Here is a 72089-nt window from a genome sequence, read left to right as displayed (position 1 = left end):
AACAATGAATGGCTCTAATAAACAGTGCAAATGATGTATGATTGTGAAGAGCTTTAGTTAGACCTGGACTGCAGTGAAGTTGATTACAATCAGTGAATTTCAAATGAATATCTGTCAGAATGTATGCTATACATCGTTATTTATAACACACTTCCTGACAGACCTTTCTGTGAATACATGTGAAACTCTAGCATTAAAGGGGCAATATGCAGTTGCTACATAATTTTTTTTTTACTTACAAATTAATGATGTACCCATTGATTCTTGAAGAACATAACTTATAAATCCCTCATGAGCTTAGTTCAACTGTTGTACCCTGTCAAAACCCAAAATATAAGCTTGTTTTACACCAATGTTTGTAAACAAAGTAAATGTAAACAAACACTACATAGCCTCAAAATATGGTTAAAACTATACTTTTTATATCATGGATGGTCAGCTCTTTCTTTGAATTTGAGAGCGGTTGCATTTCTTCAGCCCCATCCCTCAGCTTTTTACCAAAACAAGAAGCTTTGTTATTGTTTCAACTGCTGATTGCTGGTTTAATGATCATAAGAATGTACAGGCTATTTTACATCATGTATTTTACTTGCTGTACATGCACAGCGTGTTTATTACTTACTTGATTCGATTTATATTGCACTTATCCAGCTGCTTATCCAACTGCATAAAGCTCTTTCCATTGTAAGTGCATCTGTATGTCTACTTAGCCTATGTGTGACCATGTGTGCAGACAGCAGAAAGAGTCAACCCATGTGCCAAATCAGCTCAGTCATGACTCACGCCCCTGCGGCTGCTAAAGGAGGGCCTTCGGACCGATGTAATGGATCCAGTGCCAAGCGGTGTGTGTTTGTGTGTTGTGGCTATCCCTCTCCCTGCTTGGTCTTGTCATACACTGCACACAGAGAGATAATGGAAGGCATGCAGTGAGTACCTTATTCAGCCGGACATAGTTCACTGTCTTGTTAGAACAGTATCGATCAAGCCTGAAATGCTAACACTGGCCTGGCCGTCGGCTATGGAAGTATGCAGCTTACAGAATGATCTGTAATATATCATTACATTCAGGGCTTTGATCAATCAGACATGCAGTGTTCACATGGTAGGAACAAAACCTTTTATCCTGTAGTCAAATCAATGCTTCAGGGTACTGTAAAGGGCAGGTTGACTCATAGCATCTATGGGTTGACTTCTTTCACTGGTGCAGGTTCTAGTTTTCATATTAAGATACTCTATGTGTATGGACACCGGGCAGTCTGTAACAGTCTGTACACCAGCTCACCTGTACGTGACGTGGTTTCCTGGACATGAGTGGCATGGCCCCTTACTGCCATGGACAATGGATCATATCAGAACCGATAAACCACTAAACCCTGTCAGTCAACACATGGTCCATATTGCCCATAACTTTTCCTGCTCCTGACCTGAATCCTTTTCCATCATGCATTCAGCACTAAAGAAAGATGAACTGCATGCTCTTTACATATTTGAGAGAATACTATTCAGTATGTATGGTGTAAGTACTCATTTCCCAGTATATTGTCTTTGTACCTCTGGTACATTGCCAAAGGTTGGGAAAACCTTTAAAGACAATGTATGAGCTATTCAGAGCATCCATCAAAATAATATACACTGAGTACAAAACATCATCATAATATTGAGTTGCACTCCCTTTTTCCCTGAGAACAGCCTCAATTTGTCAGAGCATGGACTCTACAAGGTGTCGAAAGTGTTCCACAGGGATGCTGCCCCATGTTGACTCCAATGCTTCCCACAGTTGTGTCAAGTTGTCTGGATGTCCTTTGGGTGGTGGTACATTATTGATACACACAGTAAACTGTTGAACGTGAAAAACTCAGCAGCATTTCACAAACCGGTGCGCCTGGCTGCTACTACCATACCCCTTTCTAAGGCACTTAAATATTTTGTCTTGCCCAGTCACCCACTGAATGGCACACATACACAATTCATGTCTCAAGGCTTAAAAATCCTTCTTTAACCTGTCTCCTCCCCTTCATCTACACTGATTGAAGTGGATTTAACAAGTGACAACAATAAGGGATCATAGCTTTCATCTGGATTCACCTGGTCAGTCATGGAAAGAGCAGGTGTTCCTAATGTTTTGTGCAGTGACATGCGGTCAGGGTAGGCAGGGAAGGCAGTGCCTACCCTGTGAAAATGAATGAAAAAAGAACTGCAATGAAAAATACTACATGATCAAATCGATTTCTGAACTAGTACTTCCCAAATGTGCAGGGATCTGGTAGAAAATGCGCAAGGAGGCCAAGGGAAAGGCAGTCTGGCTGAGTACCTTTCTCCTGCTCTTCAAAAACAAACTCAAGGCATTGACATGACTAGCACATGTGTGTTTCTACCTTATACTGCCAGCTAACATTGGCAGAGCACTTCGCTACCTTTCATGTGTCAATATGTCCCATTAATTTCCATTGCATTCAAATAATAAACGTTTGTGCGTATTGGCATGAAACAAATTATGGGATAGGCAGGAGCATAGACAGAGCTCGGCCCTGCCTATGGACATTACACATTTGTTTTACTGCTAGCTAAAGTAAGCTGATCAGCATGACTAACATATTGAGTCTGAAAAAGTTTTAGAAGTTGAATTTTCTAGCAAAACAGAGGGTGATAAGGGATGGAAGACCCACACCTGAGCTTAAGGACCTACAGTACACCAAATGAAGGGACAGAAAATAACACGATCATTTCACTCTGAGTGGTATCATCAGAAAGACTGGCTCTGCGGCTGCGCTGCTAGCAGCCGACTCTACTGCTTCCCCTGCCTGCTGTTCTGCACCAGTGACAGTGTGTGGACAAGAGCCGGTTACTGCAACTTGAATAACTTGCCTATAGCACTCAACAAGCATGAGAAATCTGTGTCTCACATCCAATGCTTACGGATAGATCTGGCATTGAATGAACAACGGAGATTGCACATCAGCATGCACAATGCAAAGGTAAAAGAGAACCGTGAGATTTTGAAAGATTTAGCTACATCATGCATTTTGTTGGCATTTCATGGTAACAATGAGATTACCAGCTCAACAAACATGCCCAAGGGCAACTATGTGGAACTATTACAGCCTTGCTGTAATTTTGGTGAACTTGACAAATCACGTGGACAGCTCTTCAGCTTTTTGTTCCAGCATGACCTGACACAGACTGTCCCCAAGGCGACAAAGTTACTGCACCTGGTCCTCACTAAACCAGCCACAACAGTATCTGAAACAGATAAAGACATAATGTCGAATCGGGACTGATCAAGAACGACTCTCATCCCTTGCCAACATCTCCATCACATCGAAACCAAGAGACTTTTAAAACTGAGAGCCAACAGGGAAAGTGCTTACCCGGCCTCAGACCTCACCACACTTCACTGAGCCCTACCATGCTCTGATCTATAGGGATGTCTTCAGAGATCATGTCAGGAAGTAACTCCTTGTTAGTAACTCCGGTAATAACTCCGACATATGTCTGGGTTGATTAATTAACACTTGGCTCTATGTAAACACATTAGACTTGACTCCTTCAGTTCAGCTGTGGTAGTCCCCAGACATTCTCATTCCAGGAGCAAAAAACTGGTTAAATGTATCTTTCTTGTCTCTCGTGTCTCTGCCTCCTCCCCTCCCACCTTCAGCATCATTGAGGACACGCTCTTCCCATATGCACCTGATGATAGATCATCTGTGCTAACGATGATCTATGTGCTAACTACCCTGCAGACGGGTGATAATTTGCAGAGCGCTACACTTGAACACCATCTACCACCTGCACATGGGCCACAAGTCACACGGATTAATGCCGGCACTGATGAAGGCACGGTGGAACAAATCCCAACGCAGAACACGACAAATGAAGCGTAAATCTAATTAACACACTGCCAGCAAACAAGAGAGAGAGACACAGGCAAACCACATGTGGGGCTACACAGTGACATGTCCACAGGTGGGTAGAGGACTGGGATATAATTCACCAATAATGTTTGTGGAAGGAGTAGGAGGGAGGGGTTGTTTTCCTACATTGATGAACATTAACTCAGCCTGATGAGGCTGCTGGGGTGGATGTTATGCTTATATACAATAATAATGAACAAAAAAAGCAAGGGTAAATACTTTTTTTTTTTTTAAATCAAGGGTTCAGTACGAGATCAATTATGATGTCAGATTTCAGATGCTGACGATCTACTGACGATCTACACATATTATACTCTAATTACTATCCAAGACCAAGTGACATAAATTTTCCAAATATAAAAGATGAACATACCGAACTACAAATTATCTGTATTATTGAAAGTCTAAAGTGCTAAACCAGAAAATCCTGGATGGAGGATGGAAGAGTATCTTGATAAAAACAGTGTCATGACGTTGGCCTGTGGGTAAGGTTATTGACCCCTCCATAAATACCTTTCTCCCTTCCCTCTCTCTCTCTGACTCTACTGAAGGACTCTTGAATAGCCTTTGTTAAACATAGAGAGTCTGGGAACATCAAACAAGTGGGGGGAAAGGAACCATATTTCGGTAATAGAACCAGCTGAAAATATGCGTTGGTACTTAATGAATATGATATCAGTTCGGTTGTCATCTGAGACATTATGACTGATGACAGGATGACATAAACTGTATCTCGGAAAGTCTACACATTCTAGTTATCAGATTCACATGGAATTGTTGTGCAATTTAAATGTTTGAATATGAAACTATGTGTGAAAAGATTAAATGTAATTTTAGCTTCCAAATGAGAGAATTGTGAAGAGACATTGGTTATGAAACACACCCTTCTCTCCCTCAACTATATAAGCCCTTGACGAAAATATAACTTTCGGTTCCGAGTACGCGAGACCTGCAGCCTTTGCGTTAAAAGGGCGAATAACTTTCTGTTCCGAGTACGTGAGGCCTGCAGCCTCTGCGTTAAAAGGGCAAATAACTTTCTGTTCCGGGTACATTAAGGCGACGGTCAGATGTCAGAAGGATTCAGATAACTACAGAACTAAGCCAACCTCAGCGTGAGATTTGGTTGCGAATGGTATGAACTTTGAACTCTTATTCACTACAGAAATGATACCTCCTAGCCTTTGAGTTAGAAGCAGCCGCTGTAAACGTGGGCTAGGAAAGGACGGACGACGTATCTAGTCTAACACACAATGACGATACTACAACGTATACCATTTACCACCAGAGAAATTCTTCCGAGGACAGCAAGAGCTCTGTTGGGTAACACAGCCAGCATCTACGACCAACCTACCGAAGCGCAGCTCAGAGTAAATATTTATTGCATTTCCCTTCTCCAAATGGGCGGTAATTTAGAATGCATAAGATACTGTATTTACGATAGCATAGCTTATCCCTTTGTTCTTCAGTCTTCCCGCTCTTTCACTCAAACCCAACCCCCTTTCCTTTGTGTAACCAACCGTCATGTTGGCTCCGTCCATCAGGATCGTTTTCTGTATGACACAATTTGCATTCTGTGTATATCACAGAACATGGCCAAGATGTTCAAATGTTCATAAATGACCAGCAGGGTCAAATAATATTCATCGACCTGGCCAAGGCTTTCGACTCCGTCAATCCTCACATTCTTATCGGCAGACTCAACAGCCTTGGTTTCTCAAATGATTGCCTCGCCTGGTTCACCAACTACTTCTCTGACAGAGTTCAGTGTGTCAAATAGGAGGGCCTGTTGTCCGGACCTCTGGCAGTCTCTATGGGGGTGCCACAGGGTTCAATCCTCGGGCCGACTCTCTTCTCTGTATGCATCAATGATGTCGCTCTTGCTGCTGGTGATTCTCAGCCAGAAGAGGACTGGCCACCCCTCATAGCCTGGTTCCTCTCTAGGTTTCTCCCTAGGTTCTCGCCTTTCTAGGGAGTTTTTCCTAGCCACCGTGCTTCTAAACCTGCATTGCTTGCTGTTTAGGGTTTTATGTGATATCAGCTGATGTAAGAAGGGCTTTATTGGCATTGATTGATTAATTAATTAGCAGCACCCACCCGCAGCACGAGCTCCTGCAGGTATATTTTACTGGTCACCCCCAAAGCCAATTCCTCCTTCGGCCGCTTTTCCTTCCAGTTTTCTGCTGCCAATGACTGGAACGAACTGTAAAAATCACTGAAGCTGGAGACTCATATCTTCCTCACTAGCTTTAAGCACCAGCTGTCAGAGCAGCTCACAGATCACTGCACCTGTACATAGCCAATCTGTAAATAGCCCATCCAACTACCTCATCCCCATATGCTACCCTCCAGTCCCTCGACTTCTTGGCGCTGACGGAAACATGGATTACCACAGATAACACTGCTACTCCTACTGCTCTCTCCTCGTCTGACCACGTGTTCTCGCATACCCCGAGAGCATCTGGCCAGCGGGGTGGTGGCACTGGAATCCTCATCTCTCCCAAGTGGACATTCTCTCTTTCTCCCCTGACCCATCTGTCTATCTCCTCCTTTGAATTCCATGCTGTCACAGTTACCAGCCAATTCAAGCTTAACATCCTTATCATTTATCGCCCTCCAGATTCCTTGGAGAGTTCATCAATGAGCTTGACGCCTTGATAAGTTCCTTTCCTGAGGATGGCTCACCTCTCACAGTTCTGGGTGACTTTAACCTCCCCACGTCTACCTTTGACTCATTCCTCTCTGCCTCCTTCTTTCCACTCCTCTCCTCTTTTGACCTCACACTCTCACCTTCCCCCCCTACTCACAAGGCAGGCAATACGCTTGACCTCATCTTTACTAGATGCTGTTCTTCCACTAATCTCATTGCAACTCCCCTCCAAGTCTCTGACCACTACCTTGTATCCTTTTCCCTCTCGCTCTCCTCCAACACTTCTCACTCTGCTCTGCTCTGCCCCTACTCGGATGGTATTGCGCCGTCGCAACCTTCGCTCTCTCTCTCCCGCTACTCTCTCCTCTTCCATCCTATCATCTCTTCCCTCTGCTCAAACCTTCTCCAACTTATCTCCTGATTCTGCCTCCTCAACCCTCCTCTCCTCCCTTTCTGCATCCTTTGACTCTCTATGTCCCCTATCCTCCAGGCCGGCTCGGTCCTCCCCTCCTGCTCCGTGGCTCGACGACTCATTGCGAGCTCACAGAACAGGGCTCCGGGCAGCCGAGCGGAAATGGAGGAAAACTCGCCTCCCTGCGGACCTGGCATCCTTTCATTCCCTCCTCTCTACATTTTCCTCTTCTGTTTCTGCTGCTAAAGCCACTTTCTACCACTCTAAATTCCAAGCATCTGCCTCTAACCCTAGGAAGCTCTTTGCCACCTTCTCCTCCCTCCTGAATCCTCCTCCACCCCCCCCCCCTCCTCTCTCTCTGCGGATGACTGCGTCAACCATTTTGAAAAGAAGGTTGACGACATCCACTCCTCGTTTGTTAACCTGTTGGGGGTAGGGGGCAGTATTTACACGGCCGGATAAAAAACGTACCCGATTTAATCTGGTTACTACTCCTGCCCAGTAACTAGAATATGCATATAATTATTGGCTTTGGATAGAAAACACCCTAAAGTTTCTAAAACTGTTTGAATGGTGTCTGTGAGTATAACAGAACTCATATGGCAGGCAAAAACCTAAGAAGGTTCCATGCAGGAAGTGGCCTGTCTGACAAGGAGTCGTTCTTCTTGTCTCTGTTTATTGAAGAGTGGGGATCTTAGCTGTAACGTGACACTTCCTACGGCTTCCATAGGCTCTCAGAGCCCGGGAAAAAGTTGAACGATGACGAGGCAGCCTCTGGCTGAAACACATTATCGCCTTTGCCAAGTGGCCGATCAGAGGACAAAAGAATTAGGCGCATGCCCGATTCGAACCAGTGCTGTATTTTCTTTCGGCTGTTTACCTAATTGCAGATTCCCAGTCGGAATATTATCGCTTTTTGATTTTAAACAGCGGTTGACATGCTTCGAAGTACGGTAATGAAATATTTAGAAATCTTTTGTCACGAAATGCGGCGTGCGCGTGACCTTTATTTACCATTGGGATAGTGTCTTGAACGCACGAACAAAACGTCGCTGTTGGAACATAACTATGGATTATTTTGGACCAAACCTACATTTGTTATTGAAGTAGAAGTCCTGGGAGTGCATTCTGACGAAGAACAGGAAAGGTAATCAAACTTTTCTAATAGTAAATCTGACTTTGGTGAGTGCTAAACTTGCTGGGTGTCTAAATAGCTAGCCCTGTGATGCCGGGCTATCTACTTAGAATATTGCAAAATGTGCTTTCACCGAAAAGCTATTTTCAAATCGGACATATCGAGTGCATAGAGGAGTTCTGTATCTATAATTCTTAAAATAATTGTTATGCTTTTTGTGAACGTTTATTGTGAGTAATTTAGTAAATTGTTAGTAAATTCATCGGAAGTTTGCGGGGGGTATGCTAGTTCTGAACGTCACATGCTAATGTAAAAAGCTGGTTTTTGATATAAATATGAACTTGATTGAACAAAACATGCATGTATTGTATAACATAATGTCCTAGGTGTGTCATCTGATGAAGATCATCAAAGGTTAGTGCTGCATTTAGCTGTCTTCTGGGTTTTTGTGACATTATATGCTAGCTTGAAAAATGGGTGTCTGATTATTTCTGGCTGGGTACTCTGCTGACATAATCTAATGTTTTGCTTTCGTTGTAAAGCCTTTTTGAAATCGGACAGTGTGGTTAGATTAACGAGAGTCTTGTCTTTAAATAGCTGTAAAATAGTCATATGTTTCAGAAATTGAAGTAATAGCATTTCTAAGGTATTTGAAAATCGCGCCACAGGATTCAACTGGCTGTTACGTAGGTGGGACGATTTCGTCCCGCCTGCCCTAGAGAGGTTAAGTCAAACGACACCGCTGGTCCACTTTCTACCACTGGTCCTGCTCACATTGCCCTACCCTATGCTTTGAGCTCTTTCTCCCCTCTCTCTCCAGATGAAATCTTGCGACTTGTGACGGCCGGCCGCCCAACAACCTGCCCGCTTGACCCTATCCCTTCCTCTCTCCTCCGGACCATTTCCGTAGACCTTCTCCCTTATCTCACCTCGTTCATCAACTCATCCTTGACCACTGGATACGTCCCTTCCGTCCTTAAGAGAGCGAGAGTTGCACCCCTTCTCAAAAATCCTACACTCGATCCCTCCGATGTCAACAACTACAGACCAGTTTCCCTTCTTTCTTTTCTCTCCAAAACTCTTGAGCGTGCCGTCCTTGGCCAGCTCTCTTGCCATCTCTCTCAGAATGACCTTCTTGATCCAAATCAGTCAGGTTTCAAGACTGGTCATTCAACTGAGACTGCTCTTCTCTGTGTCACGGAGGCTCTCCGCACTGCTAACTCTCTCTCCTCTGCTCTCATCCTTTTAGACCTATCTGCTGCCTTTGATACTGTGAACCACCAGATCCTCCTCTCCACCCTCTCCGAGTTGGGCATCTCCGGCACGGCCCATGCTTGGATTGCGTCCTACCTGACAGGTCTCTCCTACCAGGTGGCGTGGCGAGAATCTGTCTCCGCACCACGTGCTCTCACCACTGGTGTCCCCCAGGGCTCTGTTCTAGGCCCTCTCCTATTCTCGCTATACACCAAGTCACTTGGCTCTGTCATATCCTCACATGGTCTCTCCTATCATTGCTATGCAGACAACACACAATTAATCTTCTCCTTTCCCCCTTCTGATAACCAGGTGGCGAGTCGCATCTCTGCATGTCTGGCAGACATATCAGTGTGGATGACGGATCACCACCTCAAGCTGAACCTCGGCAAGACGGAGCTGCTTTTCCTCCCAGGGAAGGACTGCCCGTTCCATGATCTCGCCATCACGGTTGACAACTCCATTGTGTCCTCCTCCCAGAGTGCTAAGAACCTTGGCGTGACCCTGGACAACACCCTGTCGTTCTCCGCTAACATCAAGGCGGTGACCCGATCCTGTAGGTTCATGCTCTACAACATTCGCAGAGTACGACCCTGCCTTACAAGGAAGTGGCACAGGTCCTAATCCAGGCACTTGTCATCTCCCGTCTGGATTACTGCAACTCGCTGTTGGCTGGGCTCCCTGCCTGTGCCATTAAACCCCTACAACTCATCCAGAACGCCGCAGCCCGTCTGGTGTTCAACCTTCCCAAGTTCTCTCACGTCACCCCGCTCCTCCGCTCTCTCCACTGGCTTCCAGTTGAAGCTCGCATCCGCTACAAGACCATGGTGCTTGCCTACGGAGCCGTGAGGGGAACGGCACTTCCGTACCTTCAGGCTCTGATCAGTCCCTACACCCAAACGAGGGCACTGCGCTCATCCACCTCTGGCCTGCTGGCCTCCCTACCTCTGAGGAAGCACAGTTCCCGCTCAGCCCAGTCAAAACTGTTCGCTGCTCTGGCACCCTAATTGTGGAACAAGCTCCCTCACGACGCTAGGACAGCGGAGTCAATCACCACCTTCCGGAGACACCTGAAACCCCACCTCTTTAAGGAATAACTAGGATAGGATAAAGTAATCCTTCTAACCCCCCCCAAAAAAAGATTTAGATGCACTATTGTAAAGTGGTTGTTCCACTGGATATCATAAGGTGAATGAACCAATTTGTAAGTCGCTCTGGATAAGAGCGTCTGCTAAATGACTTAAATGTAAATGTAAATATTGTTATTATTTATTTATTTTGCTCCTTTGCACCCCAGTACCGCTACTTGTACACTTATCTTCTGCACATCTATCACCCAAGTGTTTAATTTGCCATACTGTAATAATTTCACCACTATGGCCTATTTATTGCCTCACCCCACTTATCCTACCTCATTTGCACACACTGTATATAGACTTTCTCTATTGTTTTATTGACTGTATGTTTGTTTTTTCCATGTGTAACTGTGTTGTTGTTTGTGTCGCACTGCTTTGCTTTATCTTGGCCAGGTCGCAGTTGTAAATGAGGACTTGTTCTAAACTAGCCTACCTGGTTAAATAAAGGTGAAATAAAAATAAAAAATAAATCAAATGATAGCTAGCTAACATTAGGCTATATCTAGCAAGGCAAATGGCTCTGAGATACGAATAATATTACTACACAGGTCATACACGTAATGTTAGCTAGCTAGCCAGCCAGTTAACATTAGCTAGATAGCTAACAGTACTCTTTAACTTGGGGCTCCGGGCGCAGCGGTCTAAAGCACTGCATCTCTTTGCTAGAGGCGTCACTACAGACCTGATTCGATTCCAGGCTGTAACACCACCCGCCGTGATTGGGAGTCCCATAGGGTGGCGCACAATTGGCCGAGCGCTGTCCAGATTAGGGCTTGGCCGGGGTAGGCAGTCATTGTAAATAAGAATTTGTTCTTAACTGGCTTGCCTAGTGAAATAAAGGTTCAATTAAATTAAAAAACTTGAAATTAAAATGACTTTCTGACAAAAATTAGAAACGTGTAATATCTAAAAATTTAACTAGCTAGACTATCTTACCCATATACATGGATGGATGCATCTCCCTCTCTGTCATGGATGCCAAGGTTACCCTTAGTTTGAAGATGTAATCCGGAGCCTTCTATCTGTTCTCTTTTCGACTCTGTCTGCATATTTGCAATCAAACGCTATAATTTTTTCCATCTCCTTAGCTATCATACTCTAATTCCACTGATTTCAAAACTCAGTCCTCCAGAAAGTGGAGAGCAACACTTACACAGTTCTACTATGTGATGTCTTTCAAAAAAGCATCATTAGAAAAGATTACCTACACATACTGACCAGCATATAGACAGAAAAGTGTTGCATGGTAGACCAATCCGAACTCACCTCTCGGCATCCATTATCTCAGCCAATCATGACTAGCAGGATGGTTGCTGACTTTTTCCATGGCTAAACCAACTAGGCTCGTAATTTAACAATTGTATTCATATTTACAGATGGCATACAAGTTTGTTATTAAGGAACATGAAAGTTCACAGGCATTTCTAGAAAAAAACACGTTTTCATAATTTTTTAAAGTTTACATTCAAATGGCGCTCCTGTGAAGTACTGACGTGTGACATACGCCTAGTTTCCTGAAACGAGTCACAATTGTCATTGTTTTTGGGAAGAATTATGTGAGGTTTTACGTGTTGTTATTGGAGGTGTGTCTTGGTCAGTTTAGCTCAGAAAATGCCAATCTGGCGCCATAGGCGGCCGCCTAATCCTGCTTAATGAGCGGGCCGCCCGTGGATGGGACCATGTCAGGTCCTTGGTGATGTTTATGCAAGGAACTTGAAGCTTTTTACCCTCCCTACTGCAGTCCTGTCAATATCGATGGGTGCGTGCTCTCCCTTCTGTCTCCTGTAGTCCATCATCAGCTCCTTGGTTTTGTTGACATTGAAGGAGAGGTTATTTTCCTGGCACTACTCCGCCAGGCCGCTAACCTCCTCCCTGTAGGCTGTCTCGTCATTGATGGTGATCAGGCCTACCACTAGCACGTCGTCAGCAAACTTGATGATTGAGTTGGAGTCGTGCGTGGCCCCACTGGATCGCTAAAACCCACCTACCGTACAATAATGCCTATCTGAATTATGAAAGACCTCATTCAGACCACACACCACAGGCTAAGGAAAATTCATCACAAAAGGAAAGGGCGCTTTGTGAAGACATATTTCCTTGAAGTGGGAACTGTGAAGGCATTCTCTAAAGAATCAGTTGTTTCTCTGCTAGTTACTTATTTAGACTCCTGGACGGTCAGCGTGGCTGTGGTTAATCATTGATGCTGCCTTGATGCCTTTGAGAGGGTGAAATGCCATGTAGCCATTGTTGGCTCCTATACAAAAAGTGTCAGACCACAGGCTCCAGTTGGTGTCCCACTGAGACGAGCAGACACACAGGTCTTCAGACGAGACAACAGGCCTCCCTCTTTGCATCACTCTCTTTCAGACTCCTGATACAGACAATGAAGAAGAATTGACTTATTAATAGTCCTGTTTCCTGGCATTTAGGAAAGAATGACAGTGAAAGACCATTGCTGAAAGAACCAGCTCAATATTGAAGCTCATGCAAACAAACACACTCAGTGCAGTAAATCCACAAACAAATAAATAGGGCCGGGACGATACCAGTATCACAAAACACAAAGCAGATTAAACTTCTTTAGGAAAACAGCCCTAATGTTGGAAACAAACATCATTGTGTTGCCTAGTTAAATAAAGGTGAAATATTTTTTTTTTTATTAAATGTTGTCATCCAGAGTTACATTTATTTATTTTCCAATCTATAGCACACATTATTTTACAAACAGCAGGTTTTTAAACGATCAAAGAGTTTGGTCTGCTTTGGGGTTTCATTTTTGCCATGGAAAATATAGTGTAATATTGGTATCGTCCCAGCCCCACAAATAAGTGCAACGAAAGCTATTTCAATTACATGGAAAACAAAGTGACAAAGTCCAATTTTGGTGGGGATCTCCTCACTGACACGATAGGAGAGACAAACTGGGGCAATGAATAAAAAATATAAAAACATAAAATATACGAATATGAAATGCCAAACAGAAATAGCATTCTCGTTGACTGATCAGATCAAATGATTGACATAAAGAGCCGTTGTGTTGAACACTGTGCAATGTTTAACAGTGAGAATGGCAGAATGGTGAACTTACTAAATGACTGAGAGGTTGACTGTGTGATATTAGGTTGCTTCTTGTGTAAATATTTTCTGTCTGGATTTTAATGATTTGTATGTGAACTTACTAAATGACTGAGAGGTTGACTGTGTGATATTAAGTTGCTTCTTGTGTAAATATTTTCTGTCTGGATTTTAATGATTTGTATGTGAACTTACTAAATGACTGAGAGGTTGACTGTGTGATATTAAGTTGCTTCTTGTGTAAATATTTTCTGTCTGGATTTTAATGATTTGTATGTGAACTTACTAAATGACTGAGAGGTTGACTGTGTGATATTAGGTTGCTTCTTGTGTAAATATTTTCTGTCTGGATTTTAATGATTTGTATGTGAACTTACTAAATGACTGAGAGGTTGACTGTGTGATATTAAGTTGCTTCTTGTGTAAATATTTTCTGTCTGGATTTTAATGATTATCTCTTAAATAATTATGAATAGATCCACCATTGAGCACAAAAACAACACTTGTTACAGAATCATTTTACATAGAAATAACATCAGTCAGACAAACCATGCCTGACAACATGAGGCACCAATACATCAAATTGTAGAGCATTTTAAGATTAGTCCACAAGTGAGGTGTACAAAAATGAAAAGCTTTTTTGGCTAACTCCGCAGCGACCAAAGGAATTCCTTGTGACCAGGTAATATGGACGTTTTTGTAAGAGCTTCATAAATTAAAAGAATACAATGTTTCGACCTATGCGACATCAGAGAGGGCCTACCTACTTTCTGGTAGAGAATGCAGTGATGAGTACTAAACCTGTCACCCGTAATAAAAGTGTCCTATAAACTGCATCTAACGGCTTTAATAAAGTGGCAGTTGCATTCATATAGATGATGTCACCATAGTCTAGTACCGGTAGGAACGTCGACTGAATGATCTGCTTTCTACTATTCTACTATTATCATGTGGTGGATATGGTGGAGATCATGTGTTCAACTGCAAATCTCAAAAGTTTGAGTAAAGACTCTAGAGAAGGTTGATGGGATGGTGAGAGAAAACGGATGGCGGATATGGCCATGAAAATAACAAGATATTCCAGAAGGCTGAACACAATCAGAGAGGAGCAAGATAAAACATTGAAGCAACAGACAGATATAGATGAGGCCAGAGAGCAGGCAGAGCAGATGCTCACAGGAGATTTTCTACAGACTGTGGCGAGAAGAACATATACAAGGGGAGCAATTTCCTCTGTCCGTGTGTATGGTGGAAAGAGTGAGGGGCTGCGCGCAGATAGGTCAGGGAGGTGCAGCTCTACAATCAAACATAACCTAAATGTTAAAAGTGACTGCTCGAAGTGCCGTAATAGGAGCAGCGACATATGGGTGTGCTATCCTGACAAAACACAGAGAGACTTTGGTCAGACAATTACTACCATCAGCAGTGATCAATTATAGTAATTGTTAACCCTTTTCTTATTACACTTTATGGTAGCTTCTTTGATCTGGCAAATCTGATCACAATAACTGTGTTCTCAAAATATGAAAACATGGGTTAAGAGTGTAGTGGTGGAGTGTATAAAGCAAACATTTTACCCTATCAATGGCTCACTTTATGCAAGTTCTAGGCACATGTATTTCTGCACATATTTAAACTTATGTTATTTTCAACAAAAGAAAAATCTAAATCATGACCTTTTGGTGTTACTTCATTCTACAATAAAGTAAAACATTAAAGTGGCAATATGTAACTTTTTGGCCGACCTGACTAAATTCACATAGAAATGTGAGTTATAGATATATAATTATAGTCTAAGAAGGAGTAGATCTGTTCTATATACACTATTTCTATGCTTACCATGCTTAAGTTATGTTTTTGCATGTTTTACTTTTGGTTTTGTACACCAGCTGACACAACATTTTTGGTTTCACAGCGGTTTTGAAACCGCTATTTCACAGCGGTTTTGACAGTACAGTAATTCTCTACTATACTGAAGCCACTGTATGTAAGGGTGGGTGAGTGAGTGGGAGTCCGTGCAAAAAGTTTCTTCAGAGCAGATGTGAAGAGTCAGATGTGAAAATAGTCTCTAATGGGCAGGTGACTGTCTGTGGTCTATTGAACAATCAGATGTTCTGGGTAGGGCTGCAGTGGAGGTAGATGATTGCGCCGGTTTTTGTTCTGACTGCGCTTTTTCTGCCCGTAAGCGTGCTTGGCCCTTCTGACCTAGTCAGGTCCTCAAACTCAGGGGAACGCCAGGGTGGAGAGGTTATAAAAAAATGCATCAGGGTCCTCTGGGTCATGACACCATACCTTCAGTTGCTTCTCTTCAGCAGAGAGTTCTTTTGACCAACTGGCCAGAGCTTGTGAAATTAATCAACAAACTTGAATATCAAAGCTGAAAAAGCACACTCTAAAATCTGTGGAACAAGTGTCAACTTGGTACTTGTACAGTATTTAAAATGTATGGATTGGTTTACATTTATAAACATACCTGTCTCTGGTGAAGCTGCCTTCGTTTCTTTGCCGTCTGAGGTTTCTGACGACTTATGCCTCTGTCTATCAGTCCAATACCAATTTGCAGCTGCATTTGAGGAGTCAGTGTAGTTTATTAGCAGGGGCTATATGTATCAAAATCCTTGTGAAAATTGTAAGATGTAGAACTGTTATAGTCAGTCCATGTCTTTATTGGACTACTCCCCTTCAATCTGCCATGCTCCACTCTCCATCTGTGTATCGTAATCTCAGTTGACTGACCAGCAGACCCAGTACACAGGTGTTGTGTGGACTCTTCTTCCTGAAACATGAAATTCAGTTCATGCATCATATTCGCACCACTATTTCATGTAACATTTGAGAATGCTAAGATAACCATCATACTATAACATACCCTGATGGCTTTAAAAAAAAATATATACACATATATATATACACATATATATATATATACATATATATACACATATACATATATATACACATATACATACATATATATGTATGTGTGTATATATATATGTATATGTATGTATGTATGTATGTATGTATGTATGTATGTATGTATGTATGTATGTATGTATGTGTGTGTATATATATGTATGTGTGTATATGTATATGTATATATATGTGCGTGTGTATATATGTGTGTGTGTGTATGTATGTATGTATGTATGTATGTATGCATGTATGTATGTGTGTGTGTACATATATATATATATATATATATATATGTACTGTATACAGTACCAGTCAAAGGTTTGGCCACACCTACTCATTCTGTCACGCCTGCCCCCGCTCTCCCTCCCTGGCACTCAAGGGCGCCAGGCTGCCCAGCACTACACACTCCTGCCACCATCATTATACGCACCTGTTTCCCTCGTCACGCACATCAGCGATTCATTGGACTCACCTGGACTCAATCACCTGCTTTCATTTCCTTTCCTATATCTGTCTGTTGCCGAGGTTGTTCCCCGCTTCAACATAATTGCCGTTTGTCATTGTGTTACCCGGTTCTAACGCTGTTCTTGTCCTGTTCCTTGTCTGTGCAATATTAAATGTTCACTCTCCGTACCTGCTTCTCTACTCCAGCATCGGTTCTTACACATTCCAAATATGTCATCAAGGCTCATCAACACTTTTTTGGTTACTACATGATTTTATGTGTTATTTCATAGTTTTGATGTCTTCACTATTACGCTACAATGTAGAAAATAGTAAAAATAAAGAGTAAACTAGCAAACGGATCGTGCCTCCATCTGGTGACCATTTAGGTAAGAGTTCTCAGCTGAGGTACCAAATTTCATTCAGGAATATGAAGTATTGAATGAGAAAAGAGGTGGGGAAAAACTCACTTTAGCAAGCATTGGCCAATCAAAACCTAATATAGATGTGACTAACCAAACAATTATTACATCTAGGCTAATTAGATCAAGTTCATCTGATGTGTCTTTCTCAAGCACAAAAGCCTTGAGCCATGGATAGCTGCTAAGCAGGGCTCTTCTGGCTCTGAGGAGAGGCTATACTGTAGATAAGTACACTGGTAAATATTAATATAGGTGGTTGTGTGACAGACTGGGACTGGAGCCTGCAGACAGAGCAGAGCAGCCCTCCAGCGTTGCCAGGCCCTTTGATTAGCCTGGCCCGAGGACAGCAAGTGAGTCAGACAGACAAACAGAAAGACAGACAGACCCCCATCTCCCTCAGCAGACAAATGTCAGTTTACAGGGGTGCCCTCAGGCACACAGAAAATAAGAATTCCTCATTGACAGATAGCGAGAACTTCTTAGTTAGACAAATGTTAAAATTACGCCAATCATCCATCCAGCTGAGAGCTAGCGCACAATGAATGCTACAGTGTTGAATGCTCACTTTGGCTGCTGAGAGCGTTGTCACAAACCGTCTCGAAGTCCGTAACAAAAAGGGAGACAATGTGGACATAAGGAATAACCAAAATATATTTATTAACTGAAGTAACCTAAATACAATTAACAATGGTGTGTGTAGTCAGTAATCAGCAGTGTAAGTGAGTGGTTGCGTGCATAGATGTGATAGTGAGGGGTGTGGAAAGGTGTCAAAGCAAACAAACAAAACGGCCACAAAAATGCCACAACCAAACTCTAAAAGTGTGTCTGCATGGAGAGAGTCTCCTCAATGAATGGGGAAGAGGTGTATTTATCCCGGGACACACCCGAGCCCAGGTGTGTCCCATTTTGCTGACGACCCTCCCGGCTCCGCCCACCAACATCCTATTAAGGAAAACAACCACAAAGAGAAGGAATTCGGCAGATAGAGTGTGAGGGTCGTCACAGCGTGATCACACAGTCTTCTGGAACAGCTGGTGCTCTCATGCATGTTTCAGTGTTATTTGCCTCGAAGCGAGCATAGAAGTAGTTAGCTCTCGGCTGTGCGTCCCTTTGTAGTTTGTAATGGTTTGCAAGCCCTGCCACATCCAACGAGCGTCAGAGCCGGTGTAGTACGATTCGATCTTAGTCCTGTATTGATGCTTTGCCTGTTTGATGGTTCGCCGGAGGGCATAGCGGGATTTCTTATAAGTGTCTGGGTTAGAGTGCCGCTCCTTGAAAATGGCAGCTCTAGCCTTTAGCTCAGTGCAGATGTTGCCTGTAATCTATGGCTTCTGGTTGAGGTGTGTACGTACGGTCACTGTGGGGGGGCGTCATCGATCCACTTATTGTTGAAACCAATGACTGATGTGGTGTACTCCTCAATGCCATCGGAGGAATCTCGGAACATATTCCAGACTGTGCTAGCAAAACAGTCCTGTAGCTTTTCATCTGACCACTTTTTTTATTGATCTTGTCACTGGTGCATCCTGCTTTCATTTTTGCTTGTAAGCAGGAATCAGGAGGATGGAATTATGGTCAGAATTGCCAAATGGAGTGCGAGGGAGAGCTTTGTATGCGTCTCTGTGTGTGGAGTAAAGGTGGTCCAGAGTTATTTTTCCTCTGGTTGTACATTTAACATGCTGATAGAAAATTGGTAAAAAGGATTTAAGTTTCCCTGCATTGAAGTCCCCAGCTACTAGGACCGCTGCCTCTGGGTGAGCGTTTTCTTGTTTGCTTATGGCGGAATACAGCTCATTCAATTCTGTCTTAGTGCCAGCCTCTGTCTGTGGTGGTATGTAAACAGCTATGAAAAATACAGATAAACTCTCTAGGTAGATAGTGTGGTCTACAGCTTATCATGAGATACTCTACCTCAGGCGAGCAATAGCTCAAGACTTCCTTGGATATCGTGCACCAGCTGTTATTTACAAAAATAAATTGTCCGCCGCCCCTTGTCTTGCCAGATGCTACTGTTCTATCCTGCCGGTACAGCGTATAACCAGCCAGCTGTATGTTGATCGTGTCGTCGTTCAGCCACGACGCCGTGAAGCATAAGATATTACAGTTTTGAATGTCACATTGGTAGTTTAATCTTCTGCGTAGGTCATCTATTTATTCTCCAAAGATTGCACGTTTGATAGCAGAATGGAAGGGAGGTTTATTCGATCGCTGACGAATTCTCAGAAGGTAGCCCGCCCTCTGGCCCCTTTTTCTCCACCTCCTCTTCATGCAAATCACGGGAATCTGGGCCTGTTCCCGAGAAAGCAGTATATCATTCGCGTTGGGCTTGTCAGACTTGTTAAAGGAAAACAAGGATTCTGCCAGTCCGTGGGGAGTAATCGCAGTCCTGATGTCCAGAAGTTATTTTCAGTCATAAGAGACAGTAGCGGCAACATTATGTACAAAATAAGTAAAGAAATATGTTGCAAATAAACGAACAGAAAATACAATCGGTTGGGGACACGTAAAAAGTCAGCCTTCTTCTCTGGCGCCATTGTTACCATAGACACTAAATTGACGTCTGTCCCCAGTGGAAAGCTTCTAAGGATGTGGTAGCTTACATCTTCTCCATGGGGCCCTGTGTAGAAAGATTTGGGAGGAGAGGGAGTCGGCACCTTCTCCAACACAAAATCCATTCAAAAAGATTTAGGGGCTTCTATATCCCATTAGCAATAAGGCTGTACAAACAACCCTCTATAAACTAATGCATGTAATCATTGTCTGCTTATTTGATTACATTTTCGTAAACATTTTTTTTTTTTGCTGCTGCTGCTGTATATTTCATATTGATTAGGCATTATCCTCTGCTCTGCTGCTCTCCATACAGATGTGAGTTACAGTAACCATTCATCATGAATCTTTCGCTTGGGTGCGCACACACACACACACACACACACACACACACACACACACACAGTCTGGCTGTCTCTGATACAAAGAGTAGTTAAGCACACCCAAGCACTCTAGTTTTCTAGGCTAAGTGGTTCACAAATGACAGTAAAACTATTACATATCAAAATCCAGAGATCACTTCTTATTTTCATTCAGTCATTTCAATGTCAATTTTTTCCCCAAAAATATATTAGTCCAATAGCCAATACTATTTCAGTCAACATTTATAGACATAGATGTAGGCTATCTACTTTCTAAAGCCATTAAATGGCAAGATTCCGTTTATAATGATTAAGTCTACTTTAGGTATTCAAGGTGAAATATCAATGCATATATCAACAAAAAAACACAATTTACTGAATGCCACTGCGTCATCGTACAAGGTTTCGAGTCAAAGCACGCCTCCTCCTGTGCCAGATATAAAATCATCACAACTTGCCTCTTGGGCTCAAATCGGTACTCTCCCTTTGCTGCTTTTACGCGCAAACTCACTTCCCTCACTAACGCTACATGTGTTTTCTCAACAGGATTTATATATTTTGCAGTCTTTAACAAGTGATTCTAAGAGTCAATTATTTACATTACACAATATGGAGGTTAATTTTACACTGACAGGGCGCGACTTTCTAGATTTACGCGCGTTGGCGCAGAAACTTCTGACTCAGGGAAACAACTACTCTCTGCGTCTGGTGAACTACTCTCTGTTTGACAACGGATCGGGGTTCGATGAGGAGGACTCATTGGACGTGAACACTAACATCTACTCGAAAGTCCTGGTCACTGTGATCTATATCGCGCTCTTTGCGGTCGGTTGCTTAGGAAACTCCGTCACGCTGTACACCCTGCTGACCAAGAAGTCACTACAAAATCTCCAAAGCACTGTCCACTACCACCTAGCGAGTCTCGCCGTCTCTGACCTGCTCATACTTGTCCTTAGTATGCCCGTCGAACTCTATAACTTCATCTGGGTCCATCACCCTTGGGCGTTCGGAGGAGTCGTTTGTAAAGGTTACTATTTCATTCGGGATGCTTGCTCTTATGCCACAGCATTCAACATTGCCAGCCTCAGCGTGGAGCGTTATATGGCAATTTGCCACCCTTTCAAGGCAAAGAGCATCATGTCGCGCAGCCGCACCAAGAAGCTGATTAGCGGGATGTGGGTGGCTTCGTTCCTCCTGGCCTCTCCGATGCTCTTCACCATGGGCCAGAAGTACCATGGGCCCCAAAGGGAGAAGATATGCACCACAATCGTGTCACCTGTCTTATTGAAGATAGTGATTCAGGTGGGTTTGAAACTCCTCCTTATTTACATTTTAGCAGAAGCTCTTATCCAGAGCGACTTACAGTAGTGAATGCATACATTTCATACATTCTCTTTTTTTCATACTGGCCCCCCGGGGGAATCGAACCCACAACCTTGGCATTGCAAACACCATGCTCTACCAACTGAGCCAACAATCAGTTGTGTAGTGCACAGGAGGTTGGTGGTACCTTAATTGGGGAGGACAGGCTTGTGGTAATGGCCGGAGTAGAATGAGTGGAAAGGTATAAAATACATCAAACACATGGAAACCATGTGTTTGATGCCATTCCATTCACGCCGTTCCAGCCATTATAATGAGCCATCCTTCCCTCAGCAGCCTCCACTGGAGTAGTGGTATTTTACGCACCAGTTTAGTCACTGTACAGCACACACACACACACAGAGAGAGGAGGAGAGAAATGGTGCAGGAGAGTAGGATGAGAGAGATACAGAAACATAGATGAATACCCAATAATCAGAACATTTGAATTAATTTCCCCACTCATGAGAGACAACCTGGTGGTATATTTTGGAGATGCAATATGTAATACTGTTGAGGGGTCCTTGGATGGAAGTGGTCTGGTTGTCATGGTGATGGGCTGCCGCAGTTGTTTGTGGAAGTGTGTGACTGGTGATATTGTGGCATCAAGTAGCCTAGTGATTAAAAACCAGGCCAGCAACTGGAGGGTTGCTGGTTAGAATCCTAGCTCAGAAGATTTATTGCAGAGGGTTGCTGGCATTATCCTAAATACTATCGCCTGCTGTTGTGCAGCTGAACTAGGCACTTAACCACCTGTAATTGCTGCACTGTGATTGCTTCCCACCACTTGGCATATGTGTGTGTCTCGGGATGTTGGGTTGTGCATAAAGATATCTTTCCAATCTCTGTACATTAATGGACTATAAAGTACATATAATCTTATCTTGTCCCTCATTGCAATGTCCCCACACCCTCCACTTCCATCCTCACATATCATTGTCATATACAAAAACTGAGAGAACAGCAAGCAAATACAGGAAATCCTGTCTTCTAAGGGTGCTGCTGTTGCGCAACATATTTCTTCAGAATGTATGGTATAGCAAGGTTGAGCTAGGGGCTTGATGGAACGGCACCATAAATTGTATGAATTTTGCGCTTCCACTGAACTTACCATAATCTCCAAAATCATAAGAATTGCATTGCCAGAGCTGTCAGTTTTTTCTTTCCACTTCCCTTTTCCCTACAGACAACATGACCATTTCTTACATCATGTAATTTCACTTCTTCTCCTCCTCCTACGCATAGGGATGTCATTACACACGCTGCAGGAACACACTCTCCTCCGCAACAAACCATGTGTAGCCTAGGATACCTGGAGGGCAGCCACAAATGTCTTCGCTTATTTTATTTTGTTGGTCATAAATACTGACATTGTCAAGCATCAGGACACGGGAGGCAGTTTATCAACCTAAGGCATGGTGATAAAAGGGGGGTCACCACTACTACACTAGTTGTGTGTGCATGTGCCAGAGATGTATTAGTGACTCCCATTTCAGAAGCAACTGAACTAATAAGTCTGTTTACCTTTCAGTTTAGTTTCCTGCTGTTTGGTAGTGCAGGGCCCTATAACACTTCATCCACCAGTTTGATCACTACAGAGAGAGAAAGAGAGTCAGATAGATGCTCCACTGGCTGCCCACAGATGTTTTTGGGTGTGGAGGAAACGTAGCACTCTACGTTGATGTGGGTAGAGTGTGTGTGTCCGTTTGTGTTTGTCAGTGCGTACGTGTTTGTGTGGAGGGTGTGCGTGCACGTTTGTGTGTCAGTGTTTGTGTGTGTTTGTGTGCGTGTATGTGGGCGTGTGCAGTATTACTTAGTTTTTGGCATAGAGCACCACAGAATAATAGGGGAACTCCGGGATTAACATGAGTGGTGTCCCTCTGTGCAGGGAACTCTCTGGTTGTATTTCTGGAGAGTCCATGCTGTGTGAAACACTTGGGATTGTGGTCTTTCTCATTCCAACCACCTCAGCCTGCTGTGACACCACTGGGAAACAAACCAAACTTTAGCACTCATGACTGATGACAGAACCGTGGCACAGCTTTCTGTGCCTTCCAGGTAACACCTCACAAACTCAGCCAAGGCTTGACTTGAGTCCAAAAGTGTCTTGCTGCGTTTAGGCAGCCCAATTCTGATCTTTTGCCCAATTATTGGCAAAAGATCTGATAGCTCAAAAGACCAATTAGTGAAATTGGGCTGCCTGTGCACTGTATCAAAGTTATTGAGATTCAGTCAAAATGACTCGTTTAATCAAGCCAAGTCAACAAAATTAGGAAAATGTTAAGTTGACAAAAACAATGTGTTTACTCAACTTAGAAATACACAACCATGAAGTCAAAGAAAGTGCAGCAACATACATTTTGTTGACTAAAAATTGAAAGTGTTTTTTACATTGGATAAAAGTAGAGACTCAGAGCTACAAAATGGTATATCATACACTACAGTTGAGGAACAATGGGAAAGTGATTCTGCTTTGAAAGTTGATAAACCTGTGAACTCACTTTTGAGAAAATGGCCTTTGAATATTTTGGTACTACTACTGGAGAGCCGTTCTTTATCTACACCCATTCAGCATCGTTCACACCCTCTTAAGCTTTAACCCCACCCATCTCTTTAAGGGTTGATTCGAGCATTCTGTACTAACAGCAGTCAAGCACCCAAGCTAACTTGCTAGCTACTTCCAAACACAAACGAGAGAACATCTCACTGAACATTACTCGCCCTAGCAGAGCTGGTTAGGCTGTTATATTATCCAGAGCGTTGGTGACTACAACTGTGCTGTCAGATTGTCCGTTTGTAAATTCAGAGCGTTTCGCTCTCTGAGCGTTCAGAGCGCACACTGGACGCTCTGGTCGATGAGAAGGGCTGATCCGAACGGTTTGACCTCACAATCAATGAAATGTATTTATGAAGCCCTTTTTACATCAGCCAATGTCACAAAGTGCTATACAGAAACCCAGCCTAAAACCCCAAACATCAAGCAATGCAGATGTAGAAGCACGGTAGCTAGGATAAACTCCCTAGAAAGGCAGAAACCTAGGAAGAACTAGAGAGTGGCAGTCAAACAATGGCAGTCAAACACCCAAGCTAACTGGATAACATTGGCTGGCTAGCTTGCTAGCTACTTCCAGACACAAATGAGAAAACACCCCACTCTGACCATTTTACTCACCCTAGCAGCGCTGTTTAGGCTGTTTTCATGTTATCCAGAGTGTTGGTGACTAACTGTGCTGCTGGCAACAATTTCATTATACTTTTTTGCCCACGTTTACTGACACCAGGCATATTAAACAGGTGCTGAGCGTTCGTAAATTCATCAGTTATTCTGCACTCTGGCACACTCAGACAAGAGTGCTCTGAAATTGGAGTAGCTGGCCAGACTGAATTTACAAACACACCCGAAATGGTTACTTGCATAGTGGAGTCTTTTGTTAAGACATGTAGCTAGCTAGCTAGCTAGGTAAACAATGAACCATAATCCCAACTCATGACGTTACTACCGTGCATGAATCTGCAGGTAGCTAACCAACCAGGTTCAATGTTAGCTAGCTAACATTAGGCTATAGCTAGCCAAGCAAATGGCTCTGAGATACAATAAGATCATACACATAACGTTAGCTAGCGAGCTTGAAAGCTAACGTTAGCTAGCTAGGTAAACAATGAACCATAATCCCAAATCATGATGATACTACCTTGCATGAATCTGCAGGTAGCTAACCAACCAGGTTCAATGTTAGCTAGCTAACAATAAGCTGTAGTTAGCCAAGCAAATGGCTCTGAGATACGAATAATAAGATCCTACGCGAAACGTTATCTAGCGAGCTAACATTAGCTAGCTAGCTAACAGTACACTAACTTGAAATTAAACCATTTTCTTTCAAAATTAGTAATGTGTAATATCTGTAAATGTAGCTAGCTAGACTATTTTACCCATACACATCATTCATAGATGGATGTGTCTCCTGTCGGATACCATGGTTGCCCTTAGTTTGAGATGTAATCCAGAGACAGGTGTTTTCTCCATCTCCTTAGCTATCATCATACTCAAATTCCACTGATTTCAAAAACTCGGTCCTCTAGAAAGTGGAAAGCAACACTTATGCAGTTTTACTACACTATACATTTTTTTTTAAAGCTGCGTTAGACAGGATTACCTAGACATACTGACCAACTCAAATAGACATTTTGATTAAAAAAAACATTTAAGTTCAAATGGCTCTCCTGTGAAGTAGTGACCCACGACATATGCCTAGTGTCTTCAAAGGGTTCACAAATGTCAAGTTAAGATGACTTAAACTTGTTTAATTGTCTAGACTTGGGTAACTAAGTTGAATCAATGAATATCAACGTGTTTACTCAACTTAGAAATACACAACCAAAAACTCATATCCTCTAAAACAACAGAACAGCTCTATTGACAAACAAAATGTCAAGTTTAGATGACTTCAACTTATTATTATTTTGGGGGGGGGCGTAGCTCATTAGAATAATACCCAGCAACCTTTGCAAGTGTTTAATTTGAACATTTAAAATTTGGTCATTTAGCAGACGCTTTTATCCAGAATGACAACAGTTAGTGCATTAAAGAAGAGTTAGAAAAATGTATTTACATTTTACTCCACAATGATGCATAGTACAAAATACATATTTTTTAAAGAACACATTGTGGATCACTCAAATTGAGTTTTGAGACACTAACAACAATCAGTCAAACATCATACAGGCATCATCTACAGTGCATTCGGAAAGTATTCAGACACTTAACAAATGTTGTTACGTTACAGGCTTATTCTAAAATTGATTAAATTATTTTCCCACACCAATCTACACACAATATCCCTTAATGAAAAATAAAAAACTGGTTTTTCGAAATGTTTGCATATGTATGTATATATATATATATATATATATATATATATATATATATATGTGTGTGTGTAAATATATGTATATATATAGATATATATATGTGTATATATGTATATATATGTATGTATAATATATATATATATATATATATATATATTTATGTGTGTGTGTGTGTGTGTGTGTGTGTGTGTGTGTGTATGTGTGTGTGTGTATGTGTATATATATATGTATATGTGTCACGTCCTGGCCAGTATAAGGGTTAATTAGTATTGTAGTTTGGTCAGGACGTGGCAGAGGGTATTTGTTTTATGTGGTTCAGGGTGGTGTGTTTGTTTAAAGGGTGTTTGATTTAGTATTTCCGGGTTTTTGGTTGATGGTCTATGTTTATGTATTTCTATGTGTAGTCTAGTGAGTGTGTTTCTATGTTGTGTTAATTGGGGTGGACTTCCAATTGAAGGCAGCTGTTTGGTGTTGCCTTTGATTGGAAGTCCTATATTAGTTGGGTGTGTTTGTCTTGTATTTTGTGGGAGATTGTTCTGTGTTTAGCCTTGTGCCTTGCAAGACTGTTGGTTGTTCGTTCATTTTCTTGTTTTGTTATTTTGGTATTCATTTTGGAAGTTAAATAAACATCAAGATGAGCCTGCACATACCTGCTGCGTTTTGGTCCTCCTTAACCAACGACAACCATGACAGAATCTCCCACCTCACCAGGACCAAGCAGCAGAGGAACGAGGAGGAAGGATGGACGTGGGCAGAGCTAAGGAGGAGCGTTTCCAGGGCGATGGAGGAGTTTATGAAACTCGAGAGGCCGCCCCAAGAATTTTTTTGGGGGGGCACAAGGGGAGTTTTGCGGGGCAAGAATGGAGCCCCAGGCCAGCTCCCCGCACTAGCATGGAGGTGTGTGTTCACAATCTGGTACGCCCAGTACCAGCACCACGCACCAGGCTTCAAGTGCGTAAACCCAGCCTCGCCAGTCAACAGTCACCAGAGCTGCCAGCCAGTCAACAGTCGCCAGAGCTGCCCGCCAGTCAACAGTCGTCAGAGCTGCCCGCCAGTCAACAGTCGTCAGAGCTGCCCGCCAGTCAACAGTCGTCAGAGCTGCCCGCCAGTCAACAGTCGTCAGAGCTGCCCGCCAGTCAACCATCACCAGAGCTGCCCGCCAGTCAACAGTCGTCAGAGCTGCCCGCCAGTCAACAGTCGTCAGAGCTGCCCGCCAGTCAACAGTCGTCAGAGCTGCCCGCCAGTCAACAGTCGTCAGAGCTGCCCGCCAGTCAACAGTCGCCAGAGCTGCCCGCCAGTCAACAGTCGCCAGACTGCCCTGAACTGCCGGAGCGGCCAGACTGCCCTGAACTGCCGGAGCGGCCAGACTGCCCTGAACTGCCGGAGCGGCCAGACTGCCCTGAACTGTCCCGAGCGGCCAGACTGCCCAGACTGTCCCGAGCGGCCAGACTGCCCAGACTGTCCCGAGCTGCCAGACTGCCCAGACTGTCCCGAGCTGCCAGACTGCCCAGACTGTCCCGAGCTGCCAGACTGCCCAGACTGTCCCGAGCTGCCAGACTGCCCAGACTGTCCCGAGCTGCCAGACTGCCCAGACTGTCCCGAGCTGTAGTTTGGTCAGGACGTGGCAGAGGGTATTTGTTTTATGTGGTTCAGGGTGGTGTGTTTGTTTAAAGGGTGTTTGATTTAGTATTTCCGGGTTTTTGGTTGATGGTCTATGTTTATGTATTTCTATGTGTAGTCTAGTGAGTGTGTTTCTATGTTGTGTTAATTGGGGTGGACTTCCAATTGAAGGCAGCTGTTTGGTGTTGCCTTTGATTGGAAGTCCTATATTAGTTGGGTGTGTTTGTCTTGTATTTTGTGGGAAAGTGACACACAAACATGTCCTGTCATTCCCACTACCATGCCAATCCATCTGCCATTCAGAACCTAGCATTAGGGTTGGCCAATGCTTGTGTGATATTGACATGTTGCACAGAAACACTCTCACAGAGAGAGTTGGGAGGATGGACACTAACGCCTGTTTGGCTCTCTGGCCTGCTGGCATGTGCTCCTGGCACCACTCCCCTTGGAAAGAGAGCCTGTGCTGGGGTCTGGACACTGGTTCCTGGCCCGTCTGGTCCACTTAGTTGCTGGCTAGCTGGTGGTTGGATGACTCCTCCATCCCCACTCCTTCCCTCCTACACCCCCCCCCCCTCGCCCAACACTCAGGCTCAGAAAGAAGAAGATAATTGCTCATGGTTTGAGAATTTGAAAACCTACAATATAGCCAACAGGAACTAGTCCAAGCCTTGTGTAAAAAGTAGATGAACTTTCTCAATGCAACCTAATCAACTTTTGTTTTGTAATTATTCAGACCAAAGCATATTTTCTCCTGTGTGTCTGTACTGTAGGCTTCTGGCCTCAAACTCAGATACAATAACACATGAAAGAAGTTAACAACACCGCAGGGAAGGCAGTACCCAGACTCCTGTTTCCACTGTTCCATCTCTGAGGCTGGAATTCAGCACAAACTTGGCTGACAGGCAAACATTGTTTTCAACCAAAGCAATTGAGAATAAACACAATAAACTGAGTTTAAACTGAGAGTAGTTTGGGTCTCATGTTGGTGATGCCTGTGGTTTTGTTTTGTTCATGCCAGTTTGGCGGTGCCAACAAGTTTATTTGGGTGTCTTTTCCAATCTAGCCAAAGCAAAATATGCCATTGTGGTGAGGTTGGCATGCTCATGTGTGAGGGGGAGGATATTTGGAAGGGTTGTGCAACCTGATGTATGGTCATCTCTGACTCTAGATTTACTTCAACAATGGATGATCAGTGAACTGCTGTGCAATGTGCCCTCCTAGGAGAGGACGCAACGTGATGTAAATTATAATATGGATTGAACCTTCGGGTTAAGAGTTTATTTCTTTATTACAAAGGTATTACATTTTTTGGAGTCCCATACCCAGGGCATAGGTATCAAAAACATTCATCATTTGTAATTTGCTCTCCATCACCCAGAGAGCTTCTAGACACCAGGTGAATTGAATCTCATTTCAGCTCCAGACTAAAAGCTATGTCAATAGCATGAGTTACACCATTCAGAGAACTGCTCAGCTTAGTGTGCCTACGTGACCCAGGGACCCAAGAGTGTTTTAGCACACTAAGGCATATGCTGGCCATAAGATTAACAATACGGTAGTACCAAATAATCACAAACTACAGTAAATTAATGAATTGATCTTCCATAGTGCAAACAGTAAGAGTTATTGCTTTTTTGGCGTGTGTGTTATAGCCTGCTAAATCCTTGAATAAATATTCAATCTATCCTGGTGATTTAGTTTCAGATTAAAATAAGAAAATCTAACAGAATAGCAAATGACAGTTTTCTTGGCTCATCTATGTACAGTGTTATGGCTCAGAGAGCTGTCCAGTTGATTCCCTTGCTCTGTCCATCCACCAGGAAGAGACAGAGATCGTGAGCAAAGTATGTGAGCGGAGCATGCCCAATTTGACTTGAGTGCGGAGCGAGTTTCCCAAAGGCTGGAGCGTCGGCCTTCTCGCCCTCTCCAATTTCGCTCCAGTAGTGCTCACTTCACTTTATAAGTTCAGGGCATGCCCAGCCCAGCATGTATTTGTAGGATACTTGTGTGCTGCTGTAACCCCTTGCTTTAGCTACCGTCATGGAGTTCGCTAAATATTTCAATAAATAAGGTCCAAAAACACACAGGTCCAAAATCAAGGTGACTTACAAAGATGAGGTGGACCAAGAGCAAGAGAGGGAGTGCAGTGATGTAGTGTCCACAACTAAAGAATCGTTGTGGAATCTAGACGCGTATTCCTGAAAGCGTGATGCTATACTACATGTACGTGCTAACAGAAAGGAACGAGATGGGTAGCCAACTAAGTGTGCCATTTGACACAAGTATTTTATAAGCAAACAATCAGATCTCTTAAAAGTTTTGTTAATTTTCGTTCTATTATCTATACAATAGGTTATCATTGATTTTGGCCCAATAGGTGTCACACTCTGACCTAAGAGAGCTGTTTTTTCTCTGTTTAGTTAGGTCAGGGTGTGATATGGGTGGGCATTCTATGTTTTTTGTTTCTATGTTTAGTTCTATTATTCTATTTCTATGTTGGAGGTTTTTGGGATGATCTCCAATTAGAGGCAGCTGGTTCGCATATTTAAGTTGTTTTTTTCTATTGTGTTTTGTGGGTAGTTGTTTTCTGTTTCGTTCACGTAACCTGACAGAACTGTTGACTGTCGTTTTGTTTCTTTTGTATAAGTGTTCATTTTCATTAAAATATAATTATGAGCACGCAACACGCTGCGCCTTGGTCCCCCTCTCTATGACAGCCGTGACAGAACTACCCACCACCAAGGGACCAAGCAGCGTGATATGGACCTATGGACATTTGAGGAGATAAGGAGGAGTATATCTAGGGCTTTGGAGGATTTAGGGGCAGGAGAAGAGCGCCTTCCAGGGGAGCGGGTGGAGGCAGCAAGAGCGCAACAACAACGGAAGAACGAGAGGCAGCCCCCAAATTTTTGTTGGGGGGGGCACATGGGTAGTTTGGCTGGGCCAGGGGTGAGACCTGAGCCAACTCCCCGTGCTTATTGTGGTGAGCATGTACCTTCCTCTCGCACACTCCCTCCAGTGCGCCTCCATAGCCCAGTACGTCCTGTGCCTGCTCCTCGCACTCTCCCTCCAGTGCGCCTCCATAGCCCAGTACGTCCTGTGCCTGCTCCTCGCACTCTCCATCCAGTGCGCCTCCATAGCCCAGTACGTCCGGTGGCTGCTCCCTCGCACTCTCCCTCCAGTGCGCCTCCATAGTCCAGTGCCTGCTCTGCACACCCGGTTCTCAGTGCGTCTCTCCAGCCCGGTGAGACCTGTTCCAGCTCCACGAGAAAAGCCTCCAGTGATAATCTATGGTCCGAAGCCTGTAGAGATGATCCATGGCACGAAGCCTGTAGTGATGATCCATGGCCCGGAGCCTGTAGGGATGTTCCATGGCACGAAGCCTCCAGAGGTAATCCATGGACCGGAGCCTGTAGAGATAATCCATGGCAAGAACCCTGTAGGAATGATCCATGGCCCGGAGCCTGTAGAGATGAGCCATGGTACGAAGCCTCCAGTGATGATCCATGGCATGGAGCTTGCAGCAACGGTCCCTAGTACGGAACCTATAATGACGCTTCCCAGTCCGGAGCCTCCGGCGACGCTCCCCAGTCCGGAGCCTCCGGCGACGCTCCCCAGTCCGGAGCCTCCGGCGACGCTCCTCAGCCCGGAGCCTCCGGCGACGCTCCCCAGTCTGGAGCCTCCAGCGACGCTCCCCAGTCCGGAGCCTCCAGCGACGGTCTGCAGCCCAGAGTCGTCAACGGCGGTCTGCAGCCCAGAGCCTTCAGCGGCAGTCTGCAGCCCAGAGCCTTCAGCGGCAGTCTGCAGCCCAGAGTCTTCAGCGGCGGCCTTTAGCCTAGAGTCTTCAGCGGCGGTTGGCGGTCCAAAGCTTCCGGCGATGATCCACGGTCTGGTTCCTCCGGACACACAGAAGCGGGGGGATCAGCGGGCGGTGGGGGTGCTACGCCCCGAACCAGAGCCACCGCCAAGTGCAGATGCCCACCCGGACCCTCCCCTATAGGTTCAGGTTTGCGACCGGGAGTCCGCACCTTCGGGGGGGGGGTACTGTCTCTGTTTAGTTAGGTCAGGGTGTGATATGGGTGGGCATTCTATATATTTTTTCTATGTTTAGTTCTATTATTCTATTTCTATGTTGGAGGTTTTTGGGATGATCTCCAATTAGAGGCAGCTGGTTCGCATTGTCTCTAATTGGAGATCATATTTAAGTTGGGGTTTTTTTCTATTGTGTTTTGTGGGTAGTTGTTTTCTGTTTCGTTCACGTAACCTGACAGAACTGTTGACTGTCGTTTTGTTTCTTTTGTATAAGTGTTCGTTTTCATTAAAATATAATTATGAGCACGCAACACGCTGCGCCTTGGTCCCCTCTCTATGTCAGCCGTGACAATAGGCCTGACATATTACCTCTTTCAAGGAGCTTTCCGTTTCTATAGGGTTATTTTGCCTAAAAACCTTTAGGCCTACCTATAGAAAAAAAAACTCTGCATCCCTGCCCATCCTGGCAAGAGTGGCCTGAAGGGTGTTATAAGCATCTCCAGTGGCTCTGCAAGCGCGGAGAGGGTATTCTCTGCTGCTGGCCTGCTTTCCAGGCACCATCGCATGAGCCTGAAGCCACAGACTCTGGCCAAACTCCTCTTTCCAAAAGTTAATTCAAAGGAATTTTTATTTAATTGAGTCTAATATGGGATTTTTCATTTAAAAAAAATGACATTCTAAGTCACAACCTATTTGCGCGATTTATAGACTCTAATAATTTAATACAACTAAATGTTGTTTAAATGCTGAGTGCTTAATGTTCCTGCCAGCCTAGTGTGTTGCACTCACAAATGCTTCACAATGTATTTCTTTGTAGGCTATAGCCTTGAAATATTAATAATATAGCCTAAATAATATATTTTTGTTCCTTCTTCTGATCTATTTAGTGTTTATATACTGTTTTAATATACAACATGTAGCCTATTTGAAATGATGAGCGCTTCTAACAGTCACCTTTTCATGTTGTTTATTGAAATGCTTTTTATTCAGATCATATGGTTTGGTTTCAGTACTTCAAAACCAAATGGTAGGTCCAGGTAATCACAAAAATAGCGGTTAACAAAGAAATAGGTACTCTTATATGCTTCATTTAGAGTTGTTAATGTAACTTTAGTTGTTCTACAAACGTTGGGCTATATGTTTTGATTTTAATACATTGTAAAACTGCATGATGGGACACTAATGATGATTTGAAAAAACTTGCATGAAAGGCATGTGATCTGCTTAGTTTTTTTGAGCAGGCTGTACACACTTCAGTCTCTCATTCAACATTTGACAAGCACTTGATAATGCCTCAAATTTCACGGCGGCATCCCTTTTGGGTGGCCCTAATGCACCCCAAAAAAATCCATGCCTTTTGTGGCCCTTGGCCCTGAGTGCTGCGTGCTCCGAAGCACCTCTCACTCACATGGCTCTCTGTCATGTGATCGGGTCTTTCTCACAGGCTACAAGTGAAGACAGACACATCGGGGAGGCAACTGCGTGCGTCCTTATCCAATTCCGAACTATTCACCAGCCAACAAGATGAGGAGGCCTAAAGAACAGCAAAAGCACTAGCCTATGTCAATCTACTATCCTCCATAGTATAAAAGTTTACCTATTCTGTGTGAGAAATAAGTATTCCAATCATGGTCTGGGACAGTTGTGGGATGCGACAGATCCCAAATTAATTAAACCGCTAGCATCAAAAAAACTTTTTTTCACTATGGGGCTGACGCAACAGATCAGAACATTTAGCTTTAAATGTTGATCAACTATTAGGCTATTTCTTCACATTATAAGCGCAGCAATGTGCACATGGCAGTAGTCTATAAGCGCAAATGTGCCATTATCGGGAAAACACCATTATCAAAAGTAACCACAAATGTGACTGACCGCCTCAAATCGGTCTTATGAAATTATGTTTTTTACATTGGATAAAAGTAGAGACTCAGAGCTATAAAATTCTATATCATACGCTGCATTTGAGGAACAATGGGAAATTAATTATATTTTGAAAGTTGATAAACTTGTAAACTCACTTTTGAGAAAATGGCCTTTGAATGTTTTGGTACCTAGTAAAGAGCTCTTCTTTGTCTACACCCATTCAGTATTGCTCTTAAGCTTTAGCCCCACCCATCTCATTTCACTCTCGGAGCATTTAATGCGCACACTTGATGCTCTGGCCGATGACTTGTTTACCTCTGGATAACATGAAAACAGCCTAATCATATCTGCTGGCAACAATTTCATTAGCCTTTTTTTCCCGACTTTTACTGACACTGAACATATTCAACAGGTGTTGTGCATTCGTAAATTCATCAGTTATTCTGCGCCCTGGCATACTCAAACTGAATTTACGAACGCACCCGAAATGGTTACTTGCATAGCGGAGTCTTTTGTTAAGACATGTAGCTAGCCAGCTAGGTAAACAATGAACCTAGCTAGGTAAACAATGTGTAAGATCATCACTGGGGCCAAGCTTCCTGCCATACAGGACCTATATAATAGGCGGTGTCAGAGGAAAGCCCACACAATTGTAGACTCCAGTCACCCAAGTTATAGACTGTTTTCTCTGCTACCGCACGCCATGCAATACCGGAGCGCCAAGTCTAGGATCAAAAGTCTCCTCAACAGCTTCTACCCCCAAGCCATTAGACTGCTGAACAATTCCTCAAAATGCACTGTTGGTTAAGGGCTTGTAAGTAAGCATTTCACGGTAAAGTCTACACTTGTATTCGGCGCATGTGGCAAATAAAGTTTGGTTTGATTTCAACAACAAAAAATTCAATGTGATGACGTTGAATCAACGTGAAAAACTGACTTGGATTTGCAAAAATTCATCAACCTGAGGGAATTTTGTTTTGTTTTCTCTCAACTTTTAACCTAAATCCAATTACATGGTGACATTTTCTGTTGAATTCACGTTAGTTGACAACTCAACCAAATGCAAATCAAAACTAGATGTTGAAATTGGGTCACATCAACTTATGGTCACAGTGAGTCACAGTAAGCAATCTGTATACCCTCCAATCTGTATGGTTGAAGTGTTACAGATTGCACACTAGAAATGTAAAGGTAATTTCCGATTGAGCCAACATATGCAGCGTTTACCGTGAAGCATTGTCTGCTAACGCCGGAACATTGCCTTAAATTTCAATCACGCTGTAACCCTGAACTTCTGTTTATGGATTGAATAGAGCCCAAGTCATAGTGACCCATAGGGCAGGAGGACCCCCTGTTTCTGTAGCGAGAGACAGCTTGGTGTACAAGTACACCCCCTGGATAGGACCCTAGACAGGATGCTAGTCTGTCACAGGGCTTTAACCCTAATCCATCTCCTAATCCATGCTGAGTGCCAAGCAGAGAGGGATATGTTCGAGTCTTTGGTATGACTCGACTGAGGATCCAACTCCCAACCTGCCGATCGAACACCCAACCTTCAGATCACCTTACTTTCCACAACCTTTTTTTACCTAAAAAGTCAGACCCCCCACTTACTGAGAACTGAATAATCACACATTTCATTAGGATCTTCAATAGACTAGTCTTCAAGACTTCAATAGACACATTTGATTATTTAATGAGTCAATTGGGAAAAGAACATTTTTTTTTAATTAGTCAAGACATTGTCAAATGCAATGTACCTGGCTGTTACGAACACACATGTTTATAGAACACTGCTGAACTATAAATCAAATCAAATCCCCCAAAAAATTATCACATACACATGGTTAGCAGATGTTAATGAGAGTGTAGCGAAATGCTATAGATATATGGTTTACTGGTATTCATATCATAATTACATTATAGTATAGAGTGAGGATTAAGGGAATTCATAATTAATCTTTTCTTATCATGAAGCTTTTATTCAGGTCTGTGGGCACAGAAAATCCAAATTGGCCTGGTCATAAAAGGGTGGTCAAAGCAGCCAAACTAAGAATGGTTCACACAACACCCACAATAAGGGAATGGATGGAGAACAAAAGGGTAAAGAACTGTGAAATTATTTGCTACAGAAATTACGAAAAGAGTCTTACAAAAAACATCTGTTAATTAAAGAGAAACGCGGTCAGCAGCGTTTGAGTTTGGATCAGGAGCAGGAGGGCTGACACAAAGGGACAGAATATGGCTACCCAGGACCAGTCATCATCAGAGCAACAGCCAATACTGCTGTTGGTAATCATGCAATTTCCCCACTTTGTATTTCCAAACAGAGCCAAAGTGTGTTTGATTAGTCCTGCTGGGTCCCTGTATGCATAATGCCACAGAGCCAATAACCTGAAATAATTTTTCATTGAACTTAATGAGAATGGAGAGGAAAGAAACATGCCAGTACACATCAAGACACTTTCATCTACTTCTAAATAACCAATATCCTCTCCCCATCTGTACCTGCATATATATATATATATATATATATATATATATATATATATATGAGAGCGAGAGAATTGAATGGAATGCCTGGGCATTCCCGGGAGGAGTGTTTTCATGGTGCTGAGGTTTCTGGGCAGGTATTCTTTGTTTTGTGTGTGAGACTGGCCTTGAGCCCAGAGCAGACAGCTCTCCCTGGGACAAAGTCAGAGACAGCACCGGGGTTAAACCCAAGGGCAAACCCAGAGCCAGCCTGCCAGATGTTCAATGGACTCGCACATTCCACAGACTGCTATACAAACAAAAAATGTGTGTGTGTGCGCATGAAAAGCTACAATAATCGCCCAGCATTGACAATACAATCTAACTCAACTGTATACCCACAAATGACAATTGGACGCCCACAGAGGAAGTTTCTGAAAGGTAGTGTTCATGACATTGCATTAAACAGTTAACATACCACCAAAATAAAGCTGTTTTGGCCTTTCATCTTTTACTGGAGGCTAGGAGCTGCTGTGGCTGGAACATACTGTGTTGATCTTGGGGACAGACAGAGACACACAGTATGATTTAGAGGTGTTTTATAGTCTAGACGGGTGTCCTCAGATTCATGATCCTTCCCTTAATCCTGTCAGTTCCACTGAACAAATGGGGAATGCTTAACGAGTGATACAGTGTATGATCTGAAGTTCAAAGGTCTGCTAAAGCTACGGAGTGCTAATAACATGGCATTCTCAAAGCATGCAACAGAGCATGCGAGCAAATTGTTAAAATCCTTATATAGCCTATTTTTCTCTCGCATAAAGTACAAGTTCACAGCAAAAATATATAATTAGAAAGCTCTAATCATTGAAAGCTGTCATTGAAAGTGGCTCAGACTGGCTGCAGCTCGTTAGGGTTTTGTCTCCTCTAATTGCCTGTCCCAGCTTAGCCTCGTTAGGGCCATGCAATCAAACAGTTCATGTTTTCCCAAAGCATGTTCTGCCCTGCCGTTTCTGACCCTGTTCATTACGCACACTAAGTCCTCTCAGGTTTTCAGAAGGGGGAGCTTTTACACCAATTTTCCTGGCAGACAGACCAACCACCTAATTTCCAGTCATCTGTCTAAAAGCAGGAGGGCAGAACAGGGCAAAGGGAAACCCCAAACTCCTAGGGACCAGTGCCAAGAAAACAAACAGACTTAGGCCATGTCCGAATACTTGCATTCTAAATAGTAGGCATTTTGGGTATGCGAAAAAATTGTTTTATGAGAAATGTAGATTTATTTTTATCTTTTAAATGCCAAGATGTCATACTCATTTTGTCTTTTAATCTATCAGAATTCGCTGCACACTTGAGGAAGATAATAATCTTCAGAGACCCATGTGTGTCTGACAACATCTAATAATCAGCTGAGGAGACGCACTGTACCAAAATGAATGAATGGCGGGAATCAACGCAATTGCGCATTAGATGAGGCATTTTTACTAAACTGTACGTTCTAAACAGTATGCAGTTTAAGGAAGTAGTAGTCAAGCCAGATTTTGGACACAACCTTTGGAGTGTAGGGGTAAAAAGAAATCTATCTACTGGCTCTTCCTACTTTCAGTCATGTTAAATGGAAGTCACAGGCTCTCTGATTTGAAAGGTCACAGGTGTTTTGAGGGCCCATACTGCAGATAGTATTCTGTGTTTTCCAGTAAACATTACTTGGTCACATTTATCTGTTTCATTCGGTAGAGATACAGGAAACGATGCTAAAGTATGTTAGCTAAAACTAGATCCAGGAAAAAAATGTTCCTCTTCTTATGGATATAGAATGAGTATGGGACCAAAGATTAGGGTTTGTTGGATCCTGTTACTGTAGCATCTCTTGACATGGCTGAATACTGTAATTCTGAAAGATGACTGTGATGAGGATAAGGGTAGGGCGTGGTGGGTGGAGAGGACTTCTGTCAAAGATTCAAGGCCTATCCAAGGCTCAAGGCATACAGTATACAGTACTTAAAGTTTAAACGAGCACTGTAAACTCTCTCTTGAATTTGTTGGCCCAGTGCAGACCCATTGTGTCAGGGGTAGTAACGTAAGCAGATATTGAGTAGCTTCCATTCCTCATGTCTCTGTTGGATCATAAAGGGCACATGTAAATGGACAGTGTCAGTGCTTCGCACTGTCAGACAGGCAAATTAATGGCTGTGAATGGCTTGCGTCATAAGTAAAGTAATTATATAACCTTCATTCATACCATGCTTTTGTTGTGCTCAACGCTCTAAATCGGCAGTATTCCTATGAATCATAATAATGTGACATGCTATACTTAGTCTGTATCAACAGGAACAGTACTGCTCATTCTTAATATAATTTGAGTAATTTAACATCTTATCCAGAGTGACTTACAGAAGCAATTAGGGTTATGTGCCTTGCTAGGGCACATCAACAGATTTTATACTTTGTCGGCTCGGGGATTGGAACAAGCAACCTTTTAATTACTGGCCCAACACTATAACCGCCAGGCTACCTGCCGCCCTTTATCAGATAGCACTATGCATACCAGGCCCTGCGATAGGCTAGCATCCTGCCCAAGGGGTGTACTTGTACATCAAGCTGCCTCACATTAGGGTGGACATCAATAAGGCTTTTTTCACTTCATGTGCACTATCAAACATGTCAATAAAATTTTACGCACGGGCTTGACCCAGAAAATGCATTTATTTGAAAAAGCTTAAAAGTGGTCAAGTACTAAACAGTACATTATGAGTCAAGACGGCAGACTTTTATTGAAGTCTACACGGGACATTGTTTGTCTGAGAACGATGTAAGAGTGCTGTATTGATAACTATGATTCTAATATATCAAAAGGGTAATCATCACTTTGTTCTCAGTCAGACATAATACCTGAAATATTGCATTTATAGCAAAATTATAGTTCATATACAATTATGTTTAGATATGAGACTATTGCTTTGGGTAGGAAATAGATACGGTCAAACCGTTAGCACAGGACGATAGCCTAGCTCCTTCTGTTTCAATAGAGCTATTGCTTGAGCCAATAGACCGCTCCGTTCATGGCAGGCGAACAGGATTGTGTCCCACGTCACGGTTTACAGGAAACGTCACTGATGACTCGAGGGACCCGGACTATTTCTAATGTATTAATATACCAAGCCATGATTGACGTGTCTGAAACGTGAATCTGAATCTGAACTGATCGTTTGGTTGGTTTTGTGTTGTTGTGGCTGCCAGTGTTTCTTTATTTTGTTGTAAGACTTTATTTGATATTTTATAAACAATACAAAACAAAACATACAAGTGACCACATCATACAAACATCACTACATCACACCTGCCCAGACCCACTAGCACACACCTCTATCTCCAGCGGCCGTATTCCTGTCCACCACATGGCCTCAAACTGCACCATTTTATTTCTCTCCGTAGCTCACAAATGAATTTTTTTTTTTAGATAGTAAGGAATTTGACCTTTCCATTGCATTAACGACAGAGGACTGGTTGATTTCCAGTTAAGTATACCTTTAAGATGATTGACAGGGAAAGTATTGTCCAACCCATTGGGTATCTTACTGCTCATATGCCATGTCTTGAAATATACCGACAGACAGATTAAAAGTACATTTACATTGTAATACTTCTGACAGCCAACTTTTGAACTACACTTGTAACTTTTGGACTTCATAACATTCCCAGAAGGCATGGAATATTAAATCATTATTAGTTTTACACACAAATTCTACCGCCGTAGTGCTGTAGAATTTGGGAATTTTGTCTCTTATATAATAAATACTATATATTAATTTATACTGGATTAAGCATCGATTCTTGTAACTGTAATCTCATTAGATATTGTATGTCCCAACATTCCCTAGATCTTGTGCCAATATCAGTTATTTTTAAGTCTTGGTTCCTATAGTTTATATATTTCTTTAGGAAAAGGCCATTCAAGACGGTCGAAAGCCTTTTCGGGATCAACAGCAGATAAATCTATATCTTTTTTTTTGCGTATTGTATTAAACTGAACATGTTCTTGTATTTGTTTGTGTCTATTTTTAATAAACCCCGTGATTAATTTGTATTAAGTCTGGTAAGCTGTCCAACAGTTGTTTTATTTCTGATTCATATATATAAACGCAACATGCAACAATTTCAAAGTTTTTACTGAGTTACAGTTCATATAAGAAAATCAGTCAATTAAAATAAATAAATTAGGCCCTAATCTATGGATTTCACATGATGCAGTGATCAGTGGGCCTGGGAGGGTATACTGTAGGCCCACCCACTTGGGAGCCAGTCCCACCCACTGGGGAGCCAGGCCTAGTCAACCAGAATGAGTTTTTCCCCACAAAAGGGCTTTATTACAGACAGAAATACTCCTCAGTTTCATCAGCTGTCCAGGTGGCTGGTCTCAGACGATCCCGCAGGTGAAGAAGCCAGATGTGGAGGTAGGTCCTGGGCTGGCGTGGTTACATGTGGTCTGCGGTTGTGAGGCTGGTTGGACGTACTGCCAAACGCAAATTCTCAAAAACAACGTTGGAGGAGGCTTATGATAGAGAAATTATCTGGCAACAGCTCTGGTGGACATTCCTGCAGTCAGCATGCCAATTGCACACTCCCTCAAAACTTGTGTCATTGTGTTGTGTGACAAAATTGCACATTTTAGAGTGGCCTTTTATTGTCTCCAGCACAAGGTCTGCCTCAGAGAACAATATCGACCTATACACTGACTCGGTGAGTGTGTTTATAAAGAACTGCATTGGAGATGTTGTACCCACTGTGACTATTAAAACCTTCCCAAACCATGGCAGCATTCGTGCACAACTGAAAGTGCGAACCACCGCATTTAACCATGGAAAGAGGTCTGGGAATATGTCTGAATGTAAACAGTGTAGCTATTCCCTCCACAAGGAAATCAAATAAGCGAAATACCAGTACAGGGACAAGGTGGAGTCGCAATTCAACGGCTCAGACATGAGACGTATGTGGCAGGGTCAACAGGAAATCACGGACTACAAAAAGAAATCCAGCCACATCACGGACACCGACGTCACACTTCCAGACAAACTAAACAACTTCTTTGCCCACTTTGAGGATAATACAGTGCCACCATCGTGGCCCGCTAACAAGGACTGCGCCCCCCACCCCTTCTCCATGGCTGATGTGAGTAAAACATTTTAACGTTTTAACCCTCGCAAGGCTGCTGGCCCAGACGGCATCCCAAGCCGCATCCTCAAAGCATGCGCAGACCAGCTGGCTAGTGTGTTTACAGACATATTCAATCACTCCCTATCCCAGTCTGTTGTCCCCACATGCTTCAAGATGGCTACCATTGTTCCTGTACCCAAGAAGGCAAAGATAACTAAACTAAATGACTATCACCCCGTAGCACTCACTTCTGTCATCATGAAGTGCTTTGAGAGACTAGTCAAGGATCATATCACCTCCACCTTACCTGCCACCCTAGACCCACTTCAGTTTGTATACCGCCCCAACAGGTCCAAAGACGATGCAATCGCCAGCACACTGCACACTGCCCTATCCCATCTGGACAAAAGGAATACCTATGTAAGAATGCTGTTCATTGACTACAGCTCAGCATTCAACACCATAGTACCCTCTAAGCTCGTCATCAAGCTGGAGGCCCTGGGTCTCAACTCCGCCCTGTGCAATTGGGTCCTGGACTTTCTGACGGGCCTCCCCCAAGTGGTGAAGGTAGGAAACATCTCCACTTCGCTGACCCTCAACACTGGGGCCCCACAAGGGTGCGTGCTCAGTCCTCTCCTGTACTCCCTGTTCAGCCACGCCATGCACACCTCCAACTCAATCATCAAGTTTGCAGACGACACAACATAGTGGTCTTGATTACCAACAACAACGAGACACCCTACAGTGAAAAGGTGAAGGCACTCGGAGTGTGGTGTCAGGAAAACAACCTCTCACTCAACATCAGCAAAACAAAGGAGATGATCGTGGACTCCAGCAGAGGGAGCACCGCCCTATCCACATCGAAGGGACAGCAGTGGGTCCGGGTTAGGGGAGGGTTTGGCCAGCCAGGATGTCCTTGTCCCATCGCACTCTAGTGACTCCTCGTGGCGGGCTGGGTGCATGCACACTGCTCGTGGCGGGCCGGTTGCATGCACACTGACTTCGGTCACCAGTTGTATGGTGTTTCCTCCAACACATTGGTGCGGCTGGCTTCTGGGTTAAGCGAGCAGTGTGTCAAGAAGCAGGGCGGCTTGGCAGGGTTGTGTTTCGGAGGACACGTGGCTCTTGATCTTCGCCTCACCCGAATCCATACGGGAGTTGCAGCGACGGGACAAGACTGTAACTACCAATTGGATATCACGAAATTGCAGTGAGAAAGGGGTAAAAAGTGTTTTTTAAATAATAAGAAATATATTATAACTGGTTTTAGCATGCACTTGTTTGTGAGGGCTGTGAGATATTTACCAGGTTTATTTGCCATTAAATAATAGGCTTTATTTGAGTACGTTGTAATTTTGGGCTCTCTTCAAAAGTAAAAGATCGCATTCCTGTCACGTCCTGACCCTAGTAAGATGTAATTTTCTATAGTAGAGTAGGTCAGGGCATGACAGGGGGTGTTTGGTTGGTTTTCTTGTTTTCTATTTCTACGTTTTGTGTTCTAGGTTTTCTATTTCTGTTGTTTTTTGGGGTTGATCTCCAATTGGAGGCAGCTGGTCCTCGTTGCCTCTGATTGGAGATCATATTTAAGTAGGAGGTTTTTCCTTCCTGGGTTTTGTGGGTAGTTGTTTTCTGTTTTGTCTATGTACCTGACGGAACTGTTGGTTGTTGTTTTTGTTATTTTGTTTAAGTGTTATCATTAAAAGGAAATATGAGCACTTTACATGCTGTGCCTTGGTCCCCTTTATACGACCCACGTTACAGAACTACCCACCATGATTGGATCAAGCGGCGTGCCCAGGCAGAAATGGACACCTGGTCTCATAAGGAGTGGAAGGACAGGAGAAACTGGACTTGGGGACAGGTAATCGAGCGATATCGGAGCCTACCTGGGAAGAACGAGAGGCAGCCCCCAAAACATTTTTTGGGGGCACACGGGTAGTTTGGCTGGGCCAGGGGTGAGGCCTTGTGCTCCCTGTGCTTTTTGTGGTGAGCATGTGCCTGCCTCTCGCACTCTCTCTCCAGTGCGCCTCCATAGCACAGTACGTCCTGTGCCTGCTCCTCGCACTCTCTCTCCAGTGCGCCTCCATAGCACAGTACGTCCTGTGCCTGCTCCTCGCGCTCTCCCTCCAGTGCGCCTCCAGAATCCAGTACGTCCTGTGCCTGTTCTTCGCACTCTCCCTCAAGTGCGCATCCATAACCCAGTACAGCCGGTGCATGCTTTGAGCACTCGGTCCTCAGTGCGTCTCCCCAGTCCGGTGAGACCGGTTCCTGCTCCACGTACAAAGCCTCCAGTGATAATCGATGGTCCGACGCCTGTAGCAATGATCCATGGCACTAAGTCTCTAGTGATGATCCATGGCCCGGAGCCTGTAGTGATATTCCATGGCACGAAGCCTGAAGAGGTAATCCATGGCCCGGAACCTGAAGAAATAATCCTTGGCAAAAAGCCTGGAGGGATTATAAATGGTCCAGAGCCTGTAGGGATAAACCATGGCATGAAGCCTGTAGAGATAATCCATGGTAAGAAGCCTCCAGTGATGATCCTTGGCGCGGAGCCAGCAGCAACAGTCATTAGTCTGGAACCTATGATGACGCCTCCCAGTCCGGAGCCTCCGGCGACGCTTTTCCGTCCGGAGCCTCCGGCGACGCTCTTCCGTCCGGAGCCTCCTGCGACGCTCCCCGGTCCGGAGCCTCCGGCGACGCTCCCCGGTCCGGAGCCTCCGGCGACGCTCCCCGGTCCGGAGCCTCCGGCGGTTCGCTCCCCGGTCCGGAGCCTCCGGCGGTTCGCTCCCCGGTCCGGAGCCTCCGGCGGTTCGCTCCCCAGTCCGGAGCCTCCGGCGACGCACCCCGGCCCGGAGCCTCCTGCGGCGGTCCGCGGCCCGGAGCCTCCAACGGCGGTTCGCAGCCCGGAGTCTTCAGCGGCGGTCCGCAGCCCGGAGTCTTCAGTGGCGGTCCGCAGCCCGTAGGCGGTTTTTCCTTTTGGGTTTGTGGGTTGTTAATTTTGAGTAGTGTGTTTTCCTCTCTGCTTCACGGTTTGTTGTTTTTTGTATTTTCTAGTATTTGGTGTATTGCAACGTTTCACTATAAATAAAAAGATGTGGAACTACAACCATGCTGCGCGTTGGTCCGATCATTCTGACAGCCGTTAAAATGTTTGAACTTAAGGAGGAATTGGATCTTCTTCCTTACCTTGTAAGATTTTTTTATGGCCTTTTTCTAAGATAGTGATTTGTTTTTCTTAAATTATTATTTCTAAATCAGATTTAGCTTTTGCCGGGTATGAGATGATCTGTCACTAATGTATGCCTTAAACGCATCCCAGATTATATTGGGGGTTGGCTTTTCTCTGTCCTCCAAGCTTACATTTGTAATAAAGGTTTTTAGTTTATGTATTTAATACATTTCGGGTCCAGATGTGTTCTGTTTATTGTCCAAATTCTATTGGTATAATTAAGCTGATACTAGAGTACGATCCAATAGCACTATATCATGATTTTTTTCAATCCAGTACTTTGTTGAGCGCATTTTTGGAAATGTAGTCAATTTTTGAATAGCTTTTCTTAATTTAAGAGAAAAACGTATATTATTTTGTAATTGGGAGTAATCTCCAGGTGTCCTGTAAATTATTTGTAGAGATTAACATTTTCAGTCTCTTTGGAGGCTCCCTAAATGTGCCTGTTTTTTATTACTACGTCTGTCAATCTTTTCTAATGCATGCCTTTGGTCACCTACCAAAATAATAGTTCCTATCTGGATTCGATCTAATATAGCTTGAATTATATCTAAAGACTCCAGATTTGCCCCTGATAGGACATACAATCAAATCAATGTGTGAGGTAAAATTCAACAGTAGAAAACACCCTTCCTGGTCCATGTGCTGGGATATTGCTAAATTGTGTATTCACACTTATCAGGATGCCAACACTGCTGTTACTACAGTAGGTGACAACATAGGCCTCTACAACCCAGATTCTCTTTAAATATTAAATGTATCCTTTTTTAAAATGTAACGCTTGCAAGAAAACCACAGCTGCTGACAATCTCTTTAAGTGTTCGAGAACCATGTTTTTTTCCCACAATGGAGCCTGTGCACATTCCATGTGATGAGTTGGATTTTGTTGGTCTTTACCTGTATAGAATCAAAGTAAACCTTCTGTTCCATCTATCATTGAAGAACCAAATAAAATATTTTAGTTGACATGATCTATGAGGGCAGTGGCATTCCATAGAACAGGAGGATCATAGTATAAATGCATACTTATTGTGTACATTACATACAATGCATTCGGAAAGTATTCACACCCCTTGACTCATTTCACTACGTTACAGACTCATTCTAAAATGTATTTAAAAAAAAATCTCATCAAGCTACACACAATAACCCATAATGACAACGTGAAAACAAAAATGCCATATTTACATAAGTATTCAGACCCTTTGCTATGAGACTCGAAATTGAGCTCAGGTGCATCCTGTTTCCATTGATCCTCCTTGAGATGTTTCTACAATTTGATTGGAGTCCACCTGTGGTAAATTCAATGAATTGGACATGATTTGGAAAGGCACACACCTGTCTATATAAGGTCGCAAAGTTGACAGTGCATGTCAGAGCAAACACAAAGGAAGTGTCCGTAGAGCTCCAAGACAGGATTGTGTCGAGGCACAGATCTGGGGAAGGGTATTAAAACATTATTGCAGCATTGAAGGTCCCCAAGAACACAGTGGCCTCCATTCTTAAATAGAAAGACTTTGGAACTGCCTAGAGCTGGCCGCCCGGCCAAACTGAGCAATCGGGGGAGAAGGGCCTTGGTCAGGGAGGTCATCAAGAACCCAATTTTCATTCTGACAGAGCTACAGAATTCCTCTGTGGAGATGGGGGAAGCTTCCAGAAAGACAACCATCTCTGTAGCACTCCACCAATCAGGCCTTTATGGTAGAGTGGCCTGACGAAAGCCACTCCTCAGTAAAAGGCACATGACAGCCCACTTGGAGTTTGCTAAAAAGCACCAAAAGTACTCTTGGGCCATGAGAAACAAAATTCTCTGGTCTGATGAAACCAAGATTGAACTCCTTGGCCTGAATGCCAAGCGTCACGTCTGGAAGAAACCTGGCACCATCCATACGGTGAAGCATGGTGGTGACAGCATCATGCTGTGGGGATGTTTTTCAGTGGCAGGGACTGGGAGACTAGTCAGGATTGAGGGAAAGATGAACGGAGCCAGGTACAGAGAGATCCTTGATGAAAACCTGCTCCAGAGCGCTCAGGACCTCAGACTGTGGCAAAGATTCACCTTCCAACAGGACACCGACCCTAAACACACAGCCAAGACAATACAAGAGTGGCTTCGGGACAATTCTCTGAACCCTATCGAACATCTCTGGAGAGACCTGAAAATAGTTGTGCAGCGACACTCCCCATCCAATCTGACAGAGCTTGAGAGAATCTGCAGAGAAGAATGGGAGAAACTCACCAAATACAGGTGTGCCAAGCTTGAGGCGTCATACCCAAGACGACTTGAGGTTGTAATCGATGCCAAAGGTGCTTCAACAAAGTATTGAGTAAAGGGTCTGAATACTTATGTAAATGGGGCTCATTTCAGGAAACTAGGTGTAAGTCGCACGTCACTACTTCACAGGAGAGGCATTTGAAAGTAAAAGATTTTTTGGATCAAAATGCAATTTTTGGCAGAAATGCCTTCTTGAACATGTGAACTTTCATATGCCTTAATAACAAACGTGTATGCCATCTGTAAATACGAATAAAATTGTTAAATTGCGAGCCTAGTTGGTTTAGCCATGGAAAAAGTCAGGAACCTTCCCGCTAGCCATGATTGGCTGAAAAAAATGGATGGGCTGGACATGCCGAGAGATGAGTTCGGATTGGTCTGCCATGTAGCATGCTTCGGTCGATAACATAAGCTGGTCAGAATGTGTAGGTAATCCTTTCTAACGCAGCTTTTTTTTAACATATCATGTAGTAGAACTGCAAAAGTGTTGTTCTCCACTTTCTGGAGGACCGAGTTTTGAAATCAGTGGAATGCCCGGTGGAATTAGAGTATGATAGCTAAGGAGATTTTGCCGTTTGATTGCAATTATGCAGAGGGATCAAAAAGAGAACACACAGAAGGCTGTTATAAAACACCCGTCTCTGGATTACATCTTCAAACTAAGGGTAACCATTGCATCTGTGACAGAGCGGGAGAAGTGTCCATCCATGTATATGGGTAAGAGTGTCTAGCTAGCTACATTTTCAGATATTATATGTTTCTAATTTTGTTAGAAAGTCGCTTTCATCTCAAGTTAAAGTGTACTGTTAGCTAGCTAGCTAACATTAGCTGGCTGGCTCACTAACCAACGTTACGTGTATGATCTGTAGTAATATTACTTGATCTGTAGTAATATTACTTATCTCAAAGCCATTTGATTGCTAGCTATAGCCTAATGTTAGCTAGCTAGCTAACATTGAACCTGGTTGGTTAGCTACCTGCATATTCATGCAAGGTAGTAACATTATGAGTTTGGATTATGGTTCATTGTTTAGCTAGCTAGCTAACTACATGTCTGAATAAAAGACTCCACATTTTTATTTAATCTTTATTTAACTAGGAAAGTCAGTTAAGAACCAATTCTTATTTACAATGAAGGCATACACCGGCCAAACCCGGACTACGCTGGGCCAATTGTGCGCTGTCCTATGGGACTCCCAATCACAGCCAGTTGTGATACAGCCTGAAATCGAACCAGGTTGTCTGTAGATGCAGTACCTTAGACTGCTGTGCCACTCGGGAGCCCCCAAACATTGATTTTATTTGATATAGTGTGTGTTTACCAGAGACGGTAATGTGAAGAACAACATGACCTGCACCAAAGTCAAATTAGGATATAACGTTAGGCCAATGAGACAGTGTCCGAGTTGTAAAATTCTCCGGTAGATTGCCCTGCTTTTATTTCGTCACACTCAAAACCGTAAGCTATTTTCTGTAATTGGCTCGCCATTCACTTGTAAATAAGGATCTTGTTTTGAGTTTATTTCCTGTAATAATGAGTAGAAATGAGCTAAAGTAAAAACGCTATATGTCAGCTATATGATATGGTCATTATTTATAATGTAACATTAGCTAGCTACCTAGCGAACAAGCTAGAAATGAACCAAAACAATGTTTCGAAAGTTGCTTTTAGTTGCCTGGTTTTCTAGAGTGACACATACTGAATTCGTTTTTAAACGGGTGGGTTTATTGGTGTTACAATATACCAGTTAAGCTATTTTGGACCACCAGGCTGTTGATGTCATGTAGCTTGTAGTTTTTGTATTTACACTTTTTCATAACGACAAGTTTGAAATCAGAAAACAATAGAATGTTTATGATGTTACTGCTACAACTGTCGATAGACGTAGTATAAACCAACCTTTGGTCTTGAAATCTTTGGTTGTGAATCCTTAAAGAGATTGGAGGGTGTGAACGATGCTGAATGGGTGTGGACAAAGAAGAGCTATCCAGTAGGTTTACCAAAACCATTCAAGGGCCATTTTCTCAAAAGTGGGGTTACAAGTTTATCTATTTTCAAAGCAGAATTACTTTCCCATTTTTTCTCAACATTAGTGTATAATATACCATTTTCTAGCTCTGAGTCCCTACTTTTATCCAATGTAAAGAACACAATTTCAAATGTTGCTACTTTAATCTGAATTGAGCTGGTCGGTCACGTGATATCAGGTTGTTTTTTTTCAATAAATTTGCAAACATTTCTAAAAACCTTTTTTTGCTTTGTCATTATGGGGTATTGTGTGTAGCTTGATGAGGGGGAAAACAACACTTTTAATCCATTTTAGAATGAGGCAGTTACATAACAAAATGTGGAAAAAGTGAAGGGGTCTAAATGTATTTTTATTTAACCTTTCTATAACTAGGCAAGTCAATTAAGAACAAATTAATATTTACAATGACGGCCTACCCCAGCCAAACCCGGGACGACGCTGGGCCTATTGTGCGCCGCCCTATGGGACTCCCAATCATGGCCGAATGTGACGCAGCCTGGATTCGAACCAGGTACTGCAGTGACGCCTCCTGCACTGAGATGCAGTGTCTTACGAATGGCGCAGTAAATACTTTCCGATGCACTGTAAATTTGATTTTTCTGTATTTAATCTTCAATCAATTTGCAAACATTTCTAAAAACATGTTTTCCCTTTGTCATTATGTGTTATTGTGTGTAGATGGGTGAGCTGTTTTATTTATTTAATCAATTTGGAATTCAGGCTGTAACACAAACTGTACAATAAGTCAAGGGGTATGAATACTTTCTGAAGGCACTGTAAGAGCGAGGAGTGTAATTCGACCAGATAAAATTTTCTCTGGGCCTGCTCTACCTAGCATTTTTCATTTCCTTTATAACTATTATTTTAATTGGCCTATTCGGCTGTAACCTTTTAGCCTACCCCACATCTAGTTTATATTCTACTTTCTAACATTAAGATATGTCGTTTCTATTTTAAAGGAATTCAAATCTATTAACAAATGTTTTAGGTAGGAAAGACAGGCTAATGTAAAATGTATTAGAATTTCTCTTGGAATAGAAGCACCATAATATAAATTAAATCCTGTCTCGGTGCTCTGCGGACAATTCCTTCGACCTCATGGCTTGGTTTTTGCTCTGACATGCACTGTCAACTGTGGGACCTTATATAGACAGGTGTGTGCCTTTCCAAATCATGTCTAATCAATTGAATTTACCCCAGGTGGACTCCAATCAAGTTGTTGAAACAACTCATGTATGATCAATGGAAACAGGACGCACCTGAGCTCAATTTCGAGTCTCATAGCAAAGGGTCTGAATACTTATCTAAATAATGTATTTCTGTTTTGTTTTTTTGAATAAATGTGCAAAATAAAAAAATACAACCCTTTTCGCTTTTTCATTATGGGGAATTGTGTGTACATTAATGCAGGGATAAAAACAATTTAATCAATTTTAGGATCAGGCTTTAATGTAACAAAATGTGGCAAAAGCCAAGGTGTCTGAATACATTCCGAATGTTTGGGCATGTGGACTCAGCAGACCAAAAAAATTAAAACAAGCATGGCACGTCTTTGTACTTGAGCGGCTGTGCCTTTTTAGGGCTTCTTAGCTCAAACTCCTCTCCTAATGTGCATTATGTCATTATACATACATTGAAGAAAGACTGACAGTTAAGTACTGTGGTCAGTTTGTTTTACCTTAAAAATTAAAGTATAGTGGCTGTTGGGGTCTAATTTGGGAGTGATGGTCCACCGAGAGACTGAAATGGGATCAGTGGAGGCACCACACATGCCTAAGAGAAGTGCCTGATGCCCTCCCAGTCACCCCCTCCCAATCCCCTGGCTAAAGCCCCTCTCCATTCTCACCAATTACCACCATTGAATCTTTGTTATTATGACAAGCAAGGTATAATAATGATTAAACATCCTTTCTTATCTGTCCAGAACTCTTATTCATTTTACAATGAGTTTGCAAGCCACACAAAAAAAGCATTGCAGTATATAATTAAGTCCTTCCTTCTCACTCTTTCTCTCTCTATCCCAAACCAAATCCATCCCTCTCTACCACCCCTCCCAGTTCTCCCCCCTTTACCCCACCCAAGCTTATTCCAACCTCACATTCTTTACTCACCCTTTTTGCCAAACAAGCCAAGCTTGTTCCACTCTCCCACCCTTGCGCCCCCAAGCCAAGTTAATCACCACCTCCCATATATGTCCTCTCTTACCCACCCAGGGCAAGTTAATCACCACCTCCCATACATGTCCTCTCTTACCCACCCAGGGCAAGTTAATCACCACCTCCCATACATGTCCTCTCTTACCCACCCAGGGCAAGTTAATCACTACCTCCCATACATGTCCTCTCTTACCCACCCAGGGCAAGTTAATCACCACCTCCCATATATGTCCTCTCTTACCCACCCAGGGGAAAGAATATTGTCTGAACTTACAATAAACTGGTCTTGGGCGTCACTGTATGTAGCCTAGTATGCTTATCACTTTTTCAGCTTCTTCCTTTCGTTAGGGCATTGGGCTCTCAACTGGAAAGGTTTCCTGCAACCTGTTCAGGGCTTCATTGGCGCTTGTGAACTCCATCCTTTGTGTTCCCTTCCATACCCACAGCACTGCCGGGAATCGGAATTGAGTCTCGATTCCTTTTTCCTCCAGTGACTGTTTGAAAGGAAGGAATTGCTTACGTTTTTCACTCAGTTTAGCAGACAGATCCTGGATGAATCAAATGGACTGGCCATAGATTTTAATCTCCTTTCCCCCGTGTCTTCAGAATATTGACTTTGGTCGCATGGTTGCACAGTTTATAGATTACCATGCAAGGGTATTTAACGGCCTTCTGTTTCATGCCGTTCTGATGGCATCGCTCCAGATCCTCCGGTGATACATCCACGCCAAGCTCCTCCGATAGTTTGTGTTCCTTTTGGGTACTTTTGGTTTTGGGTTGCTTTGGGTACTTTTGGTTTTGGGTTGCTTTGGGTACTTTTGGTTTTGGGTTGTTTTGGATACCTGTTTGGGGTCTTTTGGGTTATTTTGGCTACTTTTGGGTTGTTCTGCGTATCTGTTTTGGGTACCTGTTTTGGGTTGTTTGGGGTGATTTAGTAGGACCCCTATCTCCCCCCATGAGCACAACAAAGTGCATGACAAAAATAATTATTCAAAGATTTAGCTTGGTCACACATTACAGCACCAGCTTTGCAAAAGCACTTGCCCAAATTATTATTTTGACAGCATACCATGGCATTATCCATTTTCTCCCCTTTCAAGCCTAATCAGCATGTAGTCTAGGCAAGCTGAGAGCCGCTCAAATTATGCAATTTGTTAAATAAGACGATTAACATCTTTCATCCTGTCACGGCTGTCAAAAGGAGCAGACCAAAGTGCAGCATGGTTGTAGTTCCACATTTTATTAAATCCGTGAAACACAAATAACTGAATATGACAAAACAAACCGTGACGCAGAAAGAAACAAACACTACTCAAAATATAATAACCCACCAAAACAGGAAGAAAAACCCCTACTTAAATATGATCTCAAATTGGAGATCAACCCAAAAAACAACATAGAAATAGAAAAACTAGAACTAAAACAGAAATACGCACCGGAGACCAGGAACGCTGAGCAGGCATACTCCTTCCTGGCTGAATGCCAACTCTAGCACGGCACCTGTGAGGAGCTTGCACTGAGCGCACCGGGCTGTAGCTGCGCATTGGCGACACAGTGCGTATCTCAGCATAACATGGTGCTTGCTCAATCACTCGCCCCCCACAGTAAGCACGGGGAGTTGGCTCAGGTCTCCATCCTGACTCTTTTGGGGGGGCTGCCTCTTGTGCTTGCCTTGTTGCCAGGCTAGTTCCTCATCTCGTCGCCGCTCTGCTCTCGCTGCCTCCACCTGTTCCCATGGGAGGCGATCCCATCCAGCCTGGATCTCCTCCCATGTCCAGGATCCCTTGTCGTCCAGAACTTCCTCCCAGATCCATTCATTTCCACGCTGCTTGGTCCTTTTGTGGTGGGTTATTCTGTCACGGCTGTCGAAAGGAGCGGACCAAAGTGCAGCGTGGTTGTAGTTCCACATTTTATTAAATCCGTGAAACTTTGCAATACACAAATAACTGAATATGACAAAACAACAAACCGTGACGCAGAGAGAAACAAACACTACTCAAAATATAATAACCCACCAAACCCAGGAAGAAAAACCCCTACTTAAATATGATCTCCAACTAGAGACAACGAGGACCAGCTGCCTCAAATTGGAGATCAACCCAAAAAACAACCTAGAAATAGAAAAAATAGAACTAAAACATAGAAATACAAAACATAGAAAAACACAAAACACGCCCTGACCTACTCTACCATAGAAAATAACCTCTTACTATGGTCAGGACGTGACACATCCAAAATTATCGTTGCGCTTGAAAAAACAATGGGAGCGGTGCAAGGCGGGGACTGTGGAGGAACAGCAGGTAGGGCGGGGTGGGGATAAGGGTTCCCAGATTACTAATGATGAAATGCATCCATTCCAATGGAATGCATATTGTTTAAGCGCTACTGCTGATATTAAAAGGACAGCAGCTAATAAGAGGGGGAGAATGGCTGAAACCTCTGGTCTGTCTGGTGTAGCATTCAGATAACATATAACTAATTATATCCAGACACAGGTAAGGGCCATCTTCCACATTGTCATCTCCTCTACTGTCTACTCTCTTTCTTTCAGACCAACTTTTAAACAGACTTAAAAGGAATCAATATGTCTATTGATCGTTGATGATTGCATTTCCATAACTGTTTGAGGCAAATACTATATTGGCTCACTGGCAGAATTCCAGAAAGTACACAGTCTTACTAACTTTATCTCGCTGCCCCTCCCTTTCTCTGGACAGGTGAATGTGTTCCTGTCCTTTGTGGTTCCCATGGTAGCCATATCTGCTCTGAACGGGGTCATCGCCAGTCAGCTGCTGCGTATGTTCAGAGAGACGAAGCAGGACACCCGCATCTGCATCATTGAAGGCAACCCTACCATGCTGAGTATCGCTGTGGAGCCAAACCGCACACAGTCGCTGCGTCATGGAGTCATGGTTCTTCGTGAGTATACAATGCTCACTTGCGTACACATACAAGCACGCACACACACACACAGCTATGAAGAGTTAAACACAAGACTATTCCTTTTAACTGGCAGAAATGCTTAAACAGGTATGTGCAGTTGAAGTCGGAAGTTTACATACAGTTAGGTTGGAGTTATTAAAACTTGTTTTTCAACTACTCCACAAGTGTCTTGTTAACGAACTATAGTTATGGCAAGTCGGTTAGGACATCTACTTTGTGCATGACAAGTCATTTTTCCAATAATTGTTTACAGACAGATTTCACTTATAATTCACTGTATCACAATTCCAGTGGGTCAGAAGATTACATACACTAAGTTGACTGTGCCTTTATACAGCTTGGAAAATTCCAGAAAATTATGTCATGGCTTTAGAAGCTTCTGATAGGCTAATTGACATCATTTGAGTCAATTGGAGATGTACCTGTGGATGTATTTCAAGGCCTACCTTCAAAATCAGTGCCTCTTTGCTTGACATCATGGGAAAATCAAAAGAAATCAGCCAAGACCTCAGAAATAAAATTGTAGGCCTCCACAAGTCTGGTTCATCCTTGGGAGCAATTTATAAACATCTGAAGGTACCACGTTGATCTATACAAACAATCGTACACAAGTATAAACACCATGGAACCACGCAGCCGTTATACCGCTCAGGAAGGAGAAACGTTCTGTCTCCTAGAGATGAACGTACTTTGGTGCGAAAAGTGCAAATCAATCCTAGAACAATAGCTAAGGACCTTGTGAAGATGCTGGAGGAAACAGGTACAAAATTATCTATATTCACAGTAAAACAAATCCTATATCGACATAACCTGATAGGCCTCTCAGCAAGGAAGAAGCCACTGCTCCAAAAACACCATAAAAAAAGGCAGGCTACAGATTGCTTCTGCACATGAGGACAAAGATCATACTTTTTGGAGAAATGCCCTCTGGTCTGATGAAACAAAAATAGAACTGTTTGGCCATCGTTGTGCTTGGTGGAAAAAGGGGGAGGCTTGCAAGTAGAAGAACACCATCCCGACCGTGAAGCACAGGGGTTGCAGCATCATGTTGTGGGGGTGCTTTGCTGCAGGGGGGACTGGTGCACCTCACATAATAGATGGCGTCATGAGGAGTGAAAATGATGTGGATATATTGAAGCAACATCTAAAGACATCAGTCAGGAAGTGAAAGCTTGGTCACAAATGGGTCTTCCAAAATGGACAATGACCCCAAGCATACTTCAAAAGTTGTGGCAAAATGGCTTAAGGACAACAAAGTCAAGGTATTGGAGTGGCGATCACAAAGCCCTGACCTCAATCCTATAGAAAATTTGTGGGCAGAACTGAAAAAGCGTGTGCGAGCAAGGAGGCCTACAAACCTGACTCAGTTACACCAGCTCTGTCAGGAGGAATGGGCCAAAATTCACCCAACTTATTGTGGGAAGCTTGTGGAAGGCTACCCAAAACCTTTGACCCAAGTTAAACAATTTAAAGGCAATGCTACCAAATACTAATTGAGTGTATGTAAACCTCTGACCCACTGGGAATGTGATGAAAGAAATTAAAGCTGAAATAAATCACTCTCTCTACTATTATGCTGACATTTCACATTCTTAAAATAAAGTGGTGATCCTAACTGAACTAAGACAGGGATTTTTTACTAGGATTAAATGTCAGGAATTGTGAAAAACTGAGTTTAAATGTATTTGGCTCAGGTATATGTAAACTTCCGACTTCAACTGTATGTATGTTTGTAAGAACTACTACATACCGAAGAACAGTCATTAGACATTAGGCAATTAGGTCTCAACTTTTGTGAGACCCCATCTCCAAGCCAATAGATAACATATTGGTAACTATTGAGATTAAGGTTGTGTATGTCCTGATAAAATTATAAGTAGCCTTGCACAAGCAATAACAGCTCATTGGAACAGTAGTATGTCCTATTTCTGCAGTGTGAGGCAGCTTGATGTACAAGTACAACCCCTGGACAGGACGCTAGTCTTTCGCAGGGCCTTACCCCCTACCTATCTACATTGTAGAATAATAGTGAAGACATCAAAAGTATAAAATAACACATGGAATCATGCAATAACAAAAAAGTGTTAAACAAATCAAAATATATGTTATAATTAAGATTCTTCAAAGTAGCCACCCTTTGCCTTGATGACAGCTTTGCAGACGCTTGGCATTCTCTCAACCATCTTCATGAGGAATGCTTTTCCAACAGTCTTGAAGGAGTTCCCACATATGCCGAGCACTTGTTGGTTGCTTTTCTTTCACTCTGCGGTCCAACTCATCCCAAACCGTCTCAATTGGGTTGAGGTTGCGTGACTGTGGAGGCCAGATCATCTTCCTTTATTATTTTCCCCTAGCCCTCCACTAATTGGAGTAAACTAACAACAACACGTAGGCTTCTACTTCCAGCTTATACTGTACATACTATGTACATTTTACGAACACAATGTATTTTACAATAGTTCTCTTTTGTTTGTTTTTAATTCCGTCCTTCAGCTACGTACAGTGCCTTGCAAAAGTATTCATCCCCTTTGCTGTTTTTCCTATTTTGTTACATTACAACCTGTATTTTAAATAGATTTTTATTTGGATTTCATATAATGAACATACACAAAATAGTCCAAATTTGTGAAGTGAAAAAAAAAAAACGTATTTCAATTTTTTTATTTTTTATTAAAAATGTAAAAACGGAAAAGTGGTGCATGCATATGTACAGTGAGGGAAAAAAGTATTTGATCCCCACTGACAAAGAAATGATCAGTCTATAATTTATTTTAATGGTAGGTTTATTTGAACAGTGAGAGACAGAATAACAACAAAAAAACGCATGTCAAAAATGTTATAAATTGATTTGCATTTTAATGAGGGAAATAAGTATTTGACCCCTCTGCAAAACATGACTTAGTACTTGGTGGCAAAACCCTTGTTGGCAATCACAGAGGTCAGACGTTTCTTGTAGTTGGCAACCAGATTTGCACACATCTCAGGAGGGATTTTGTCCCACTCCTCTTTGCAGATCTTCTCCAAGTCATTAAGGTTTCGGAGGCTGACGTTTGGCAACTCGAACCTTCAGCTCCCTCCACAGATTTTCAATGGGATTAAGGTCTGGAGACTGGCTAGGCCACTCCAGGACCTTAATGTGCTTCTTCTTGAGCAACTCCTTTGTTGCCTTGGCCGTGTGTTTTGAGTCATTGTCATGCTGGAATACCCATCAAGAACCATTTTCAATGCCCTGGCTGGGGGAAGGAGGTTCTCACCCAAGATTTGACGGTACATGGCCCCGTCCATCGTCCCTTTGATGCGGTGAAGTTGTCCTGTCCCCTTAGCAGAAAAACACCCCCAAAGCATAGTGTTTCCACCTCCATGTTTGATGGTGGGGATGGTGTTCTTTGGGTCATAGGCAGCATTCCTCCTCCTCCAAACATGGCGAGTTGAGTTGATGCCAAAGAGCTCCATTTTGGTCTCATCTGATCACAACACTTTCACCCAGTTGTCCTCTGAATCATTCAGATGTTCATTGGCAAACTTCAGACGGGCATGTATATGTGCTTTCTTGAGCAGGGGGACCTTGCGGGCGCTGCAGGATTTCAGTCCTTCATGGCGAAGTGTGTTACCAATTGTTTTCTTGGTGACTATGGTCCCAGCTGCCTTGAGATCATTGACAAGATCCTCCCATGTAGTTCTGGGCTGATTCCTCACCATTCTCATGATCATTGCAACTCCACGAGGTGAGATCTTGCATGGAGCCCCAGGCCGAGGGAGATTGACAGTTCTTTTGTGTTTCTTCCATTTGCGAATAATCGCACCAACTGTTGTCACCTTCTCACCAAGCTGCTTGGCGATGGTCTTGTAGCCCATTCCAGCCTTGTGTAGGTCTACAATCTTGTCCCTGACATCCTTGGAGAGCTCTTTGGTCTTGGCCATGGTGGAGAGTTTGGAATCTGATTGATTGATTACTTCTGTGGACAGGTGTCTTTTATACAGGTAACAAGCTGAGATTAGGAGCACTCCCTTTAAGAGTGTGCTCCTAATCTCAGCTCGTTACCTGTATAAAAGTCACCTGGGAGCCATAAATCTTTCTGATTGAGAGGGGGTCAAATACTTATTTCCCTCATTAAAATGCAAATCAATTTAACATTTTTGACATGCGTTTTTCTGGATTTTTTTGTTGTTATTCTGTCTCTCACTGTTCAAATAAACCTACCATTAAAATTAGACTGATCATTTCTTTGTCAGTGGGCAAACGTACTAAATCAGCAGGGGATCAAATACTTTATTCCCCTCACTGTATTCACCCCCTTTGCTATGAATACCCTAAATAAGATCTGGTGCAACCAATTACCTTCAGAAGACACATAATTAGTTAAATAAAGTCCACCTGCGTGCAATCTAAGTGTCACATGATCTGTCACATGATCTCAGTATATATACACCTGTTCTTAAAGACCCCAGTGTCTGCAACACCACTAAGCAAGAGGCACCACCAAGCAAGCGGCACCATAAAGACCACCATTAAATCTATTATTAAAAAATGGAAAGAATATGGCACCACTACAAACCTGCCAAGAGAGGGCCGCCCACCAAAACTCCCAGACCAGGCAAGGAGGGCATTAATTAGAGAGGCAACAAAGAGACCAAAGATAACCCTGAAGGAGCTGCAAAGCTCCACAGCAGAGATTGGAGTATCTGTCCATAGGCCCACTTTAAGCCGTACACTGCACAGAGCTGGGCTTTACGAAAGAGTGGCCAGAAAAAGCCATTGCTTAAAACCTCTTGAGACTCTCATCCCGTTAGCGGGATCATTTTCCAGCGAAAAACTCCTAGCGACATTAGCATAACGAAATTCAATATATATTTTTTTTCAAATATAGGACTGTCTCATATCGTTTTATAGATACACCTCTCTTGAATCGACCCTCGTTGTCCGATTTCAAAAAGGTTTTACAGGAAAAGCACAATATTAGATTATGTTAGAGGAGTACATGGTAAAAGTAGCATCATATGAATTTTCCGACCAAGCACATGCATCACATATAACCAAAAAACAGCTAAATGCAGCACTAACCTTTTACAAACTTCATCAGATGACACACCTAGGACATCATGTTACACACAGCATGCAATCTTTTGTTCAATAAAGGTAATATTTCTATATAAAAACAGCATTTTACATCGGCACCTGACGTTGACTAACTATTTTCCCATAAAATGCGTCCCGGGAAACAGTGCTACAATTTTATAAATTACTATTCGAAAACGATTTTTTTTTTTTATATTGTCAATCTAAGATTTATAGATGAATATCTCTTGAAAACACCCGTCATAACAGATTTTAAATGAACTTTACAGGGTAATCACACTTTGAGATAAAAGGGGATGCGATACTCAGAAAATGAGTTAGAAAGCCTAGCTCGTCGCCATCTTGGAACAATCGCACATCACATCTGATCTTGTATAATATTGCCAATAATCCCTCACCTTTAGTTGTCTTCATCAGAAAGCACTTCCAGGAATCCCAGGTCCACGACAAATGTCTTTTCGGTCGAAAAAGTCCATCCTTTATGTTCCATTAGCTTGCTGTTGTTAGCGCGTCCGAAGGCTGTAACCAAATGTTGATACGGGCGCGGGACTTGGCTAACGAAAAATGACTTTTTTCCCTCCTTTAGGTTCGTTCAAACATGTCAAACGTTGTATAACATTAATCTTCAGGGCCTGTTTCAACAAGAGAGCCAATAAGATTCGAGTGGGACGATTTCATTGTGTTTCAAAACGTTTCCAAAGGTGGGGGCAGACACGGCCGCCGACGTCACAATGCTGATGGCCCTCCTACTGTGACCAATTGCCACATCGTCTCCTACACTGAGTTTCGACAGCAGAAGCCTCAAAACACTTTGTAAAGACTGGGGACATCTAGTGGAAGCACTGGAAAGTGCTCAATTATAATTTTTTCACGTTGTGAATTACAGGGAAGGCTGTGAAGTCGAGTCCACAATTCAGAATCCCACTTCCTGGTTCAATCGGTCTCGGGGTTTTGACTGCCATACGAGTTCTGTTATACTCACAGACACCATTCAAACAGTTTTAGAAACTTTAGGGTGTTTTCTATCCATATAAAATCAGTATATGCATGTCCTAGCTTCTGAGTTTGATTAGTAGGCCGTTGAAAATGGGAACGAATTTTTTCCAAAATGCGCTGTGGCGCCCCCAGTGGTAGGATATACGCAAGAGGTTAAAAGAAAATAAGCAAACACGTTTGGTGTTCGCCAAAAGGCATGTGCGAGACTCCCAAAACATATGGAATAAGTTACTCTGGTCAGATGAGACTAAAATTGAGCTTTTTGGCCATCAAGGAAAATGTTGTCTGGCGCAAACCCAAAACCTCTCATCACCCCGAGAACCTCATCCCCACAGTGAAGCATGGTGGTGGCAGCATCATGCTGTGGGGATGTTTTTCATCGGCAGGGACTGGGAAACTGGTCAGAATTGAAGGAATGATGGATGACGCTAAATACAGGGCCTTTCTGTTTCAGTCTTCCACAGATTTGAGACTGGGACGGAGGTTCACCTTCCAGCAGGACAATGACCCTAAGCATACTGCTAAAGCAACACTTGAGTTGTTTAAGGGGAAACATTTAAATGTCTTGGAATGGCCTAGTCAAAGCCCAGACCTCATTCTAATTGAGAATCTGTGGTATAACATGCTGTGCACCAACGGAACCCATCCAACTTGAAGGAGCTGGAGCAGTTTTGCCTTGAAGAATGGGCAAAAATCCCAGTGGCTAGATGTGCCAAGTTTATAGAGACATACCTCAAGAGACTTGCAGCTGTAATTGCTGCAAAAGGTGGCTCTACAAAGTATTGACTCTTGGTTGGTGGATAGTTATGCACGCTCAAGTTTTCTGTATTTTTATGTTTGTTTCACAATAAAAAATATTTTGCATCTTCAAAGTGGTAGGCATGTTGTGTAAATCAAATGATACAAACTTCTGAACCTTTCTATTCTCATAGCATCGACAGTTTGTAAATTAAAGATAACATTTTTTGCTAAAAGTATTATTATATTATTGATCGATTGACTATGACTTTTCAAATCCCTCAGTATTAGCTCCAGGTAAATGTTGCAATTCTTCAGCTATTCCTAGACCTGCGACCAAAAAAGTCCCAAAACAAATTATCTAATGAGTCTGTCTCTTCGCAGAGTTGGAATAGTTGTGTCCTCCATATCTATATAACAATCTTTTGATTGCAAGAATTTTGTATAATCATTTTAATTAAAAAATGAAATGTTTTGAATCCGGTATCAGTTCATAAACCATGTGCCAAGGAATCGGTACATCGAAGATCTCTTCTCAACTATTTTGCAATCTATCTGGCAGAGTTGTCAATTTTTTGGTCCTTAAATGAAAATGGTATACTTTTTTATTTATCACAACTGTCTTTACCCAGTTTTGGTCTTTAATGCAAGGACAACAGACAAGTTCCTTATTTTTCCCCTCTTCCAATTGCCTCTTTCATTTTTGCAGTAATGCTCCAATTAGTTGTTGTAATTTTGGGTAGAGCAGACATTTCCATATATTTTTGTTAGTTACATGTGTGACAACTCCACCAGTCCTATTCATGATATAATTTACAAAGATTATACCTTTTTATAAAAAAATGTATATATATATTTTTTGATCAATTAGTATATTTGAGTTTAACCATAATATTTGCTGTATTATTTGTTCTGTCTTTTCTGGTGGATTGAACTGAAATTGCAACCAACTTTCTATCACTTGTTTTAAAAATAGTGATATTTTGGAGATGATTTCAAAAAATAAAACAAAAGTGAGATATTGTAATCTGAATAAAGGGAAAAAAGGCCATTCTTGAACATGGGGTGAGACATTCTTACTAATCTACTTGAGAACCAGTTCGGATTTAAGTATGACTGAAGTATTTAGTGAGAGGTCTAATGCTTTAATATTTAATAATTTCTTCCCTCGGAATTCATATTCATTATATAAATAGGCCTGTTTAATTTTGTCTTGCTTGCCGTTCCAAATAAAATGTTATATTTTTTGCTCATATAATAAAAGAACAGGTTGCTAGGTGTAGGCAAGGCCACAAGCAAATAGGTAAACAGGGTGATTTTTTTCTTATCACAAATAGACAGGTATTTTTCTTTCCATGGCAGCAAGATCTTATCTATTTTTTGTAACTTTCTAATCAAATGTATTGTAGTGAGATAATTTCTTTTGGGATATGAATACCGAGTATGTCCACATCACCGTCAGACCATTTTATTGGTAAACTACATGGTAATGTAAAAGTTGTTTTTGTGATCCAATACGTAATATAGTACACTATAATACACACTGAGGCTGTTCAGGGATCCAAATTGTGGATTTAAAATAAAACATGAACCATCAGCGTACAATGACACCTTTGTTTTTAAGCCCTGGATTTCTAGCCCCTTGATATTATTGTTGGTTCTGATTTTAATAGCTAAGATTTTGATGGCCATAATAAATAGATATGCCAATAGTGGACAACCTTGTTTTACTCCTCTTGACAGTTTAATACTTTCGGAGAAGTAGCGATTATTTACTATTTTACAACTTGAGTTACTATAGATAACTTTAACCCATTGTATAAGATATTCTCCAAAATGTATATATTCCAGGCATTTATATATAAATTCCAGTCGTACTTTATCAAAAGCCAGGCCTGGTTTCCCAGATTTTTCATAGTGTTCTAATTGTTTCCAATACTTGTCTTATATTATCTCCAATGTAGAATAATTTTTTGACGGGAATTATTTTTTGTCAAACTGCAGTCAATTATGGATCATCATGTCACCAGAATCAGACCCTCGATATTTATTGGAAAGGAGCATCAAGATCACCGTGCACTTTCACCTCACTGTGAAGTTCATCATAAGTTATTTAATCTGTAGCCTAATAAACTGCATGGTTTCCCTAGTCGTAGTGGGAGGACCACACAACATATCATTGCGTGACTTCGATATGATGGTTATTATATCAATATTTGCGCATAAAGGCGTTTCCATTACAAATCTCGCATAGTTCATTTTACCGACACAAAAAGATCCCACCATGTCGAACAAAGGAATTATGTGTCGGCATTTATAAAATTGTACCGAAACGTCCTATTTCCATCCCAGGTGTCATTATTTATTTTTTCTAAGTTATGACTTTACTCACCTAAAAACTGTGGATGGAAATGTGGTTAATGAAGTACCAAAAAGGAGAATAGTATCTCACAGCTTTCTCCATCTGCTGTGGCTAGTTAGGTAGACACATGACCAAAGGCTTCAAAGGACAAGTTAAGCTCCTTCAACTCCTGATTAACATAATAATAGGATGGAGTTGCTTCTTTATGCCTGGCGTCAGGCTGTCAGCATTATTAGCTCAATGCCTCCTCCTCCTAGAGGGGAAGACGGACGGAGACCACTCAGTGATTACAGGCACTTGAAACAGTAGTGGACAATAATCATCAGCCTCTGTCCTCTTAGTGAACTAGCTGCCCACTGATGAATACATGCAAAGGGAATCTTTCTGAAAAACTGCCATATAGTAGTAGGACAAGGCCATTACTGTTGGCACTTAACCTCAGTGACAGCACTCAGAATCCCACTCAGACTGATGCAACTGGCTTGTTTTAGTAACAGACATTAACCTCCCCTGCACACACTAGCTCATGCCTCTCACTCCTGCCTCTGATCACAATCATGACAAGAAAAATGGAAAGGGTCATTCTTAATTTAATGGCAATCATAGAGTGGACTTAATGTGAGTTAATGTGTGTGTATAGAAATTAACTAACGCTGAAGTAAATCCGAGGGCTTAATCACTGTGACAGTATTATCCACTCTGTCCAAGCTGAGTCACTGAGAAATTGCTGTTTTACTCTTTCATGTTTATTTGCTCTGTGTTAATGTTTAAGTGTGTGTCTTTGCATGCCTGCTGCTTCATGTTGCTAACGGCTGGATGGTGGGGTTAAATTGACTTTGATCAGAGCCACAGTGGAGCTCCACATGGAGAACCGACAGCCCTCTGACTCACAAAACTACAGCGAGATGCCCTTTCTTCCCGCTCCATCATCTCTTTCATGTGCTAATGAGCCAACATGATATCACATGCCATTTGTAAAGGTAAGACAATGAAACCTGCAGCTTTCATAGACTAAAAGCACTCTTCGCTGAACTCTGTATTGTAGAATTTCCAGGGAAATGTGTCTCGCATGGAATTCCACCACTGACCCAATGGATAAACTAATTGTCCATTGTGAAAGCATATGTGCAGACATGCAAGTTTGCTAATTAGACACAGTTTTGTTACCTTGACCATAAGATAAAGACCCACATACACAGAAACAGACTGGGAGCACACATCCATATCTGTATACTACTGTGTATTCTGTGAACTTGATAGCACTGCTAGCTGATAGTCATAACAGTTATCACAATTTCATTCGTCCTCTGAGATTCAAGTTTTGTAATTGTCCTTGCTATTAGATCATCAAGGACAATAAAACAAATATATGAATGAATTGGAAAGAAGACATGTTAATTGTGATTTACAGATACAATAAGCTTGACCATAATAAGGCTCCAGCATCTCTAATCATCCTTTATGGTCCATGACTAAAGCCAGGGCTCTGATTAAACCAGGGTAAGATGCAGCTTTTAGGGCGTGTCACTGACACTGCCTAATGGATACCCATCTGAGGTAACGTTTCAACCCTTGCAAATATCCAATTAAAATAGTTCAATTCTTTTTTCATTTGGACCCCAGATCAGCGCTCGCTTAAACTAATCTTGGCACTCATGTGTGACATCACATCTGTCACAAGAGACTAGTAAAAACAGCAAACTTGATTTTAAAATGTAAAGTCATTTCGTATAGGGACAAACTTTTCTGCTCTGTTTCACACACATTTTTAACTGCTTCCACGGACCACATCAGGGTGGTCATTGTGTGGGTGTCCAGACTGAGGAAGAGAGATTGGCTTGGACTGAGAGCAGGAGTGAAACCGCCAGCCTGTAATGTACTCATCATGACAAAATGTGACCGACAAAAAAACTAATGTAAAGAAGGTAACAAAGGATGTCTCCATGCAACTGATGTACTCCCACAGCGCAAAGACACATCTAAGACTATGAAAAAGGACAAATTCACACATCATGGTTGTCACGTCTACTCCCGCTCCTTCCCTCCGGCGTTTCAGGTCACCGGTATACTAACCCCCGGTCCTGGGATCCATCATTACGCACACCTGGCATCAATCATTACGCACACCTGCACGTCATCATCAGACACACCTGGACTCCATTACCTCACTTATTACCACCCCTATATCTGGCACTCCCTTAGGTTCTTTCCCCAGTCAGTATTGTTCCTGTGTTTATGCGTAGGCGCTACTGTTATGTTGTCTCGTTCCAAGTTTGGTGTTTTATTAAATGTTTCACCTGCTTCTTGACTCTCAGCATCTCGGTTACAACGGTGGTGTTATCAATAAATATCATGGATCATGGAATCTTACATTTCTGAATTGACTGGCATCGATGTGGAATTGACTCAAATTCCAAGGGACAATGGTCTGATTATGCATTGAACATACTTGGTAATTTGTTACACCTTTGCTGGCTATCATCACATTAGAAAGAATGTTATGTTCAAAGAGACCGTTATAAAGTACACAGACGCTACACCTCCATTTTTAAAATGTGACAAATGTAGTCTTTGACCACACCACACACACCTACGTCAATGTCCCAGTTTAGGCCCATGTCCCACAGTAGCTGGATAGGGAAGATGGGGAAGGTGATCCCTATAGCCCTACAGTCCCTGACAAACCTGAGGAAGGAGTCGGTCCGGAAAAAGAGCTGGGTGATGATGAAGTCGGCCCCGGCGTCCACTTTCTCCTTCATATGTCTCAGGTCCTCGTCGTAGCTCTCCGTGGCTGGTGAGTTAGCCTGCCACAATGAAAGGGTTTTAATGCTCAATTCGTGTGTGTTTGAGTTTATATAGATCACATTTGTGACCCGTTTCAAGAAACTAGGCGTATGTCACACGTCACTACCTCACAGGAGAGGCATTTTAATGTTATTTTTTTTATTATCTAGAAAATGCCTTCTTGAACATGGGAACTTTCATGTGCCTTCATAACAAATTTGTATGCCATTTGTAAATATGAATACAATTGTTAAATTACGAGCCTAGTTGGTTTAGCCACGGAAAAAGGCAGGGACCTCCCCACTAGCCATTATTGGTTGAGATAATGGATGGGCTGGACATGCCGAGAGATGAGTTCGGATTGGCCTGCCATGTAGCACGCTTCTTTCTATAACATGCTCAGTACTTGTAGATAATCCTTGCTACCGCAACTTTTTTGAAAGATATAACGTTAGCCATGGAAAACTGCAAAAGTGTTGCTACAGCTCTCAACAACATTTCTGCGCAGAATTTAGCAGGCGCTATGGACAAAGATCCGTGGGAAAAGTTATGATGGACCACTTTCTGCAGACGGTCAGTGTGAACTGGAGCAACTTGACACAACAACAGGCCAGGTAGCCTAGTGGAGCGGCAGGTAGCCTAGTGGTTAGAGCGTTGGGCCAGTAACCAAAAGGTTGCTGGATTGAATCCTCAAGCTGACAAGGTAAGCATCTGTCGTTCTGCTCATGAACAAGGCAGTTGTTCCCCGGTAGGCCGTCATTGTAAATAAGAGTTTTTTTCTCAAACGACTTGCCTAGAAAGTAAAGTTGACGATTTTTTCAAACAAAAAAAAACAGGCTGTAGCTATCTACAAGCCAAAACGGAAAAGATACGCTGCCGTGAAACGTTCATCCATGTAAGAGTCTAGCTACATTTTCAGATATTTTATGTTTCTAATTTTGTCAGAAAGTCATTTCACTGCAAGTTAATAAAGCGTACTGTTCGCTAGCTAGTCTAAAGAAACATGTCTAAAGAAAAGACTCCACTTCGCCAGAGGATTACATGACCCATCAAGTTAGCCAGGTGTGTCTGGGGGTGATTATGGCCATCTATTATATTTCATGAACATGTGTACAGTACCAGTCAATAGTTTAGAGACACCTACTCATTCCAGGGTTTTTCTTTATTTTTACTATTTTCTACATTGAAGAATAATAGTGAAGACCTCAAAACTATGAAATAACACATATGGAATCATATGGGGCGGTAGGCTCACGTCACTAGGCAGCTCACGGATGGGTTTCCCTTTTGTACTGCATTATAATTTTCAAGCCCTGCCACATCCTACGAGCGTCAGAGCCGGCATACTAGAATTTGATCTTAGTCCTGTATTGACACTTTGCCTGTTTGATTGGTCGTCGAAGGTCATAGCGTTATTTTTCATAAGCGTCCGAATTAGTGTCCCGCTCCTTGAAAGCGGCAGCTCTAGCCTTTAGCTCAGTTGCCTGTAATCCATGGCTTCTGGTGTAGATATGTACGTACTGTCACTGTGGGGACGACATCATCGATGCACTTGTTAATGAAGCCAGTGACTGATGTGGTAAACTCCTCAATGTTTTCGGATTAATCCCGAACCTTTTCCAATCTGCTAGCAAAATAGTCCTGTAGCTTAGCATCTGCTTCATCAGACCACTTCCGTATTGAACGCGTCACTGGTACTTCCTGCTAGAGTTTTTGCTTGTAAGCAGGAATCAGGAGGATAGAGTTATGGTCAGATTTGCCAAAGGGAGGGCAAGGGAGAGTCTTGTAAGCGTTTCTGTGTGTGGAGATCTAGCATGGTGTCGTCTTTAGCTGCACAGATGACATGTTGGTAAAAACATAGAATATTACAGTTCTTCAGGTCCCGTTGATAGAATAGTCTCGAACAGAGGTCGTCCAGTTTGTTCTCTAGTGACTGTATGATAGAACGGAGAGTAGAGGCAGTTTATTTGCTTGCCAACATAGTCCCATCAGGATACCGTCTCCTCTGCCTCTCTTGCGCCGTCGCTTCCTCTTTCAAGACCTGGGATTAGGGCCTAGTCCGTAGTAAACACGTTGAAGTAGAACTTGTCATCCAAATCGAGGTCAGTGATCTCTTTTCTGATGTCCAGAAGCTGTTTTTGGTTGGCAGAGATTATGTACAAAAACAGTTAAGATCAGCGTAAAAAAATACAGAAAATAGCAGAATTGGTCAGGAGTCTGTAAAACGGCTGCTATCCACTGCCTAACAATGAAACTAATTAGTCTTTGGTTTATTTAGTAGAATGTCAATTACCTACAGTGCAATTTCCCAACTGGCGGTCCGCGGCCTGTATTTGGCCCTTGTGTGGGGCCCCAAGTTTTCAGAGCCAATTTTATTTTTTTCAACCACCGGGAAATCAGCTTCAAGTGATTTTTATTTATGAAATCTGTTCCCAAGTATTCCCACACATAATTTGAGAGAGGTGATCGTATACAAATGTGAGCAGGGTTTGAAATGATTGATTTAGTAAAACATATCTATTTGGGCTTCTTGCGGTCAATTTGCTGTCTACAAATTATTTGTAATTATGTTGCGACCTCCCGACCATTTGCTCAAGAAAAAATCGTCCCGTGGCTGAATCTATTTGATAATCCCTGACCTATAGTATACTGGTAATGTAATACTGTACTGCTATTGTAACTGTGAAAGCAATGTTTGTCTTAGACCCACTGCACCTAATTCAACTGTGCAGCCTTTGATCATGTGTTACCCTGATGACAAAAAGAGATTCACACTCTGGTTTGGTCCCAAATGGCTTCCTATCACTACAGTGCACTATATAAGGAATAGGGTACCATTTCAGATGGAGCCTCTGTCTCTGCCTGAATAGTATAACATATCTTTACCTCTCTCTCTCTCTCTCTCTCTCTCGGCAGGGGCTGTGGTTGTTGCCTTTGTGGTGTGCTATCTACCGTATTATGTACGGCGCCTCATGTACTGTTACGCAGAGTTCACAGAGTGAGTAACATGCAGACATTTCAATGGGTACACATACCAGTAAATAAGTGAACATCCATCGATAAGTGTTTTATATACTTTATTTCATACATAGTACACACACATTGGTTGACTGGTCAGAGAGTCATCCATCAGAGCAGGGTGACAGAAGGGAGCTCAGCCACCCATTCAGAGTAAATAGATCTCCCTGATTAAATTAGCATAATTTAGCAAGCTTTATTTAGCTAAGTCTTTCTCTCGCCAATGTCCAAACGATCGCCTGACTACTCTCAATATGCTTTTTTTTATTGAACCAAATGCACACCATTGGGTAAGTGATTGCAGAAGGGAGTTTAAAGCTAAGGAAGCACATCCCAGAAACGATTAAAACAAAACTTCACAGATGGAGAAGGTGGTTGTATATATACTGAGTGTACAAAACATTAGGCACGCCTTCCTAATATTGAGTTGCACCCCCTTTTGCCCTCAGAACAGCCTCAATTTGTTGGGCATGGACTCTACAAGGTGTCGAAAACGTTCCACGGGGATGCTGGCCTATGTTGACTCCAATGCTTCCAACAGTTGTATCAAGTTGGCTGGATGTCCTTTGGGTAGTGGACAAAATGTTGGTATACACGGGAAACTGTTGAGTGTGAAAACCCAGCAGCGTTGCAGTTCTTGACACACTCAAACCGGTGCGCCTGGCACCTACTACCATGCCCAGTTCAAAGGCACTTAAATATTTTGTCTTGCCCACTCACCCTCTGAATGGCACACATAAACAATCCATGTCTCAATTGTCTCAAGGCTTAACAATCCTTCTTTAACCTGTCTTCTCTCCTTCATCTACACTGATTGGAGTGGATTTAACAGGTGACATCAATAAGGGATTATAGCTTTCACCTGATCAGTCTGTCATGGAAAGAGCAGGTGTTCCTTATGTTTTGTACACTCGGTGTATAAGCCTTCTGTAAACAAGGTTTCCCATCTCCCATCTGACTTCACCCCTCTATCATCTGAGACCTAATGCTCAATTCAAACACATTTGTCTTGGAGAGGACAGTAGAAGTACATTTGGTCAACAATTGTGGTTTATAAAGAGGAAAACTATGGGCAAACAATTATTTTAATTTACAATGACACATTAATTGGCATACATGTTGGTGATATGAAGCTTTTCAGTATTGTATCTGTCAATGAAAACCACTGATTGTTCCTCCCTGTGCTCCCCTCCCTCCACCTCCCCGACAGGGAAGGGTATGATTACTACCACTACTTCTTCATGGTGACCAACGTCCTCTTCTATGTGAGCTCAGCCATCAACCCAGTCCTCTACAACCTAGTCTCGGCCAACTACCGAGAGATCTTCTTCAACACGCTCCGCTGCCTCTGCCTACCGTGCCGTCGCAAGAAACAGAGACGTCCTCTGACCAGACACTCCATCAGCATCTGCAGTAACCACACCTTCTCCTCCAACATCATCAAGGAGACCGTCTACTGACGACGACAGAACCACACCCCTGATAACATTCCATTTCAGAACTGCAATGTATGTATTCTAGTTCTCGGCGGGACTAAATATGGGCTTGATGGGGACTCTGGCACTTTGAATCACTGACACGTTACATAGGATACACACACAGAACATATCCAAAATGTGATCACTAATAAAAAAAAGAAAGATTAAGTGTTCGATGTAATAGTCTTTAACGCTGTAAATATTGAATCTATGTACATTCAGATTTTTATAGAACTATCAATGATACTCGATTTTAACCACTTACAGTAGTTTATAACATTATATGATGACGATCAGAACATTCTGCACTTATCAGCATACGTATGGATCTTTGAAATAGGAGGCAAAAAACTATACGCTGTGACAGTTACCAGGAAGTGACTTCCCCTCAGTTTTTGAACATTGTAGGCTTTTTAATTGGTCTTCAATGGTAAAAAACTAAGAGCAATGGTGTTTCAAGGGCAAAGACTTCATAAAAGGCATCTGGCAGAAGTAAATTCATCCACAAACACAAATATGTGTATATATATATCTTTAATGCGTTTTCACGAATTTTATGAAATAATTGTAAAGCCAGTGCATGAGATTAGGGGACATGACGCGGCAGTAAAGTGGAAGGGGCGGTGACTTTCACAGGGTGTTATCCAACTCTTTTTTTGGGATACAGAGAATGATGATCAAATTAACCACCATTTGTTATCTGCTGAGGAACTCATGCCTCGAAATGGTATTGATAAAAACAAAATGTCTTGTAGTTCTAGTTAAAATTCCCTTTCTTAGGTCAGTTAGGATTACCACTTTATTTTAAGAATTTGAAATGTCAGAATAATAGTAGCGTGAATGATTTATTTCATATTTTATTTCTTTCATCACATTCCCAGTGGGTCAGAAGTTTACATACACTCAATTAGTATTTGGTAGCATTGTCTTTAAATGCTACCAAATGCTAAATAAACTAAAATGTTTCGGGTAGGCTTCCACAAGCTTCCCACAATAAGTTGGATGAAATTTGGCCCATTCCTCCTGACAGAGCTGGTGTAACTGAGTTAGGTTTGTAGGCCTCCTTGCTCGCACACGCTTTTTCAGTTCTGCCCACACATTTTCTATAGGATTGAGGTCAGGACTTTGTGAGGGCCACTCCAATACCTTGACTTTGTTGTCCTTAAGCCATTTTGCCACAACTTTGGAAATATGCTTGGGGTCCATTTGGAAGACCCATTTGCAACCAAGCTTTAACTTCCTGACTGATGTCTTGAGATGTTGCTTCAATATATCCACATCATTTTCCCTCCTCATGATGACAATATTTTGTGAAGTGCACCAGTCCCTCCTGCAGCAAAGCACTCCCACAACATGATGCT

General features: G+C 42.6%; 1 protein-coding gene across 1 annotated transcript; it reads left to right on the top strand.

Annotated features, from left to right (window-relative positions):
- The first annotated feature begins 20754 nt into the window (after positions 1–20754).
- ntsr1 (neurotensin receptor 1 (high affinity)) lies at positions 20755–70893 on the top strand. The gene is made up of 4 exons (XM_029719592.1): positions 20755–21566; positions 54050–54251; positions 69149–69230; positions 70461–70893. The coding sequence occupies exons 1-4, from the start codon at positions 20874–20876 to the stop codon at positions 70708–70710; spliced, it is 1227 nt and encodes a 408-aa protein (XP_029575452.1). The 5' UTR covers positions 20755–20873; the 3' UTR covers positions 70711–70893.
- Positions 70894–72089: the final 1196 nt, after the last annotated feature.

The sequence above is a fragment of the Salmo trutta genome, chromosome 28, assembly GCF_901001165.1.
Source record: "Salmo trutta chromosome 28, fSalTru1.1, whole genome shotgun sequence".
Classification (NCBI taxonomy): domain Eukaryota; kingdom Metazoa; phylum Chordata; class Actinopteri; order Salmoniformes; family Salmonidae; genus Salmo; species Salmo trutta.
The sequence above is the reverse complement of the archived record's forward strand: the minus strand, read 5'-3'. Positions and strand labels throughout refer to the sequence as shown.

Coding starts and splice junctions, on each gene's coding strand:
- ntsr1 (XM_029719592.1), top strand. CDS start 20,874: ATGGAGGTTAATTTTACACTGACAGGGCGCGACTTTCTAGATTTACGC. Junction 21,567..54,049: donor TATTGAAGATAGTGATTCAG/GTGGGTTTGAAA, acceptor TTCTCTGGACAG/GTGAATGTGTTCCTGTCCTT. Junction 54,252..69,148: donor TCATGGAGTCATGGTTCTTC/GTGAGTATACAA, acceptor CTCTCTCGGCAG/GGGCTGTGGTTGTTGCCTTT.